This window comes from Dermochelys coriacea, chromosome 18 (assembly GCF_009764565.3).
Source record: "Dermochelys coriacea isolate rDerCor1 chromosome 18, rDerCor1.pri.v4, whole genome shotgun sequence".
NCBI classification, from domain to species: domain Eukaryota; kingdom Metazoa; phylum Chordata; order Testudines; family Dermochelyidae; genus Dermochelys; species Dermochelys coriacea.
This window is the reverse complement of record NC_050085.1, coordinates 3,430,995-3,503,083: the sequence shown is the minus strand read 5'-3', so window position 1 is coordinate 3,503,083 and position 72,089 is coordinate 3,430,995. Positions and strand designations below refer to the sequence as shown.

The 72,089-nt window shown below is 43.0% G+C and overlaps 1 protein-coding gene across 9 annotated transcripts; it reads right to left on the bottom strand.

The window, feature by feature from the left end:
• Positions 1-19,088: 19,088 nt before the first annotated feature.
• On the bottom strand, positions 19,089-68,934 carry CDC42 (cell division cycle 42). Of its 9 annotated transcripts, none has more exons than XM_038376658.1 (7): positions 68,711-68,762; positions 63,547-63,659; positions 51,119-51,260; positions 36,584-36,656; positions 29,229-29,338; positions 28,919-29,116; positions 19,089-20,507 (listed from the first exon to the last, which is right to left on the bottom strand). In XM_038376658.1, the coding sequence occupies exons 3-7, from the start codon at positions 51,221-51,223 to the stop codon at positions 20,418-20,420; spliced, it is 576 nt and encodes a 191-aa protein (XP_038232586.1). In that variant the 5' UTR covers positions 51,224-51,260; positions 63,547-63,659; positions 68,711-68,762; the 3' UTR covers positions 19,089-20,417. The 9 variants fall into 9 exon arrangements, with proteins under 9 accessions (XP_038232586.1, XP_038232587.1, XP_043356043.1 ...); XM_038376659.1 differs by having other exon boundaries at positions 63,521-63,659; positions 68,711-68,748; XM_043500108.1 differs by lacking the exon at positions 63,547-63,659 and adding an exon at positions 67,798-67,869 and having other exon boundaries at positions 68,711-68,730.
• Between the last annotated feature and the right edge of the window lie 3,155 nt (positions 68,935-72,089).

Sequence of the window (72,089 nt, the reverse complement as noted above, 5' to 3'; positions counted from 1 at the left end):
GCCTGATTTACTGTGGATGCCATTACACACGACTGCAATAATACAGGTGAAAAAAAATCACTTCTTTGGAAATCCCAGTCAGTCCTTGTGAAAGCACCAGAGGGAATCTTGAAATGCATTTATCAACTCCAGGGCTGCCGGAATGACTCATTGCAGAGCTGAAACCTGCCCTTCTCCTGGGGCTTTACAGCTGCCACGCAGCAGGAGTTGAAAAGAAACCACTGAGCACCATCAGCTCTTCACACCCTCTTGCTAGGCCAAGGTGGAACCAGCTGCTGCTGACTCAGTCCTGGGTAGTTCAGCCCTGTTCCCAGTAGATTTCTCCACTGTAAAGTGAAATATTTCTCCGTTCCAAACTGGCCTAGCAATGGCCACACAGGTGTTACGGGGTGTGGTGCTTTCACCCAGTTCTAGAGGCTAGGTCCTATGTAAAGATCCTGGTCCCTGTTATGCTCCTAGTGCAGACAGGATCTAATGGGGCTAAATTGAGATTGAAAACTGCTTGGGGCTCGAAGCAGACTTGGCTTGTTTCTGGAAAGTATCTAGAACACACTGGGGGGTGGGGAGTGGCTCAACATAACTAACCATCCCAGTAACCACAGCAGTCCTAAGGGTTCAATCAGTAGATTGGTTCTGTTACCAGGGCAGCCCACAGAGCCAGGTGTGTGCCCCAAGCTGCTGAGCTCCAGCCAGATGAAGGGTGGAGAGGCTGGTGCTCTCTGGGATCAGCTCGGTGCCCAGCCCCATTGAGTGTACATGGATGGGAACTGCTGCACCAGCAACCATGAGGTTGCTGAGTGCGAGGCAGGCATGTGCTGCAGAATTCTCCCCTTAGGAGGTGGATGTTGTCCAGGTCCCAGCCACAGGCCACATGTCCCACAAAGGGAGGCAGTAATGCTTTCTCCTCACATAGGCGTAGGCACGTGGGGACCAGAAAGGACCTTGTTTCATTATCAGTTTAGATAGGTTGTATGGGAGAGGGAAGATTGCCTGGCCCACTCGGCACACTTACAATGGGAAGGATGGTCTAGTGTTTGGAGATGCTCCTCTGAGACTTGTGAGACCTGGATTCAAGTCCTGCTTGGTCAGTGACTGAAGTGAGCTGTAGCTCATGAAAGCTTATGCTCAAATAAACGTGTTAGTCTCTAAGGTGCCACAAGTACTCCTTTTCTTTTTGTGAATACAGACCAACATGGCTGCTACTCTGAAATCAGCCAAGCCAAGTAACTGCTCTGTGCCTCAGCTTCCTCTCTGTAAAATGGAGACACAGCACGGCTCTACTCACAGAGGTCCTGGGGTTAATGCCTTCCAGAGTGTGAGGTGCTCAGCTACTGTGGCAGTAGGGCCAGCTACCTGTCTCAGGTAACAGATAGTGCTGGGACAGAGAGGAGGCTCCCTTAGGCCAGGGAGCATGGCCCAGGGGGCCCAAGGGCTCAGAGATGCTGAGCAGTGGGGCTTGTTGAAAATCAGATTTTTTTTCTGTTCCTCTGTATCTTTCTAAGAACGAATTGAGAGGGGCTTGTTTAGGGCCCCTTTCCACTTCTGTCTTGGAACAGCCCTTCCTGCTCAGGAATCAAAGTGCTACTCAAGCCTTGAGGTGACTGTCTGCTGGAATAATTAAAGACTTCATATTTCCACTGAATCATCAGGGCTTCATGACACTGCACTTCCTTAACTGGGGAGGGTGAGGGAGGTGACTTTCTGCTCAAACCCATGGTTTTTTGTTCAATTGCTGTAAAACATCTCTTCCCCCTGCTCTGTTTTAAACAGGATTTTCTCCTGGTAATTTTTTTCTCTCTTCATTAATAGAAGGGGAATCGGGATACCTTTGTGTTGGAGCATTGAGGTCTGACCCTGCAGTGTTACCACACAGCTGTAACATCAAAGGCCCAACCCTTCAATCAGAAATCAGCATTCCCAGCCAGACCTGGACTGCAGAAAGAGGAAGGGCATGAGATAGACAAGTAGGACTTGGCCCTGCACATGTCAATGGGAAGTATGGGAGACCTGCTGAATGAGGCTAGAGGCCTGAGGATAACATTCCCAGGTACTGCTAGACAATGCTTCAGGATCACCCAGAAGAAATGAGACACCCAAGGAGGCAAGCTGGCTATAATATAAGGAGCTACAGGTGGACTATCTAGGAGAGGCTGACCCAAGCAGGAGTCTTAGATAGCCAAGGGCTTCCCAGGCTTCTGGCAGTACTGATCCAGTAGCCAACTTCCCCGATCAGTCTGCTTTTTAATGTATTTTAAAATGTATAGCTGGCTCCGAAATGATAAATGGATGAGGGCCCAAACCCAAACAAAGATGAGCCTAGCTTAGGTAAGCATCTGACAAATGACTGTAAGAAAGAGACAAACCCCATAGCTAAGCAACACTGGTAAAGCTTGTTATGCCCCAAAAGTCTAATTGAATTGAAAGGGCCAGTCCCTGGGCATGGGGCTTTTATTAGTTGCGAATGCTAGAGCGGGCCACAATTTTTCAACTTCCAAAATTCTGAGAGGGATGTGAGGGGGCAGAAATAGCAAGGAGGCCCAGAGCCAACCTTGGAAGTGTTTGGAGAGTCTATAAAACAGTAAGTTCCCTTCTACTACATATAGCTGACCATGATCACCCCACCTTGCACGGGGCATGTTAGATACTGCCAGGAAGGGTGCGACCACACTGAGATTTTATTATGGGGAGAGGGTAAGTAAAGGGTACTATATGGTTTTAAAGAGAAAAGAGCTGCAATCAATAGTTGGTTAAAATCCATAGGTACTACTTAGGGTAACTGTGTTAAAGTGAGTGAAATGCAAAGTAAGTCCTGGCAAAATTCAAAAGGTGGGTGGAGAGAGAACAGGCCTCAGAAAAATAAAACCTATAGCACACTCACTTTATTAACAGAACAACCTTAAAGAGAAAACGGGAGGAAGAGCAGGACGATCAGGGAGGACAGCTAACAAACCTAGGAAATTGGGACTGTCTTTGTTTGTTACTTTTGTGTCTGCAACATTTCAAGTTACAGCAGTGTGACTGAACCAGCCCAAACTACACCAATGCAGTACACTGCTCATACTGCCTAACATGGCTTGGATGCAAATGCTGCAGGTCCTGTAGCAGATGCATATGGTATATTATGTACAAAAGAATCACAAGAGTATTATTAGAAGTATCAGAAGAATGTTAAAGGTGAAAGGTCAATTATGCAATATTAGGAAATGCTAAAAGGCAAATTCCTCATGCAACTTTAATTCACCCCTGCGTGTGTATACACTGCGATACAGTCTGTGCATCTTAATGCCTACAGCAGTAGAAATGGAGACAATGAGTGAGTGCTACAGAAGCACAGTGAGAGAGATGATTTAAAGGCAGCTGTTGGGAATTAAGGTATGCGAGTATATGGGCTGCCTAGCAATCCTCATACCATACCTGGGAGAGGGTTGGGTCTCCTGAAACAATTTGGCTGTTAGTATTTTCTAGTTAGAGTGGATTTTTTAAATTGAACAGCATGGTCACTGGTTTGTAGATAGGTTTTTGTTTATGGGTTTATAAGGCTTTTTGACAGGATCTCTTTTACCAGCACAAGACAGGTTACTACACCTGTGTCACTTCCCATTCACCAGGGCAAGAGCTCTGCCTTTGCACCAGTGAGTGACCAGCATAAAACCCTTCCTAAAGCCAAAAAGCTAGGCTTCAGGAACTACTCAGGTACAGCTAGAGACTAGAAGTGCTTTAAAAAACTGAAAAGGGCAAATCCAATAAAGAGTCTCTTGCCTCAAATATTGGCCTTTACAAAAAATAAAGGCAGTGAGTGAGCAAAGCAATACTACAAAGCAAAGAGCAGTTGGCGGTTCCTCGGGCACTTTAAACCAATTATTAAGATGCTTCAGTGGCAGACAGGGCCATTCTCCTTCTGCAGGACACAGCTTTTGAGAAGGGCCTGTGTCCAGTCCTCCCAGCTGAAGAGATGAGAGAGCTGGATAGCACATTTTGTACAGCAGGAGCAGACACATGAGCTATTCCTCCAATGCTGTTCTCAACTGTGGTGCAATTTTTTACTACTCCCAGATAAGACTTAAAAGATTCTCAGGAGTCTGTGCATTCTTCTCAGCTGTGCTAGAGTGATGCATAGTACCACATAGCACATTGACTGCTGATGATCAGGAAGAGAGCTTATTTTTCTACACAATTTTCTGCCCATGTTTTGACAAAGGCCACACCCTGCAGAGTACAGTGCATAGTGCTGACAGCAAGTGCTGGCACATCACAGAGGAAGCGGTGAGTAAGGGTGGGTGCTTTCCCAAAGGGACACTAGGAAGTTTGCTTACATTTTCCCAGCTCAAGCCTGAAGCTAAATACCACTGTTCTGTAGGGCAACTGATAGCAGGTCATGGTGGCTTTTATCTACTCTTCTTCGCGAGAACAGGTCCCAACAGTCTAAAGCATGGGAGCCCAAAACATGCCAGGGGAAACAGCAGTTGTGGCCCTCAGCACAACAGTACTAAGGATCAAATGTGTATTTGACTCTCAAGTGAAAGCACCTCCCTAAGCTGTGCCCTGTAACTTCTAAATGGAAGTGTCTGAATTGGCCCCGGGAAGGTGGGGGCCCCCCTTTCTCTGCAGCTCCAGGGCCGCCGATAATACGAGCTGGGAACCTGCCACACTGCTACTGCCTCTTCCCAGTGCTCAGCAACACCCCCACTGGACACCTATATGGAGGAAGAGAACAGGCTGTTCCATTGCCTGCTTCCCTGCCCAGCTGCAGGAGCCCAAGAGAGAAGAATCAGAGCTCAATGGGCTCCATCTAAATCTAGGAAACCCCCTAACACAGGATGGCCCCCTTCTCCCCAGCCACCTAGGGTAAGGTGTGGGGGGGGGAGTGGGAGAAGAGCTGAGAATGAAAAGTTACTCACCCTGTGCAGTAACTGGAATTCTTCGAGAGGTGTGTCCCCAGGGGTGCTCCACTTCAAGTGCACATGTGCCCTTGCTGGGCAATTTTTTTAGCAGTGTCCATTCGGCCCGTGCATGCACCCTACACATTCTTTTGCCCTGCACCGAGGTCACACAGGCAAACCACCTTCAGTTCCTTCTCTACCATTACTGCTGTACAGTATCCCCAGGAGGAAGTGTCACAACAGAGTCTAGTACAGCCTACAGAACTGTACTTCCCACTGCCACGTCAGATCTAGAGGCATGGGGGAAAAAAAAAACATCATAATGGGAGAAGACTCTTCAGATGATTTCAGGTACTGGAACATCCTTAAGAAAGGCATAGATGTAAACTGTGATCTAGTAGAGAGTGGGCCAGAACCCTAGCAGGAGATTGAATATTGTCAATCTTATAGCTAGTGATAATATATCCCGTCCACAATGGAGATAAATAGTCCAGACTTCCGGAATGGGTTGGTCCTACTGAGATAGAAAGCCAAAGCTCTTCTGACATCTACTGTATGGAAGAAAGATTCCTGACCCAAATTATGTGGTTGGGAGTTGCGGGGGGCGGGGGGAAGAGAATGGTAAATGTATGGTCTGGTACAAGTGAAACTCAGACAATACTTTAGGAAGGAATTTGGAATGTGGTTGTAGGGAAACTTTATCCCTGGGAAGAAAAACAAAAACAAAACAACCCACCAGTAAAGAAAGGATCCACCATCAAAGCCCCCATTTCCCCAAATCTTTGAGCCGATGTAATGGCTACTAAAAAGGCAGTGTTCACGAACAGGTTTAATAAAGAGCAGGTTGCAACAGGTTCAAAAGGAGGCCCTATGAAAGCTCTTTTACTTGAGGGAAGTACCTTTAACAAACATTGCAATTTTAGGGTGAGAGGACACTGAGAATCCCTCCACTGGAGAATGGATACTGATACTGCAGCCAGGTGAACCTTAAATCAAGCTAACTGATAAGTCTGCTTTCTTTAATTGCAGCTGGTAATCGAGCCTAGAGGAAGAGAACTATTGAGGTGGAAAATCCTTATGTTGGGGTGAAGCATTCGGTTGACATCTTGAGAGACATGACAAGTATAGAATATTGCTCGCTGGATGAAGAGACAGTCAAAAAAAAAGAGATAAGGATTCTATGCTTTTCTAGGCTACATGGGGACTATCTGGATGTCCTTGTCCTACCTGATCCTGTTAGTCACTTTTAAAATTAGAGGTGTGAGGAAAACACGTAATACAGGTCCTTCATTCTGAGGTGACTATCTGTCCCGGACAGTATGAACACAAATAAGCCCCTCATCCAAGCAGCAATCCATCAGCATTAGCCAAAGAATGCTGCCATCCCTGACACTGTGGTGGTATTTCCATCAGTCTGGGGAATGTTTCCCCTGGTGTGGAACAGAAAAACTTGATTGTCCAGGCAGTGTCTGTTTGATGAGTAGGACTGGCCTGAGCCACCCATGAAGACAGAGAAGATGTAATCTTGCATGATTTGTGATGAAAGTACAAGCTGCCATGTGACCTAGGATATGCCAGAGCCTCTCAGAGGTTTAAGGGTTCACTTCAACAGTCTTGATGAAGATTGATAAGGTTATGATTCTGTCCATGGGAAGATAGGCCCTGGCAGTCACCGAATCCAAAAACAACCTTTGGAAATGTATTTTCTGCACAGGGTTCAATTCAGATTTGTCTACATCAGTCTGGAGACTGAACTGCAGAAATAGCGCTAGTGCCCTCTGGGTGGTCACCAGTACCTCCCTGTAAGACAGACCTTTGAACAGCCACTTATCAAGGTATGGGAATACCATAAGAGCCTCTTGACAAAGATGAGCAGTCACTACTGCTAGAACCTTTGAGAACATTCTTGGAGCTGAAGAAAAACAAGGAAGTACACAATACTGGTAGTGATCCCAGAAAGTGCAAGTTCCTTCCGAGGGCTGGGTGTATGGTGATATGAAAATATGCATCTTGGAGATAGAGAGCTGAAAACCAATCCCCTGGGTTCAATGAAGGAATTATAGCTGCCAAGAGTCATTATCCTGAATTTTTGGGACTTTTTTTTTTTTAATAAAAAAGGAAAGTGTGTTGTATCTAAAATTGGTCTCTACACTCTGGGTTTAGGTTTTTTTCAGTACAAAGAATTATCAAGCAGAAATCCCCACCCATGTAGAGCTGAGAGACTATCATTCCTAATCAAAGAAGGGAGATTATCTCCTGTCTTAGCAGGAGCTCGAGAGAGGGGTCCCTGAAGAGGGACTGGAAAGGGTGTGTGCGCGTGTAAAGTGCATGGCATAGCCCAATGAAAATCTCCAAAACCCATGTCTGTGGCGATATGCTCCCATGCGCATCAGAAATGGGAACAATGGCTTCCAAATGGGGGAGGGTGGGCAAACTGTTGGAGCTGGCAAGTTAAAGAGTGGAGCGGTTTCAAACCCTAGACCAGCCCATCAAAACTGATGCTTTGAAGACAAAGCCAATTGAGTGCTTGAACCATATGATTTTGTGGTTCTCCTCCTATGAAAGCTGTTTTTCTAGGGGGCTCGGCTAGCCTCTGGAACCCAGAGAAATGTATTGGGTGGGATCTTTGGGCAATGTGCGATCTACTAAACCTTCTCTTGCTCACAGGGGTATAGACTGATAGTGACTGCAGCATGGCTCAAGTCTTGTAGAGTATGGAGGGACTCATCTGTGTTCTCTACAAATAACTGGAGCCCATCGAATTGAAGGTCCTCCACCATACTCCAGATCCCCCATGGGAAGCTGGGCTGCTGAAGCCACGACTGGTGCCCCAGAGACTGAACAGGCCGCAGCATCTGCAGGGTCTAGGGACATTTGGAGGGAGGGGAGGGCTAGTAACTGTCCTTCCACAACGAAAGCTTGGAGTTCTCCTTGTTCCAGAGAAAGAGGATAATTATATCAACTACGCAAAGTTCAGTGCATTTATTTGTATTTGGACGTAAGCAACTGGTAATTAATGATCCAAAATTGTAGGGTTGCCGATGAATAGGACTTCTGTCCAAAATGATCAAAACTCTTTTGGTCCTTGTCATATGGGGTTACCTTGGCATGATGCTGCTTCCTCCATTCATTTACTAACCTCCACCAGCAGGGAATTAGGAGAGGGATGGGAATTCAGAGTCCCTGGTGGAAACGTAGTATAGCTTATCGGACCTCTTGCAAGTTGGTGGTGTTGGTGCTGGGGTCTATGAAACAATCCAGTCAGGATCCAAGATCACCTTGTTAATCAGAAGGGTAACTCTAGATGATGTAACTGATTGGAGAATATCCAATAACTTATTTTACGACTCCTTAATTGGTATCTGAAGAGAGTCTGCCAAGTGCTTGATGAGGTCTTGGAATTGCTTAAAGTCATCAGCCATAGATGGTAGAGGGAGCATCACTGCTTCATCAGGTGATGAGATAGGGCAGATGAGGAGGCTAACCTGTTCCTCAAAATGTCTCCCCCTGCTTGGGAATGGTCTGAGGTAGCAGAGATTGAGTCTCATCCCAGTGGGCTGGGTTTGGAGCCCGAGAAAACTGCTGATATTGCCAACTGCATTGGTAAGCAGCCCAATGGTCCCAGTATGGCCACTGGAGGGGTCCATAGAAGAGCAATGGTGGCACCCAGGGTTCTGATGTCTTGCTCTGGACTCTTCCCTGTCTCCATGGTCCACACAGAAAGTGTTCCTATACGAGTAGGTGGGGGAAACTCTATACTAAGATTGACAAGGCTGAATGGACTGAGTGAAAGTCCCCTTCATTCTCCTCTTCCTCAGAGCAATGGAGGAGTCCCAACTGAAAATGGTGGCGAATCGAGTGTCAGTGATAAATGGGAGTCCAGCAACTGAACTAGTCTTAGTCTGTATTCGCAAAAAGAACTAGTCTTGGTACTGTGGAAACCTTGGTGCCCATGATCAGCAGAGACTGCAGTTCCTCTGCTATGGCTAGGTCCTTAATGAATCAAAATCCCTGCAGCAGTGAATGGGGTGTCAGCACTGACGCAATTGTCTCAGGAAGCTGACAATACTGATGGTTAAGAATGCTCTGATGAAGAAGCATGAGTAAGATGTTTAGTATACTATGGCATTAGTAGGCCCGACGGAGATACTGATAAAAGATGCATCTTGTTTGGATGCGTTTCTCTCCTAGTCATTCTTGTTGTGCCTGGTTGGTACCAAGGCTCACTTGGAGCAGTGTTTACTTTTTAACCTTCTTGGTTTTCTAGCACTAACTGCAATGGAGGAACTTGCGGCGTCCACAGCACTGGGTCTAGAAGTCAATTATTCCAAGACCACTGACTTAGTAGAAGACAAGGCCTCTTTGGAGAAACTCCTTACAGTAAGTCAGAGCCCCTTTTCCTGGGCCATTAGATGTCTCTAAGGCCTTCCCCTTCTTGGGGGAGTGATGAGCTGAGGTCAAAGGGGCGCTAGATCTGCCCAGAGACCAATGTAGAGGGAAATCCTGACCTTGCTCTGCCATAGGGCAAAGAGAGCACTCCACCATCAGATGCCTCAGTTTGATCTCTTGGTTCTTCCTAGCCGTAGATTTGTGAGATGTGTGATTTTCCAAGGCAGTGGACGCACTTGAAGTGGCCATTGCTAACCAGCATAGCCTCCTGGCAAGTAAGGCAATGTTTGAAGTCCAGGGAGCTGGGCATATCCTCCCAAGGAGACAATTCTCCAGGATGGGAGAAGAGAGGAAAAGAAAGTGGCAATCCTCTAAAATGAAACTAAAAACTAAACTACTAAGATAAAAAGGAAATGATTCTAATAAGAGGCATGTTGGTAGCAGACATGCTACAGTTCTGTCTTAGGCCAAGGTGGTTAAGAAGGAATGGACACTGGTTTGCCTGTGCAGCCCGCTATAGCCTTGGTGCTGTGTACAAGTGTGTGTAGGGTCCATGCACAAGCAAAACAGCACAGCTAACGAAAACCACCAATCAAAAGGCATCTAGAGTGCATGTGCATCTGAAGTCGAGCAGCCACAGGGATACTACAAGGAACCATAGTAATAGCCCCTAATTCTCTGCCCCAGCACAGGCTAGAGCAGCTTGTACGGACCATACGCCACCATCCCCAATGCCCCCTGAAGCAGGAGCTGAAGAAAGAGAAGCAGATGACCTAATTGGGTCAGCTGTGGACATACTAGGAAATCCCCAACAGGGAACTTCCAAGTGATTTCTGCTTCCCTTGTGCAGACTGAGCAGAACTAGACTGCGAACCTGCCCCAGGATGCTCTGGCCCCTTGAAATTTTTCCATCGTATGTTTGGCCCTTGTGCTGGAAAAGGTGTACTGCACTGGTATAAGGGAACCAGTTATTTTCAACAGTTGTTTGTTTTAACATCCAAAAGTAAAAAAGTAGCAAACAAAAAGCATGTGTACATCAAGAGATCTTCAGAGTGTATTGCCACAAAGCGCCAGTGATCAACTCGGGGCTCCTGCCTAATGTAGTGGGTGAAAGTCTCTGGCCTTTGCTTGCCATGTTAACATAAATATTATGCGAGAGAAACGACTTCCATGGCATTTCTTTCTTTTCTGCTCTTCAAGTCATCTCTCCTAATGAGACAAACTACATTTGAAGTTTGGACTGCAGTTTCCCCTGTGCCATATATGCTTTAAAAAGGTTAGAAACACCACAAGTGAGTCTACAAGTGTATCTACCTGATTATGATGTGTAGTCCATCGGTTCAACACAGTTCAACACATGACGTATTCAAGCTCTCTCCTTTTGCGGATTCTGGAGTTACTCTGAAGTCCAAAGCATGATGTGCATACTCGTGAGCAGACTGGGCAGAAAAAGTCATTGGTGAGCGTCTTGATAACTATAGTAGTAGTATGATGCTTTCCCTTGCAGCTAACAATCAATCATTTCTGTCCTCTTCGAGGGCTTGGAAAGCTCCAAGTGCTGTGTGTTGCCAGGCTGATCTATTTAACCCAGCCTTCTCAAGATCATTCGGTTTTATTGCACAGAGCGTGTGCTGTTCTTGATGCTGTCCTTGTCGTGTTTTCTGGAGCAGCCTTGATTCCGATGTCCTTGTGCCAATTCTCTATAGAAAATTTTTCTGGGGAGTCTATGTTCAGGCATCCTAATGACATGTCCAACCCAGCGTACTTGGGTTTTTATCAGCATGGTCTCAATACTTCTGGCATTTGACTGTTGGAGAACCTCCAGGTTGGTAATTTTGTCCTGCCAGAGGATCCCCATAATGGCGTGCAGAGTACGGTTATGGAAGGCCTCTAGCTGTTTGATATGCTATTTGTATGGTGTCCAGGTCGCACAGCCGTAGAAAAGAGATGTGAACATAAAAACATTATGAAGTTTTGTTTTTGTTGAGAGGGTTATGTTGTGGGATTTCAGGACTTTGCTACGTAGCTTTCCTAATGACTGAGAAAGTTTCTGTATCCTTTTTGTGATCCCTTTGTCAAGAGGTCCATCATTGGAGATGTTGCTGCCGAGATAGGTAAAACTGCCAACTTGCTTTAGTTGGATTCCACTAACGGATATGCTGGGGGATATAGCACGGAATAGTGACAATGACTGGTGCAACACCTACCTCAACAGATCTATTCTCCTAATCACCATAATACCTGTAAGCTCCTCATGTATTTAAAAAACAGGAAGTGCAACTCTCCCCTTATTATTTTCAGGCTGTAGGAAAAATAGCTCAAGTAGTTTCCTGCCCTCTCCCCCCCCCCTCCTTTTTTTTTTTTTTTTTTTTTGAGAAAAAATGGTAATGGGAGTATTAAGTGGAAGAGCTGAGTTCTGAGCAGGGTGAGGCCTGTGGTCTCTCTCTTGCAGAGTGTCTCTCGGTCCAGGTCACAGTCTAGGTCTAGCTCCAGCACTCAAAAGCCTTCTCTGCACGGGTCAGAGGTTTCATTGTTACGGTGGAATACAGCCATCAGGGTGCTAGGGCCAACTGCACCGAAGGCTTTGACGATCAGGGCAGATAGTGATCTGGACTCTACTCAGTAGGGAAACCATGCAAAGCATCAGTTTGATGAGTTTCATAACAACTCTTGAGTTGCCAAGAGGCTGCTGCCTTTTGTACAAAATGGAGCTTTTTCCAATGCTTAGGACTGGTTTCAGAGGAGCAGCTGTGTTAGTCTGGATCCGCAAAAGAAAAAGGAGGACTTGTGGCACCTTAGAGACTAACAAATTTATTTGAGCATAAGCTTTCATAGGCTACAGCTCACTTCATCGGATGCATTCTTAGGATGCAATGCTTAGGACTTAATTCCTTAACATAAGCAGTAACTGAGCCTGGCGTTTACTCCAGGTGGCTCGCTGTAGCTAATTCACAACAAATTCAGAAAGCACTCAAGTGTGCCATACTATTATGCTGAAATTGTCTTACAAGCCCTGCTCTAGCCCACCATCGCATATACACAGAGCCCTGTTCCATCGTCACTCTTACCACACCATCTTTGCAAAAAATGACCAAGACACAAAGATGGAAGGTACAGTGAATTTGGAGCCAACTCCCTGCAACTAAGCAAGGATCAGAAGTATCATAGAATCATAGAATCATAGAATATCAGGGTTGGAAGGGACCCCAGAAGGTCATCTAGTCCAACCCCCTGCTCAAAGCAGGACCAAGTCCCAGTTAAATCATCCCAGCTAGGGCTTTGTCAAGCCTGACCTTAAAAACCTCTAAGGAAGGAGATTCTACCACCTCCCTAGGTAACGCATTCCAGTGTTTCACCACCCTCTTAGTGAAAAAGTTTTTCCTAATATCCAATCTAAACCTCCCCCATTGCAACTAGTAGCTTAGGTTTAGAGAGTAACTCCATAGCGTAGCTGCTAAAAGCCTTTCTCCCCTTTAACTGCAGTTGTGTTCCAGACCCAGAGTTAGTTGGGACACTGCTTTGGAAAGCTGTAGGGAAAAATCTCTATAAATTTTTAGCGGCACAGACAGCTGCAGCGGCACAGGAGCTAGCAAACAGAGCTGTAAACAGGGGAGATTGAGTGGGAGTTTGTATTGTGGTGCTTGTTTGGGGTTTGTTTTTGCTGTGGGGGTGGTCTTTTGGTGTGGCTTGTGTTTCCCAGATGAACAGGATTTAGGTGGGAAGGCGATGACAGATACGGAGGCAGCTGTAGGAGTGACTCATGCGGTGGAAGACACATTGAGGATGACTGGATGTGGAAGCTGTGGTATGTACATGATCCTGGAGGGGGGACCCGGTAAGAGTTTTTTCTGCATGAAATGTCGTCTGATAGAGCTGATGGAGGAAAAGATCTGAGATTTGGAGATGCAGGTGGAAAGTCTCGTTGAGTTTAGGAAGGGGTTTGAGCAGATGATGGAGCAAAGACATGAGGTATCTGAAGGGAAAAGCTCAGACTTACAGATGGAAGCAGGGCTGGGGAATTCCGAGGGGAGACTGGGTGAGGAAAGTGGTCAGTGGAAGCATGTGACTAAAAGAACCAGGCAGAGGAAAAGACGGGCTAGTGAAGGAGAAATAGAGCTTAGAAACAGGTTTGCAGAGTTGGAAAATGAAGAAGGGTCTCAGCAGGTAGTTGCTGAAGGTGGAAGAGCAAGGAAGAAGAGAAGAGAGGCTAGTCCTATAGGAAAAGGGGAAGAGTCAAGGAGACTACACCATATATGAGCCCAGGAGGATACAGGATGGGTTGAAGAGGATTATAAGGGAAAATAGGAATGGAAAGAACTTGCAGCCAGAGGGAACAGGGGAGAGACTGGAGAATAGCTCTGTCACCAGAAAAAGGCAGGTCTATGTGATCAGGGACTCTTTATTGAGAAGAATAGACAGGCCTGTAACTAGAGCTGATCCAGAGAATAGAAGGGTGTGCTGTCTTCCAGGTGCTAAGATACGGGATGTAGACCTGAGGTTGAAAAGGATCCTAAAGGGAGCAGGAAAGAATCCCCTAATTATCCTTTATGTGGGAACAAATGATACGGCTAGATTCTCGCTGGAAAGTATTAAGAGAGACTATGCTAGGCTGGGGAAGACGCTTAAGGAAATCGAGGCTCAGGTGATCTTTAGTGGGATTCTGCCTGTTCCTAGAGAAGGGCAACAAAGGTGTGACAAGATTATGACTGTCAACAGATGGCTTAGGCAGTGGTGCTATAAGGAGGTTGTGGGATGTATGGCCACTGGGAGGCATTCATGGACAGAGGACAATTCTCTCAGGGTGGACTTCATCTGAGTAGGGAAGGGAATAGACTTCTAGGATGGAGGCTGGCACAACTGATAGAAAGAGCTTTAAACTAGGAATTTGGGGGAGATGGTTGGGAGATGTCCAGGTAATCTCCATGCCAGATTTTAGCATTGAGAGGGAAGAAGATGAAGTAAGAAAGGATACAGCCGTGGATAGGAGAATGTATATAAGGAGCAAGGGCAGTGTGGATACCAGTCTAATAGGTTATACTGGCAGTAAAATGACTGTGCCTAATAGGGTACAAAATGTGAGCAAGGCCAAACAGCAAAAATTAAGATGTTTGTACACCAATGCGAGGAGCCTAGGTAACAAAATGGAGGAACTAGAGCTACTGGTGCAGGAAGTGAAACCAGATATTATAGGGATAACAGAAACATGGTGGAATAGTAGTCATGACTGGACTACAGGTATTGAAGGGTATGTGCTGTTTAGGAAAGACAGAAACAAAGGTAAAGGTGGTAGAGTAGCATTGTATATCAATGATCAGGTAGAATGTAAAGAAATAAGAAGCGATGCAATGGATAAGACAGTCAGTCTGGGCAAAAATTATATTGGGGAAGAGAACTAGTAGAGCCTCTCCTACAATAGTGCTTGGGGTGTGCTATAGACCACCGGGATCTAATTTGGATACGGATAGAGCCCTTTTTAATGTTTTTAATCAAGTAAATACTAATGGAAACTGCATGATCATGGGAGACTTTAACTTCCCAGATATAGACTAGAGGACCAGTGCTAGTAATAATAATATGGCTCAGATTTTCCTACATGCGATAGCCGATGGATTTCTTCATCAAGTAGTTGCTGAACCGACTAGTGGGGATGCCATTTTAGATTTGGTTTTGGTGAGTAGTGAGGACCTCATAGAAGAAATGGTTGTAGGGGATAATCTTGGTTTAAGTGATCATGAGCTAATTCAGTTCAAAGTGAACGGAAGCATTAACAAAAATAAATCTGCACTAGGGTTTTTGATTTCAAAAGGCTGACTTTCAAAAATTAAGGAAATTAGTTAGGGAAGTGGATTGGACTGAAGAATTTATGGTTTTAAAGGTAGAGGAGTCCTGGGATTACTTTAAATCAAAGCTGCAGAAGCTATCGGAAGCCTGTATCCCAAGAAAGGGGAAAAAATTCATAGGCAGGAGTTGTAGACCAAGATGGATGAGCAAGCATCTTAGAGAAGTGATTAAGAAGAAGCAGAAAGCATACAGGGAGTGGAAGATGGGAGGGATCAGCAAGGAAAGCTACCTTATTGAGGTCAGAACACGTAGAGATAAAGTGAGACAGGTTAAAAGTCAAGTAGAGTTGGACCTTGCAAAGGGAATTAAAACCAATAGTAAAAGGTTCTATAGCCATATATATAAGAAGAAAACTAAGAAAGAAGAAGTGGGGCCACCAAACACTGAGGATGGAGTGGAGGTTAAAGATAATCTAGGCATGGCCCAATATCTAAACAAATACTTTGCCTCAGTCTTTAATAAGGCTAAAGAGGATCTTGGGGATAATGATAGCATGACAAATGGGAATGAGGATATGGAGGTAGATATTACCATATCTGAGGTAGAAGTGAAACTCAAACAGCTTAATGGGACTAAATCAGGGGGCGCAGATAATCTTCATCCAAGAATATTAAAGGAATTGGCACCTGAAATTGCAAGCCCATTAGCAAGAATTTTTAATGAATCTGTAAACTCAGGAGTTGTACCGAATGATTGGAGAACTGCTAATATAGTTCCTATTTTTAAGAAAGGAAAAAAAAGTGATCCGGGTAACTAGAGGCCAGTTAGTTTGACATCTGTAGTATGCAAGGTCCTGGAAAAAATTTTGAAGGAGAAATTAGTTAAGGACATTGAAGTCAATGGTAAATGGGACAAAATACAACATGGTTTTACAAAAGGTAGATCGTGCCAAACCAATCTGATCTTCTTTGAGAAAGTAACAGATTTTTTAGACAAAGGAAACGCAGTGGATCTAATTTACCTAGATTTCAGTAAGGCGTTTGATACCATGCCACATGGGGAATTATTAAATTTGAAAAGATATGAACATCAAAAGATGGATAAGGAATTGGTTAAAGGGGAGACTACAACGGGTCCTACTGAAAGGCAAACTGTCAGGCTGGAGGGAGGTTACCAGTGGAGTTCCTCAGGAATCAGTTTTGGGACCCATCTTTTTATTACTGACCTTGGCACAAAAAGTGGGAGTGTGCTAATAAAGTTTGCAGATACAAACCTGGGAGGTATTGCCAATTCAGAGAAGGATCGGGATGTTATACAGGAGGATCTGGATAACCTTGAAAACTGGAGTAATAGTAATAGGATGACATTTAATAGTGAGAAAGTGTAAGGTTATGCATTTAGGGATTAATAACATGAATTTTAGTTATAAGTTGGGGACACATCAATTAGAAGTAACGGAAGAGGAGAAGGACCTGAAATATTGGTTGATCATAGGATGACTATGAGATGCCAATGTGATATGGCTGTGAAAAAAGCTAATGCGGTTTTGGGATGCATCAGGAGAGGTATTTCTAGTAGGGATAAGGAGGTTTTAGTACCATTATACAAGGCACTAGTGAGACCTCACCTGGAATACTGTGTGCAGTTCTGGTCTCCCATTTTTAAAAAGGATGAATTCAAACTGGAGCAGGTACAGAGAAGGGCTACTAGGATGATCCGAGGAATGGAAAACTTGTCTTTTGAAAGGAGACTCAAGGAGCTTGGCTTGTTTAGCCTAACTAAAAGAAGGTTGAGGGGAGATATGATTGCTCTCTATAAATATATCAGAGGGATAAATACAGGAGAGGGAGAGGAATTATTTCAGCTCAGCACCAATGTGGACACAAGAACAAATGGGTATAAACTGGCCACCAGGAAGTTTAGAGTTGAAATCAGACGAAGGTTTTTAACCATCAGAGGAGTGAAGTTTTGGAATAGCCTTCCAAGGGAAGCAGTGTGGGCAAAAGACCTATCTGGCTTTAAGATTCTACTCAATAAGTTTATGGAGGAGATGGTATGATAGGATAATGTGATTTTGGTAATTTATTGATCTTTAAATATTCTGGGTAAATAGGACTAATCCCCTGAGATGGGATCTGAGTTACCCAGGAAAGAATTTTCTGTAGTATCTGGCTGGTGAATCTTGCCCATATGCTCAGAGTTTAGCTGATCGCCATATTTGGGGTCAGGAAGGAATTTTCCTCCAGCGCAGTTTGGAAGAGGCCCTGGAGGTTTTTTGCCTTCCTCTGTAGCATGGGACAAGTCACTTGAGGGAGGCTTCTCTGCTCCTTGAAGTCTTTAAACCACGATTTGAGGACTTCAATAGCTCAGACATGGGTGAGGTTTTTCATAGGAGTGGGTGGGTGAGATTCTGTAGCCTGCGTTGTGCAGGAGGTCGGACTAGATGATCAGAATGGTCCCTTCTGACCTTGGTATCTATGAATCTAAATAATAAGCCTACGAGAGAAATCAACAGCAGTTGCATCCGATGAAGTGAGGTGTAGCTCACGAAAGCTTATACTCAAATAAATTTGTTAGTCTCTAAGGTGCCACAAGTACTCCTTTTCTTTTTGCGAATACAGACTAACATGCTGCCACTCTGAAGCAGGAAGATAGTATGAGTATTGCTCTGAGTACCTGCGACCAAAAAAGGTTGGCCTATTGCTCAGTCGGACCACTCTACCCAGTTAAAGATACCATTTTCAGAATAAAAAGCTTTGGATACAGGTGCTATTCTACCACAAGGATGGAGTTAGTACAAGTAAACCTGCTAGGGAATTTCTTCCCCTAAGTGGCTTGGTTTTACTAGCTAGAAGATACATGGCCCATCAAGCACTTTTCTGTTGCTTGGCTTGGCCTCCTCTTTAAAAGATTACAACTCCCACTACTTTGGAACGCCATGCTGACGGATGTGCAGCATGATACTTCTTTGGTGCCATATCAATTTTTGCAGAATCGGAGCTTTCATTAAACCAAAAATTCTGCTTCTAGTCTTAATACTTAGGTTAAAGGTTTTCCTTTGCAACCACCAAATTGCCTGCTAGAGATCCTTTCCACCCACAGGTTTCAGAGTAGCAGCCGTGTGAGTCTGTATTCGCAAAAAAGGAGTACGTGTGGTACTTTAGAGACTAACAAATTTATCTGAGCATAAGCTTTCGTGAGCGACAGCTCACTTCATCGGATGCATTCGGTGGAAAATACAGTGGGGAGATTTATATACACGCACAGAGAAAATGAAACAAAGGGTTTTATTATACACTGTAAGGAGAGTGATCACTTAAGATGAGCTATTACCAGCAGGAAGGAGGGGGTAAAAGGAGGAAAACCTTTTGTGGTGATAATCAAGGTGGGCCATTTCCAGCAGTTAACAAGAATGTCCTACTTCCTCAGACATTCTTGTTAACTTCTGGAAATGGCCCACCTTGATTATCACCACAAAAGGTTTTCCTCCTTTTCCCCCTTCCTTTCTGCTGGTAATAGCTCATCTTAAGTGATCACTCTCCTTACAGTGTGTATGATGAAACCCATTGTTTCATGTTCTGTGTGTGTGTGTGTGTGTGTGTGTAAATCTCCCCACTGTATTTTCCACCAAATGCATCCGATGAAGTGAGCTGTAGCTCACAAAAGCTTATGCTCAAATAAATTTGTTAGTCTAAGGTGCCACAAGTACTCCTTTTCTTTTGTATTAAATGGTAAAATCTCAACAGCCCTAAGTTTAAGCGAACAGGATACATCTGTTTACAAACCCTGATGCTACAGCAGTAATTTTCTGATGTGAAAGAGTTACTTTGTGAGCATTACAGCAAGCTTGACAGAAATGAGACCATTAATGGGGGAGGAGACCATGGGAGGGATAAACATTTGGAACTAGGTGTAAAGAATGGAATGAAAGCTACTCATAATTGGAGAGCAGGGCTCAAAGGGGGAAAGTTGGCTGTGTTTGAAAGTCATTAAAGAACCATAATGAGAGTCTGGGGGAAAAATTACCCTTAGGCGGGCTTGTGAAGATATTTCATGTTTAATACATCTGAAAAGAATGCATATACAAAGAACTTAGACATGAAAAAGCATTGGTTCAACATTAATGAGTCTACAAGAATTAGGAATTTGGGAAGACATAGGATTCTCCATGTATTAAAAAAATTTGAATCTGCAAGCCAAAATATAGTTTTGGTAAAATCCCTATTAACACTGGAGTCTAAAGATCTCATATATGATCCTTATTAGACTGGAACCCACCTTACGGGCTTTAGGGTTACTTACATGCACAATACAGATAAAGGGGATTCCCTTAACTGGTCCCTATAGTGCCACACCGGACACTAGACATCCCTCCCCTGCAGTTCTTTCCTACTGAAGCAGGTCTTTTTTCCACCCCTCCTAAAAGGAGGTTGAACTGTTCTGCAGGATATACACCCACTAGCACCACTTCCCCAACTCACCTTAATACATCCCAGGCTCTTTAGAAGTGTCCTAGCAACACCATACTGGCAATTTGTAAGCCTGCCCGTACCAAGCAATTCAGTGATTGAGAGAAGTATGTGATTTTTTGGGTTTTTTTTCTTGTTAAAAACCAACTATAAGTTGGGTGTGCTTAAAAAGGTGCCATTATTTCTTCACATTTGATGAAAGCCTGTAATGTCAAGTTTGAGGGAAAAAATGACCTATTCCTCACCTCCACTGCCAATAAACTAATTTTCTTAAATACAAGTTGGTGGCGCATCCGCAGAGAAAGGAACAATTCACCTCCCATTTCAAAGGTTTCATAACTTAAAAGGACAGGGTAGGCATTTCTGACCTGCTCAGAGGAAAGTGACTGGGAGAGGTAACAAGGCAACTTTTAGAGAAGGAGCACCAGCTTGGGACATCTTAATTTCAGTCCTCAAAACTGAGTCAGAAACATGCTCATACCCAGGCTGCCTGCTGATTACAGAATATAGCCCCAGAAGGTCAATGAATCAGAGTCTTGCCAGCTTGGGACAAGATTTCAGTAACACAGCCTAGAATTAGTCTGTTACAGAGAAAGTCAACACAAGCATGCCTGGATTTTAAACAAAAATTAGAAACAGTAAACAAAATAAAAAACTAGTAATGATCAGTATTTTCTGATACACAATTACTCAAAATTAACTAGTCTTTAACTGAATTGGGAAGGGCACTGGGAACGAACACTAACATTCTCAACTCGCACAGGGAGAGTGTGGGAGTGCAGGGCATTTGTCATTATTGCAAAAACAAATTTTATAATTTGTATCTTTAGTTTGATTTAAACATTGCTTTTAGTATGACATCAAACATCAGCTTTGCAGAGGGGCTGTGGAGGGATGCTCATAGCAGCACACACCTGCGACTCTTCTTCGGCTCCGGAGGCTCCAGGGCAGCCAATATCGCCTCGTCAAATACATTCTTTAGGCCTTTCTGAAAAGGGGCAAAGAGAAAAAGGGGCGGTCTCATTTTCTGGGTTGTTATAAAAAAACAAAAAATAAAACCAAGGCAAAATTAAACCCCAATAATGGTGAATAAAATATTGAGATCTACAATTTCCAGAAAGTCATTTTGCTTAACTTGGCTTTGTCCAAATTGTGTTGCTGTACTGAGCAGTTCTTTAGAAGTGTATTTGATATTCAGAATAGTACAGTAGTCGTTTGAAACCATTTTCTGCAGACCAGCGTATTTCATAAGAAGCAAAACAAATACAGAAGTAATTGCCTCAATCAATGGGGTTTTATGATTGGTTTGCTGGTAACAAATTTCACATGCTAATGACAAAGCAGAAAGTACTGCATTCAGATGAAACAGCTGGATCTGGAACACAGAATAGTAATGATTCCAGAACATGTTGCAGTGACACCTGTGTTATACAGGCGGCAAGCATGCAAAGATGGATTGCAGTCTGGTATATTTCAATCAAGCTTCTGTTCCCCACACCAAATGTTTAGCAGTAGCCAGGTAGATTTCAGAAGCTGTGCATGGTATCCATAAGAGAATTCAAATGGGAGAATTACAAAATGGGTACTATAACTTGTATAAATGTTAAATTGAAGCCAGTGAATGCAAACAGAAATAAAGCTTCAGTAGTCATTTATACAAACTGCAATTTTTAATTCCAAAATTTAAACTACAATTGAAGTTTTTCCCCTTAAGACAAAAATCAGAAGCATGAAATTAAAAGGCAAACTTTACATGTTACATTAACAAGCTTTAAGAATCAATTATTAAAATGAAGAGATCTACTGGTGTTAGTGAAAGCAAGAATTTAACATCTTTGTAAAGCAGTAGCAGATACATTGATATTTCCTTCCCTCGAGGACTGACAAATACTCCACTATAGCACAGACAGCCAAAGCAATAGCAACAGAAAGTCTCACTGCACAAAGGAGAACCAGAAAATCCTTCACATTACACCATTACTTGCAGGTCACTTTCATGTATGTTTATCATGCAAATACAGTTAACAATAGACTCAAGTAGAAAATGAAGTGTGCATTTTTTTTCCAGTTGGAGCTCAGGAAGATTAAACATGTCTTTATTCCTTCTTGATGAGGGTTTTTTTGTTGTTGTTCAGTTTTTAAATGACACACCCAGGCCTTTCCCCCCAATAGCCTAAATTGTAAAGTTATCAACATCTGGCAACTCAAGCAGCAAAGAGTTAAAGTCCAGTTCATGTTCCACAGTCACAAATGTTTTACTAAGGAACTGTATATGTTGTTTTCAGTCCAAAAGCTAATACAGAGGTTGCTCTAAGATGTTAAGCAGAGACACGGAAGCTTTCAATCAGGATGGTTTTATTCATTTTTAATCAAGTTTCTACAGTAGTGGGACAGAAGAAGCAGCAGCAAGAGGGGAAGGAGAAAACAGTTTAGAATATACAGCACTTCCTTTTGGGCTGAGTTTCCGGAGGCTCGAGGGCAGCTAGGATAGCCTCATCAAACACATTCTTCAGACCTCTCTACAAGACAGAGGGGAGGAGAAAAAACAGCAGCCAGGTTAGAGGATTAGAGAAAAACAAGCAGATAAAGAGCATTCAGGATAAGTTGGGCTGAATTCACAGAAGCAGCAAGCAGTTTTACTTTGTTGTAACAAAGTAGATCCTGGTGAAAATAATTCACCATTTAGATGATTAGGAGATCAAACAAGACAGAAGTGTACAGAAAGCCAACAACTGGATGAAACACGTACACCCATAAGGACAAACATAGCAGAGGTTAGTGAGAATACTGGTGTCTTAACAGAATCATTGCTGCAACCTATCTGAACTATTAGACTGAACATTCCCAATGAGTTTTACATACAAACAAAAGTAGCTTGTCCCATGTGGCTGTGATGGAAGGTCAGGTACATCTCTTTCCTATCCATATTAGGTACGTTAGCATTTTAGGTATGTGAAGTTTCAAACTTGTGCTGATGTTCCCCACTTACTGCAGAAGCAGTTAGTCCAGTAATTTCAAGGTACCACTTAAAACTGCTATGTGAATTCAGCCCCTGAAAACTGAAGAATTCCAACACAGACTGTTGGGCACGTTCATGCTGGGACGGAAGCAGAACTTGTGCTTGATAAACCACTCTTCCAATGTAAGGGCTCAGTCATTTAACATAAGGCAATGCCTTATCAGTGCTATTATTTTGACATGTAGAGAGCAAACTATAGAAATGGTATATTCCAGTTAGTCAACTATGTTGTTACTAAAGCAAGTATTATAACCACTCAAGTTACAGGGAGACAGAAAAACGATGTTAGAATTGGAATGCTTCTTTGACACTATGGAATCCAACATCAAGCAAGCAGTCAAAAGCTTTAAGAAGTCTGCAAGGGATACACCTGAGCACAAAGCATGCATTTGAGCTCAGCAGTTCTCAAACTTCATTGCACCATGACCTCCTTCTGACAATGAAATTACTACATGACCACGGGGAGGGAGGGGCAAGGAGATAGCCCCACCACCCTGGAAGGAGGGGGGCTCCTTGGGCTTCAGCCCTGGGCCCCAGCAAATCTAATGCTGGCCCTGGTGATCCCATTAAAATGGGGTACTGAACCACAGTTTGAGAACCGCTGCATCAGCTCTACAGAAACAAGAATTCTACAATATATTCTCACTGCCATACAATTCTAAGTTACACGTGGGCACCAGAAGAGAAACATTGCTCAGTTTATACTAATTGGATTTGCTAACTTTACTGTCATGAGTGTGACCTGCAGAAATTCAGAGAAAGAGGTTTCCAGGATAAGAAACAAAAGGTAAAACTCATTCCTCAGAGACTACCATCTGTGCATAGGGAGGAAGTTCAGTCACCCAAGTTGAAAAGCATTTCTCCCCCACTGATTTGATTGGGAAAAGCACTCAGCTTTGAATATTGGTTTTAGGAAAAGCTTTAGTGTAGGTTTTTAGATGCGTGTATATGGGAATATATCTAGTTGTGCTTTAGAGTTTGCAGAGGACACAAACTGGGGAAGCAGTAAATAACGAAGGGGACTGGTCACTGACTCGGTGATATGGATCACTTCATAAAATGGGCACAAGCAAATTACAACAGAGGTGGGCAAACTACGGCCCCGTGGGCCACATCCAGCCCGCAGCACCCTCCTGCCAAGCCCCTGAGCTCCTGGCCTGGGAGGCTAGTCCCCGTCCCCTCCCCCACAGCCTCAGCACACCACGCCACCGGCACAACGCTCTGGGCAGCCAGGCAGCGCAGTTGCAGAGCCACTGCCTGACCCAGTGCTCTGGGCAGCACAGCTGTAGAGCAACGGTGACTGACGGCGCAAGGCAGCGCAGGGACAGAGGGGGGTGAATAGAGGGGCAGGGGAGTTAGATGGGGCAGGAGTCCCAGGGGAGCCATCAGGGGGGCGGGATGGGGGGGGGGGTTGGATAGGAGGCAGGGGCCGGGCCACACCTGGCTGTTTGGGAAGACACAGCCTCCCCTAACCAGCCTTCCATACAATTTTGGAAACCCTATGTGGCCTTCAGGCCAAAAAGTTTGCCCGCCCCAATCTAAAAACAAAGACTATAGGCCGTACTCACAGAACAGGAGACTATCTTGAGCAGCAGTGACTCTAAAAAAAATGTGGGGGTCTTGGTGGATAATTAGCCCAACACGAGCTCCCAGTGTGACTGTGTTTAAGAGAGCTAATGCAACCCTGGGATGCATGAACAGGGGTATCTTGAGTAGGAGTAGAGAGGTTATTTTATCTGTTTTATTTTATGTGGCAATGGTGCAACTACTGGTAGAATATTTTGTCCAGTTCTGGTGCCCACAGTACAAGAAAGATGTTGATAAAGAAGGTGCAGAGAAGAGCCACAAAAATGAATAAAGGATTAGAAAATATGCTTTACTATGACAGACTCAAGGAGGTCAATCTAATTATCTTAAAGAGAAGGTTAAGGGGTGACTTGATTGTCTGTAAGTACCTACCTGAGGAACAAATATGTAATAATGTGCTCTTCAATTTAGCAGAGAAAGACCTTAGAATCCATTAAAGAAGAGTTGCCTTTTGGGAGAAAAAATCACCTCTAGCTGAAAATTTTTAAGCCTATTATTGTTACAGGTAACATCTAAGATTGTTACAACTGAAAGATGACTGGAAAAAAGTGTTTCTCCTCTATGCTTCATACATATGTCAAACATTTTGTGTAAAATAGTTTTCATTTCTTACAGAAAGGAAGAGTTTCTCCTTTTGTTTCTGTGGATCTTTCAAAAACACCAAACAGAGGAGAGAGAAAAAAAATTGAAAAGCCAAGTGACTAACCTCACAAGGGCAGATACGGAACTACTTTGAAAATAGATTTCAAATCAAGGGGGTCTTTGACATGGAGAAAAAAGGTAATCCATTAAGAGCCTTGCTTGAAATCCTTATTCAAAACATGACTCAGACTGAATATGGATGTGTCAAGATGGTCAGTTAACAATGCTGAAGTCTGACTTAGTAGGGAAAGAGGAAGACAACCAGTTTAAAAAACAAAACAAAAAAAAAAAAGATTAGGCTGTAAAAGTGATATACTGAGGAGACAACAGACCAAAAGCAGGTTAAGTAGCTCTTCATAGTCACAAACACCTACTTTTTAAGGCACGGAAAGAAAGAAGAAAGAAGAAAGAAAGCTATAGGTTTTTCAGCAACATACAATTAGCATCCAAGCAGCTCACAACCCTCTTATGACATAGGGAAGTATTACACACCTTTTACAGATGGATTGAGGTGCTGATTTACCAAAGGAAGTCTATTAGCAGAGCTAGGAACAGTCTTAACCACAATATTACCCTTCCTCTCAAATCAGGAGAGAGGCCCATGAATTTACCCTGAACCTCCTATGTGAAACTCTGTCACTGAATCTCCAGTGCTGTACAACAGAGACTCATCCAGTCAACACAAGGTGTGTACCAGATAGGTGCATGTTTATCTTCACATCAAAGTCCCAGAACTTATCTGCCTATGATTCACTATTACTTTGACGTAAACACTGGAGCTTGAAATTTATTTTTCCCCTCAAAAGACTAAATCCCATCCATCAAGCGTTGTGTCTGTCTGCCACATGGAAGCAACTCCACCAGGTTTCCCAATCACTTGCCTGTCACTAGCCATGACACTGCCAGCAGTGGAGAAGCACTTTACATATAGAATCCATTGCAAAGGGAAACCAACAAGGTCCATACAATTCTGGTCCGTTTCCCTGATGCCAGATTTGATGAGTTTCCCTAGAAGGAAGAAGAGAGACTAATCCTACCCAGGGAAAGTCAGGTTCCTTTTACATTTAGCTCACATACAATAGATCAGCAGGTGGAAGCTAAACTAGGAACTTTAGCTTCCTCTGCAGGCTTCTGGGTGTATAAGTTTTTGTTCAGTGGTTGTGGCTGATTTAGTTAAAAAAATAAAGATACAGTAGCAAATTAAAAAACAGGGAATTAAAAAGATGAAGAGAATAAAAAATTGGTGGACCTACAATTTTTTCCATTAAGAATTACTGGGCAAGTTTAGAGATGCACAACAAAAGTATATTTGGGTCATACAAAAGACCACAAGTAAACAGTTTGTTTACTCCAGCTAACCACCAACAGTAATTTTGGTAAACAAGGTATTAGTACTCAGGGGATCATTTATATTTAAGAGCTATTTATCCATCCCCTTTTCCCACAGCCCTGGAAAAACCACTAACTACTCTATTTAATATTAAAGGAGTAGACAGTAGAACAGCAGCAATCCATGGACACAAGAGGTGAGGCATGAAAGGCATCTTAACCCATTGATGGGAATGTCACAACACAATACCACCATCTTGCTCTTATATAGCGCTTCTCATCCATGGATCTCAAAGTGCTTTACATGAGGTCAATCACATTATCCTTATTTTAAATGATGGGGGAAAAAATGACTTGCCCACCATCATCCAGCAGGCCACTGACAGAGCCAGGAACAGAACTCAGCCCTTCCAGGCCAGTGCTCTATTCATTAGCCAACACCGCTTTATACTGGTCATGAATTTTAAATCTCATATTGGATAGCAGTAAAATTACCAGTGGATCCAATGTGCATGCATTTGGGACTCCCAAGTAAAGACCTGCTTGCTTTCATCTTCAGACATCATCAAGATGTGCATTAGTTCAATTTTGGAAGAGAATGGAGTCCCCGAGGAAAAAAAGCTTCCAGATGGTCTGAGATAAAGTTAGTTTCTTACAAATTGAACTACTATTTCTAGAATATATGGAAAGCAAGAAACAGAGCCCCAGGAAATATGGAAATTTCTCCTCCTGCAAAATTTTGAGTATGTAGTTTCTATTTCAATATCTGGAAGTAACTGACGGATGCTGAATTTCTGATACTGAATGAGTTCTTACTCCAACAACCATCAGTGCTGCATGCAATTTAAAACACAATGATCTTATCTTGCATTTGCTCAAAGCCTGCAAAAAAAGTAAGTAAAAGAACTGAAGTCCATGCCATGGATTACTGGGGGAGTTGCCTCTAATTTCACTGCCATGGGTAAGAAAGTCCCTGGACACACTGTTCAGCAAGAATGTACCAGAACCTGGTTAGCAGCATGTGTACAGTTGTAAACAGGGTGGAATGATTCAAATCACAGATTTAAATCAATTTAAAATCAGCAAACAGAAAACCTGGATTTAAATCTTCCTGGGAAACAGTGACTCTGGGGGTTGTGGTGAATAATCAGCTAAACATGGAACTGCCAATGTGACACTGTGGCCAAGAGCCAAAGTGATCCTGGGATGCATAAATAGGGGAATCTTGAGGAGGAGCACAGAGATTTTACCTCTGTATTTGACACTGGAGCAACCACTGCTGGAATACAGTGTCCAGTTTTGGTACCTACAATTCAAGGAGGATGTTGATAAATTGGAGAGAGTTCAGACAAGTGCCACGAAAATGATTAAAGGATTAGAAAACATGCCTGACAGTGACTGAGCTCCGAGTCTATCTACTTAGCTTAAACTAAGAGAAGGTTAAGGGGTGCCTTGCTTACAGTTTGTAAGCACCTACACAGGGAACAAATGTTTAATAATGGGCTCTTCAATCTAGCAGAAAAAGGTATAACATGATCCAAAGGCTGGAAGTTGAAGTTAAACAATTACGGCATTTTTTTCCAATGAGGGTAATTAAAAACATTGGAACAATTTACAGAGGGTCAAGGTGGATTCTCCATCACTGAATTTTTAAATAAAGGTTGGTTGTTTTCCTCAAACATCTGCTCTAGGAATTATTTTGGAGGTGTTTATGACTTGCATTATACAGGAGGTCTGATTAGATGATCATAATGTTCCCTTCTGGCCTTGAAATCTGTGAACAACAAATTTGGAGTTGAGGCAAGATTTACAGAATACAGGAAACTGAAGTAAGGCTTCATACTCCAGATACTGGGCCAAGACAATGCATGGAACTGAGAAAAGCATGACATTTTGTATCTCATATCTTTCTACAGTTCCCCACGCATGTAAGGCAGGGACATAAGCCAACTCTCAATTTTCAGCTGTCTGTGTATTAAAGTCAGATTAGTAATATTTTAACAATTATGTTATTAAGAGCAAGCATGCCAAGATTTTAAATTACTAGGGTCTATGTAATAAAAGAAGCTGACCTACTCTCTAAGACCTCCAGAGGATTTCCAATTTCATTGGCCTTAAATCACCACTGGCTTTAAAGTTAAACATGTTGGAGTTTATTTTTTTTTTTTTAAATAAACAGCCACCACCGTTTATCTCCATTTCTGTGGATGTGTGTAATGTCTTAGGGTTGACATTTCATTGTTAGTTGGTGACACATTAGATTTCTGGTGGGAGGCAGACATAAGAAACAGCTCACCATAGGCTGCACAGGAAGGGAAAGACTTTCAAGACTACTATAAGGTTATTAGCCTGGCGGGGTGGGGGGGGCCATGTTAATTTAACCTTCTTTAAACAGCAGAAAACTGACATTGGCCAAAAAGTATCTGCTTTCCCCGATGATAAACTTAATCCTGTGTCCTAACCCACAAACCATCCAGATCACAGCTTCCTATTTAAATGTGCTCTTTAAATAATTAACACTACACTGCAGTTCCTCCAACACAGAACAAACCCAGGCATAAGATCCCTCTTCTAACCACACAATTCCCCATCTCCCTCTAGTTAGACTGCTTACTCTCCATGCTAGGATTTTCTTTGTGCCACTTCTAATCCCTCATTCCTCAGAAACTTCCTTTCTGCTCAGCCATTTTGCATCCATACCAGCAGAAAGAGCACTTTCACCTTTTAACATGTCCTATTTACCTATACTCCACAGCTGTGAAGGAGGAAAAAAAATGAGCAGTGAACACAAGTATGAGAGATGGTTAGTGGACGATTCTCACCTGTGTAAGTGCAGAACACTCCACATATTTGACAGCCTTCAGGTCCCGGGCCAGTTTTTCAGCAGTCTCTGGAGTTATGGGCTTCTGCTTGTTCTTGGCAAGCTTCTCAATTGTTGAGGGATCATCTCTGAGATCAATTTGGGTCCCAACAAGCAGGAAAGGGGTTTTTGGACAATGGTGAGTAATTTCAGGTACCCACTAAAGGGGACAAAGAACGTATTGTTACTATTCAAGTTCATGAGGCAATATCATTTGAAATTGCGTAAAGCATTGCTACAGTTCCAGCTTTGGGTAGAAAGATATGACAAACCTTTTCTTTCACATTTTCAAATGAAGAGGGAGAAACCACTGAAAAACAAACCAGAAACACATCGGTCTGTGGATAGCTGAGGGGTCGCAATCTGTCATAATCTTCCTGTCCTAGAAAAAAGAAAAACAGCAGCTTTAAAAGGGGAGCCTTCAGAAGCCTCTCCTAGAGAAGGATTCTTTTAGTCAAATTACAAATGTTTATAGGATGTATTGGTGAAGAGTTGCATATCCAATTTGTATTCCAATAAAAAGACATTTTGCTTAACCTTAACCATTAGAGAATACCACCTCCCACTCCCACATAACGGGGCAGAAATCTATTTATGTCATGTATGTTACATGGCAACCAAAAAACAACAATTTATAGAAAGCATGGTCTTCACACCCAGTTCAACACAGCACATCACCACTACACTCAGAAGGAAATACCCCATCAAAATTACCTTAACTCTGCCCTTTGAGTGATGCAAGCACAACATTTTCAAAAAAGAATCAGAGAATCCCCATATACAACTAAGTTTCAAATCATAAGTATTTCAAACTCTAGAATTCTTTACTCTTGATTGTACAGTTCTGCAAATTCTAGCTACAGCAGAGTCCACACACAAGAGGTGCTTAAATTTGATAACAGCATGCTGGAAGTCATCTTTGTTCATTAAAAAGTCTTGTGCCACCAACGCAAACTGTTCCCATGGAAAAAGCCTAAGCAAAAAATGAAGTTACAGAAATGATACAAAAAAAATGAAGCTAGGGTGGTGAGAAAAAGTTTTAATATCAGATGCAGATTACAGAATAAAGGCTTTATCAATTAAAGATAAAAGTGAAGCAGAGATGGAGACTATTTGATAATAGTGTTACAGAAACTACAGATTTAAGGGGGAGTAGTTAGGATTATGAAGGATCCAAATCATATGACAGCACCACCTTAAATGCCTTAAGGCGGCCCAAGAAGGGCCTGGATGATGATGTGATCTAAAGGGATGCCACAAGGCTCACTTCTTCAAGGCTATGAGATGGTTCCTCCCTCTTTGCAGGGCACAGTTAGATTTTGCCTAACTCAATAGTTAGGATTAAGTACCAAAGTGATCAACATCTCTGCCTTTGCTTTTTAGAAAGACAAGGTGGGTGAGGGAAGATTTTTTTGGTGAGAAGACACAGGTTGAGAAGTTCTTCTGTTGGTGAGAGACGCAGGTTTCCAAGCTACACAGAGATCTTCCTCAGGACTGGGAAAGGTGCTAAGAGTATCACAGCTAAATAGAATACATTCTCTCTGTTCAACCTTGTAACTACCTACACTAAACTAAGAAAACATTTAAGGTGAGGTGGCCCATTAACACCCCTTTAGTTGTAGGACAAAAAGGGAGGTTTAATGGGTTACAGATTGTTGTAATAAGCCATTAATCCAGAGTCTTTATTAAAAGTATTACTTTTAGTGTCTAGCAAAGTTACAAATTTAAGCTCCTAGGCTAGTCTTTTGAAAGCGTTGTGCAGATTTAAAGAAGGATTTTAAGAAACAGTCAAGTGAGGAAAGGTACTGGATTCACAGATTTAGAGAGCAGTCACCTGTTCATCTCTAGATAGCTGCAGCACAGACAAGCAGCAATGAATGCATCCTCAGCAAATCAGTTCTAATATGGAACTGCCTCTAGTGGCAAAAAAGAGTGGTTTCCAAGGCCCAATCAATATTGAATTACTGATATTTAAACAAGGACATCAGTTATAATGGGTTTTGTAACATGGACAAATAACGACTGCTATTTGATGTTAACTATTTTCTGTACAATTAACCTATCTTAGAGTTGAGCTGGTAAACAATTCCAGTCTCTCTCATTAACAACATGCAGTCAAAGACTTGCTCTACAAATTGTAAAATATTTATAGCATTAATGGCATCAACAAACTTTTCCCATAAACTGATCTAAATAAGAAGTCCTCATTTCCTTTCAGTGTTTCTAGTAATCCAGGTTTCAGAGTAGCAGCTGTGTTAGTCTGTATTTGCAAAAAGAAAAGGAGGACTTGTGGCACCTAAAGAGACTAAAATTTATTAGAGCATAAGCTTTCGTGAGCTACAGCTCACTTCATCAGATGCATTTGGTGGAAAAAACAAAGGGGAGATTGATATACACAGAGAGAACTTGAAACAATGGGTTTATCATACACACTAAGGAGAGTGATCACTTAAGATAAGCCATCACCAGCAGCGGGGAGGGGGGAAAGGAGGAAAACCTTTCATGGTGACAAGCAAGGTAGGCTATTTCCAGCAGTTAACAAGAATATCTGAGCAACAGTGGGGGGTTGGGTGGGGTGGGGTGGGATGGGAGAAACAACATGAGGAAATAGTTGTGTGTAGTGACTCATCCATTCCCAGTCTCTATTCAAGCCTAGAGTTAATTGTATCCAGTTTGCAAATTAATTCCAATTCAGCAGTCTCTCATTGGAGTCTGTTTTTGAAGCTTTTTTGCTGAAGGATAGCCACTCTTAGGTCTGTAATCGAGTGATCAGAGAGATTGAAGTGTTCTCCGACTGGTTTTTGAATGTTATAACTCTTGACGTCTGATTTGTGTCCATTCATTCTTTTACATAGAGACTGTCCAGTTTGACCAATGTACATGGCAGAGGGGCATTGTTGGCACAGGATGGCATATATCACATTGGTAGATGCGCAGGTGAACGAGCCTCTGATAGTGTGGCTGATGTGATTAGGCCCTATGATGGCGTCCCCTGAATAGATATGTGGACCGAGTTGGCAACGGGCTTTGTTGCAAGGATAGGTTCCTGGGTTGGTGGTTCCGTTGTGTGGTGTGTGGTTGCTGGTGACTATTTGCTTCAGATTGGGGGGCTGTCTGTAAGCAAGGACTGGCCTGTCTCCCAAGATCTGTGAAAGTGATGGGTCGTCCTTCAGAATAGGTTGTAGATCCTTGATGATGCGTTGGAGAGGTTTTAGTTGGGGGCTGAAGGTGATGGCTAGTGGTGTTCTGTTATTTTCTTTGTTGGGCCTGTCCTGTAGTAGGTGACTTCTGGGTACTCTTCTGGCTCTGTCAATCTGTTTCTTCACTTCAGCAGGTGGGTATTGTAGTTGTAAGAATGCATGATAGAGATCTTGTAGGTGTGTCTCTGTCTGAGGGGTTGGAGCAAATGCGGTTATAGCGTAGAGCTTGGCTGTAGACAATGGATCGTGTGGTATGATCTGGATGAAAGCTAGAGGCATGCAGGTAGGAATAGAGGTCAGTAAGTTTCCTATATAGGGTGGTGTTTATGTGACCATCGCTTATTAGCACCATAGTGTCCAGGAAGTGGATCTCTTGTGTGGACTGGTCCAGGCTGAGGTTGATGGTGGGATGGAAATTGTTGAAATCATGGTGGAGTTCCTCAAGGGCTTCTTTTCCATGGGTCCAGATGATGAAGATGTCATCAATGTAGCGCAAGTAGAGAGGGGCATTAGGAGACGAGAGCTGAGGAAGCGTTGTTCTAACCCACAGAGACCTTCCTACCAACACTACAAAAAGAAGGATTCTGGGTGGACTCCTCCTGAAGGTCGAAACAGCAGCCTGGACTTCTACATATAGAGTGCTTCCGCCGACGTGCACGAGCTGAAATTGTGGAAAAGCAGCATCACTTGCCCCATAACCTCAGCCTTGCAGAACACAATGCCATCCATAGCCTCAGAAACAACTGACATCATAATCAAAAAGGCTGACAAAGGAGGTGCTGTCGTCATCATGAATAGGTCGGAGTATGAACAAGAGGCTACTAGGCAGCTCTCCAACACCATTTTCTACAAGCCATTACCCTCTGATCCCACTGAGAGTTACCAAAAGAAACTACAGCATTTGCTCAAGAAACTCCCTGAAAAAGCACAAGAACAAATCCGCACAGACACACCCCTAGAACCCCGATCTGGGGTATTCTATCTGCTACCCAAGATCCATAAACCTGGAAATCCTGGACGCCCCATCATCTCAGGCATTGGCACCCTGACAGCAGGATTGTCTGGCTATGTAGACTCCCTCCTCAGGCCCTACGTTACCAGCACTCCCAGCTATCTTCGAGACACCACTAACTTCCTAAGGAAACTACAGTCCATTGGTGATCTTCCTAAAAACACCATCCTAGCCACTATGGATGTAGAAGCCTCTACACCAACATTCCACACAAAGATGGGCCACAAGCCGTCAGGAACAGTATCCCCGATAATGTCACGGCTAACCTGGTGGCTGAACTTTGTGACTTTGTCCTCACCCCTAACTATTTCACATTTGGGGACAATGTATACCTTCAAGTCAGCGGCACTGCGATGGGTACCCGCATGGCCCCACAGTATGCCAACGTTTTTATGGCTGACTTAGAACAACGCTTCCTTAGCTCTCATCTCCTAATGCCCCTACTCTACTTGCGCTACATTGATGACATCTTCATCGTCTGGACCCATGGAAAAGAAGCCCTTGAGGAATTCCACCATGATTTCAACAATTTCCATCCCACCATCAACCTCAGCCTGGACCAGTCCACACAAGAGATCCACTTCCTGGACACTACGGTGCTAATAAGCGATGGTCACATAACCACCCTATATCGGAAACCTACTGACTGCTATTCCTACCTACATGCCTCTAGCTTTCATCCAGATCATACCACACGATCCATTGTCTACAGCCAAGCTCTACGCTATAACTGCATTTGCTCCAACCCCTCAGACAGAGACAAACACCTACAAGATCTCTATCATGCATTCTTACAACTACTATACCCACCTGCTGAAGTGAAGAAACAGATTGACAGAGCCAGAAGAGTACCCAGAAGTCACCTACTACAGGACAGGCCCAACAAAGAAAATAACAGAACGCCACTAGCCATCACCTTCAGCCCCCAACTAAAACCTCTCCAACGCATCATCAAGGATCTACAACTTATTCTGAAGGACGACCCATCACTTTCACAGATCTTGGGAGACAGGCCAGTCCTTGCTTACAGACAGCCCTCCAATCTGAAGCAAATACTCACCAGCAATCACACACCACACAACAGAACCACTAACCCTGGAACCTATCCTTGCAACAAAGCCCGTTGCCAACTCTGTCCACATATCTATTCAGGGGACACCATCATAGGGCCTAATCACATCAGCCACACTATCAGAGGCTCATTCACCTGCGCATCTACCAATGTGATATATGCCATCATGTGCCAGCAATGCCCCTCTGCCATGTACATTGGTCAAACTGGACAGTCTCTACGTAAAAGAATGAATGGACACAAATCAGACGTCAAGAGTTATAACATTCAAAAACCAGTTGGAGAACACTTCAATCTCTCTGATCACTCGATTACAGACCTAAGAGTGGCTATCCTTCAGCAAAAAAGCTTCAAAAACAGACTCCAACGAGAGACTGCTGAATTGGAATTAATTTGCAAACTGGATATAATTAACTTAGGCTTGAATAGAGACTGGGAATGGATGAGTCATTACACACAACTATTTCCCCATGTTATTTCTCCCCCCCACCCCACCCCACCCCCCACTGTTCCTCAGATATTCTTGTTAACTGCTGGAAATAGCCTACCTTGCTTGTCACCATGAAAGGTTTTCCTCCTTTCCCCCCTCCCCGCTGCTGGTGATGGCTTATCTTAAGTGATCACTCTCCTTACAGTGTGTATGATAAACCCATTGTTTCATGTTCTCTGTGTGTGTATATAAATCTCTCCTCTGTTTTTTCCACCAAATGCATCCGATGAAGTGAGCTGTAGCTCACGAAAGCTTATGCTCTAATAAATGTAGTCTCTAAGGTGTCACAAGTACTCCTTTTCTATTCACCTCATAGTGACATAAAAATGCCCTAGTGGGTCAGACCAATGACCCATCTAGCTCAGTATCCTATTTTCCACAGCATCCAATGCCAGGCACTTCAGATGGAATGAACAAAACAGGCCATTCAGTGATCCATCCCCTGCTGTCCATTCCCAGCTTCTGTCTATCAGAGGCTTGGGACACCCAGAGTATGGGTTTGAATCCTTGACCGTCTTGGCTAATAGCCATTGATGGACCTATTCTTTTTTGAACCCAGTTAACACTTTTAGCCTCCACAACATTGAATTTCATCTTCCATTTTGTTAACCAGTCACCCAGTTTAGTGAGATCGCTTTGTAACTCTTCACTGTCTGATTTGGAATTAACTATCTTGAGTAATTTTATATCATCTGCAAATTTTGCCATCTCTCTGTTGACCCCTTTTTCCAGATCAAGAATTCTTTAGGCATTGGAATAGGGGCTAACAAAAGTTTTAAACAGTTTGAAAGTTGAACAAGAAGGGGATGGAATTTTTAGTCACTCTTGTATATAATATCACCGATTGTCCAGTCACCCTAGAGCATTTCAGTGTCGACCTTACACTAGAAATTGAGGTTAAAAAATTATTAAAATATAAAAGCTTTCTAGCCTTTATTCTCCATCAAAAACTGACAGACACCCAATTTATTTATTTGAAGGTCACCTTTAATGAACAATAATTCAAACATTGGGCATGTTATCCTGCCTATTTTGCTTCATGACAGATAAAGCCAGCACAACAGTTTGATGCCTAAACACAAGCAAATTTTTGACCTTACAAATTCAGGTTTTATCTAGGCCAGAAGACAGGCTACTAAAAAAATTAGTAAAATTACCGTACCACATGGACTTGAGAATGAAAGTTATGCAACAAATAGGAAGGAATTTTAGTCAGGATTTTTAAGAACTTTTAACAACTCTTATTTAACTTCAATGGCTAGCATTTTGAAAAGAACCCGCAGTTCAAGATTCAACACTCACAGCTCTCTAAGGATTTTGTTCAAATATCTTTCAGTCATCGCAGGGTTTACCTAGATCAAGATGAGTTTTGTTTTTAAACGTAACAGCTAACATTTTAGAACTCTAATATAGATATGACTTTGAAAATATATTAAAAATTTTAAAGATACACCATTTAACCTAGTTTATGCAAGCCCCCCAGAGATCCTCCAGAAAAAAAGTGAAGAATGCATTGACATCTCTGGGGAGTTTTAAGATTTAAAAAAGGCGGAAAAGAGTATAAAAGCCCATCAGGCTCTTTATTTTACATAAGATAAAGAAGGAAAAAGCTCAATTTTAAAAATGGGGTGTGTGTGTGGGTGTGCGCGCGCGCACGAACACACACACGCCCCACGTCACTTTTAAAAAATTGGAAAGTTATTAACTGTGCTAAGTTTGCCATGATGGTTGGCAAGAGACTGTTGCATACTAGTATAGATTTTTCTTCAAGGAACTGATTGTGCATAACTAATACCTAAAATGTACCTAAATGTTACGAGTTAGTGTAAATTCAGAAAAGTTAATATACTCACCTGCAGTATCAAACAATCCTAGGGTATATGGCTCCCCACCAATCATCACTGTTACAGCATAGTTATCAAAAACCTGGAGGGGAGGGGGAAGAAGCAAGAAACAAGTTTTGAATAAAAACAAGCCATTTTGTCCAGTATGGGTTTTCCTACTCCCCTTTCAGATTCTCTCAATTTTCTGCTCCAGAAATATTTAATTTTAAAACAGCATATCAACATGATTTCTCAAACTGCTCTTTATATAATGGTCCTAGAGAAAAGAATAATCAAGTTGTCATAAAACAGTATGTCGATCTAACCTTTCATTTAAAAAAGTTAAGCCCGTATAGATCAAAGAAATCCTTCCAAACATGATTGGAGTATAAATTTATAAAGGGAAATCTACTTGAGCATGCAGACCTGAAACAGTATCTCAATGGAGTGAGAACTCTGGAACACAATTTAAAATATCAATATTAACCATTTCACTTGTGATCATTTTAGCAGAATTAAGTTCATGCGTTCCTCCATTACTGCTGGATGTAGTAACAGCTAACAGGGCACGAGTGCAACTGGGCAGCTAGTTGCTCACAAAGGAAGTGGGGCATTCAAAGCATTCCACTTCCAAACAGAGTCACTGCTGCCCAAAATGGCAGGGAAATATACACCTCTCTTAATACCAGAAGCTCCAGTGCCCACCCATCTTTCCCTACCTTTCTGGGCACCAAAATATTTAATTACCCTATTCAGCTGCCAAATATACCCATCTCCCCCCAGTCTACAATGTAGTTGCACATTTTCAACTATGAGCTTCTGACAGTGAAATTCTAAAATTTGGGGAAAGCATAAACTAAGCTATGTCTATTAAGGGTTCATGCCACATGACAAGGGACTTAATCATTTCTGGCCTCTGGAAAACTATTATTGCCCTGTGAACCTTTGTTCTCAGGTTTATCTAATTTCATCCTTGTTCATCCCCCAACACTGACTAGCATTTCTGCAATCACAGCCAATCTTCTCAGCTGCAGAAAATGTATAGTTTGAACTTTCTTTTCTTGACCACCAGACTTATGTCAAGAGATTCCTAGCGATAGGCACCATCTTGGGGGAATGGGAATATCATAGGAGACATCCTGCTAAAGGTCTGAACTGCATGTGAATGCCCCACTTCCTCTGTCAGCAACTATCTGCCCAATTGCACTCCTACCGTGATATCTGTTATTACATCCTTTCAAAAGGTTGGGAAATCTACCATTGAAAGAAAGGTATCTGATTTGAAGATATGAACCAGGTTCCCCATGAAGGAATGTTTCTTGGGCTACTGCGTGAACAAAAGACACTGCTATAGCCACCACATTTTCGAAAAGGCCAAGGAAATTATAAGCAGCACCCTCATTCCCACAAAGGGGAAGTGGCCCCAGTTTTGGCTTTCTTCTATAATCTGATTTTTATCTATGTTGAAATGGAGTTTCTGAAATCTGAAGTGTTGGCAGATTCCTTCTTTGGGGTCAAGTACTACTCCCAGGTGAATTATGGTACATGTAGGCACTGGGTGGTCAACAATTAAGCAGCGTGCCACTGAGTATCCGCAGAGTGAACTCCATAATGGTTTGTATCCTCTAGTAGTTGAAATACCTGATAAGTAGGTCAACCAGACGTGGACAGACGAGTATTCCCTGTACTCACGTTGCTGGTCATCATGGTGAATATTATGCACATTGTCATAAAGCCCAGTGGGTAACACTTTCTATTGGATATCTCAGTAGAAGAGAAATCTGTAACCACGTCAAGAATAAACTTTGGATATGGTTTAACACTTTGTCCTTTCAAACCCGAATTATAGGGTGGGTCAGTTATCAGGGCTTGAAGTTCACCAAACCTTCTCATAGAAGTGATGGCTATTAAGAATGCTGCCTTGGATGACAGGAAAGAGCATTTTCCTAGTGGTTCCATCAGTTCTGTTAGCACTGAGTTTAAAAGTTCCAAAAAGAGGGACGACTGGTTCTTTTGCAATAAGAAAGTGTTTGAGACTTTTCAGGCATCAAAGTGATGGGATGAAAGAATGCTAAACTCATGTACTGGAGCATGAGAACCTGATATGGCAGCCACATTGATTTTGAAGGATGATAGGGGTACTGCAGCTGAATTAGTGACTTGTCCATGTTGAAAACTTCTTTCATGTGTTAGTGTAACTTTATTTTGGGTGGAATTCCTAGATTGTAGCAAGACTGCTTGAAATTGAAGAGAGTAAGCTAGCTCTGTGGAAGCCGGCTTCCTATGATACATGCTATCAAGTCTGGAAACTCCAAATTGGGGTGGAGAATTTGATCATACCTCTGGAGTATAGGACATCCTAAAACAGAGGAAGTTGATAAAATGTAAGCTCGTTGGGGCATGGATTGGCCTTTTTGTTTGTACAGTGCTTAGCAATGGAGTCCTTGACTCTAGGCCAGGATTGGAGAATCTTTTTTGTATTGGGGCCATTGACCCACCAAAAATAAAAATAAAAATAAAATAAAAATGGTGGGTCACACATGTTCAACTCACTTACCCCGGGGGGCGAGATAGGAGGGAGGTGGACATGGAGGCTTGGAGCTTCCCCCCCACCCACAGTGGGGTGAGCTGACACTCATGGCTCCAGCCCTGCAGGGGGGCACCGAGACTCAGGGCTTTCCCTTTCCCCCCCCACCCCACCCGGGGTGAGGCAAGCTGGCGCTCACAGTTCCAGCCCCACAGAGGAAAGACCAAAAGTCTCAGCGCCCCCAACCCCATGGGCTGGAGCCATGAGCATCAGTGCCCACCTGCGGGGCTGGAACTGCGAGTGCCTGCTGCTCTGAGCCTCTGTGTCACCCCGCTAGGTGAGTTGAACATGTGTGTCCCGCAGGCCACATGAAAATGAACAAGGGACCAGATCCGGCCCGCGGGCCATAGATTCCCCACCCCTGCTCTAGGCATTAGCACAATACAAATAAAGGCATTAACAATTACCAGCACAGTTCCTGTGACTGCTCTATAAGGTTGGTCTGTCAGTGATGCCTTAGCCATCCTGAAGCCATGGAGACTATTGTTCTGTGTCAAGAAATCTTTTGAACGACCACAGGAGTGAGATGAGTTAGAAGGAACTCGTTTCTCCAGTACCCGAGGAAGGTATTCATCAACAATATTTTCCCTGAACAGAAGAAGGTATAACTTTGAATTTGCTATGGAAGCAAAGGGCTCTGCTCGACAACCCCTACCTGAAACAATCTGATTATTTCACACACCACTCATGCTTGCTTTGAAACTTTTCTGTCAAGTGCAATCCAACCACTAGGTGCATGTGATGGTCAAGATACCAGTGGGGAAAAAAATCAGGGATTCTTTGCAGAATATTTGGGAAAGACTTCTCTTGTGCTTGTTCAGAACGTTCGCTGCCATTGTGCTTCTGTCAGCATCTGAACAATTGGACCTTGAAGAAATGGCAGAAGTGATTTTAGGGCTGTCAAGGTTCCTTCCCCACTCTGAACTCTAGGGAACAGATGTGGGGACCTGCATGAAAGACCCCCTAAGCTTATTCTTACCAGCTTAGGTTAAAAACCTGCCCCAAGGTACAAACTTTGCCTTGTCCTTGAACTGTATGCTGCCACCACCAAGCGTGTTAAACAAAGAACAGGGAAAGAGCCCACTTGGAGACATCTTCCCCCAAGCCCTACACCCCCTTTCCTGGGGAAGGCTTGATAAAAATCCTCACCAATTTGTGCAGGTGAACACAGACCCAAACACTTGCATCTTAAGAACAATCAGGTTCTTAAAAGAATTTTACTTAAAGAAAAGGTAAAAATCACCTCTATAAAATCAGGATGGTAAATACCTTACAGGGTAATCAGATTCAAAACAGAGAATCCCACTAGGCAAAACCTTAAGTTACAAAAAGACACAAAAACAGGCATATACATTCCACCCAGCACAGCTTATTTTACCAGCCATTGAACAAAAGGAAATCTAACGCATTTCTAGCTAGATTACTTACTAACTTAACAGGAGTTGTAAGTCTGCATTCCTGATCTCTTCCCGGCAAAAGCATCACACAGACCCTTTGTTCCCCCCCTCCAGATTTGAAAGCATCTCGTCTCCTCATTGGTCATTTTGGTCAGGTGCCAGCGAGGTTATCTTAGCTTCTTAACCCTTTACAGGTGAAAGGGTTTTGCCTCTGACCAGGAGGGATTTTATAGCACTGTATACAGATAGGTGGTTACCCTTCCCTTTATTTTTATGACAAGGGCCCAAACAAATACCTCTGCATTCCAGTGCATTTACATGGCCATGGACTTCTTGTTTGTGTAAATGGGCTCCTAGCCCAGTTTGGAAGCATCTGTGGTGATAATTGCCAAGGAAGCTAGTGGGTTGAAGGAAACTTTCATTACATTGTCCCTGGGCACCCACCATCTGAGCTGTTTTAGGATATGAAGAATTGGTGGAGAAAGTCTAAGGTGTCCATTTTTAGGGTGCGATTTAGGACACCCAGTGTGATAGAGGCCTCATGTGTAGGTGATTATTTATAGTCATATGTGAACAAAGACACCAATCTGAGGAAAAACACTGTTCCCTGACAGGGTTTCTTTAAGACAGACATGGATTTTCAGATCTTGCTTCTGCCAGAGTTGGGTCCAGAACTGCTCCTCCTCATAGGATATCCTCCAGTATAAGACAAGCTTACCGTTTGTTTATTTGCAGACCAAGAGTCTGCAACAGAGGATGTCAACCTAGAAGTATGCATGCATGTGCCTGGCTGAATCATGCTTGAACGAGCCAAAGGTTCAGGTAGGGTAAGACAAGTAATTACCACAGCTAAGCTCTTTGAACACCTCTGGTGCCATGGATAGATCAAAGAACTGCCCTCTGTACCAACAGTAACTTTCTCCCCAACAGTCCAAGGTATTTCCAGTGCAACTGTCAGATGACTATGTAGAGCAGGGGTGGACAAACTATGACCCATGAGCCACATCCGGCCTGTCCGACCTTTTAATCTGGCCCTTGAGGTCCACTCCAGCACTCCCGCTCCACCCGCCCGGTGCTCCAGCTGGGGAGTTGGGTCAGGGGTTTCCCCCACTCCAGCTGCCCGGTGCTCCTGTGTTATGGGCATGAGAACACGCATGTTACTCTGACTACACAACCCAAACACGCCTCATGCGCCATCAGAGCCTGGAATGTGCAAGCCCAGATGCCTGCTACTTGTTGGCTTAGGTGACTTTCCTAGCACCCAGAGGCGATTCGATTGTGGGCTGTTGACACCTATGTGGGAAGAGATTTCTGACAGCAGTGGGCTGGTGACACTCAATGAGTTCCAATGACTGGAAGCTGATGCCCAACAAATCCAAATCCAGGGTAACATACAATTTGTGTTCAGACAGGAGCAAAATTGTGTAGTAAAATCAACAAACAGCCCAGTAAAGTAAGTGTCTAACAGTGCATTGTTCAACAACTTTTTTTTTTAATAGTGTTGATTTTGAAACAAACTTGCGTTATCCCTGTCTGAACATGAATTGTTAATTTTGTGAACATTTATGGCCCGCTATACAATTTTCATACCCAGATATGGCCCTCAGGCTAAAAAGTTTGCCCACCCCGATGTAGAGGCTAGCATTTTGTTTAGATGAAGATCTGCACAGCCATCTGAGGACAGGATAGGGATGACTGTTGAAGCTCAACATTCTGAACTTAAGGGACTTGATGAATCTGTTTCATCTCAGATTCAGATAGGCCTTCTACAGTCTTTGGTATCAGCAAGCACCTGAGGTAGAATCCTACCCCATTACTCCCTCTCCCACAGATACCCCTCAAGGAACTGTCTCCATAGCTCCTTTTTTGCAAGGGTACTCTCAGATGTGGTGAATATCTTGGACTTCTTTGCATTATTCCCCTTCCTTCCATTGCCGACTGTGCTCTAGGAAGAGGGGAATGATGGAAGCTGAGGAGATGGAATAGAGTGAAAAAGAAAGGTGATCCACCACACTGGTGTAGTGACAATGCATCAGTTTCAGATGAAGACCTTGTCTATACTGGGGTTTTACTATTGCAGCTACATGAATGGCTCATGTGGTGAAGAAGTGCAAACCATTACTTGCACCAGTGCAGCTAACAGGGGGTAAGCTGAACGTGTGAGTTCACAGCATACACCAGTGCCTAAAAACCGAAGTGTACGCAAAAAGTGGCAATCCCCCTTCTCTTTCACTCTACTCCAAGAGTAGTCAATAGACAGAATGCTGGCCAAATCTGGAACACTAGATGCTTTAGAATGCACTTCAAAATCTTTTTTTTTTTTTTTTTTTTTTAACTTATTATACTTATTGCTATTCTCTGGAGTCTGGACCTTCACTAGACCCTCACCAAGAAATTTGGACCTTTACAAAAAATTGAGTATCCCTGCTCTACTCTATCTTGTCAGATTGCTTTATACTCCTCCTTGAGCACAACCAGCAAAAGGGGATCTCCATTTTTTTCATGCTAGAATAATAAGACTGACTAAATGAGTCATGTCTAGCCATTTACTCTCTACTCTTATTGGTGTACTGGGGGGGGGTGAGAAGAGACTTACTGTCCATCATAACTACAATCATCCCAGATTCTACCTCTGAGGTAACAAATACCAGTGGGGATAAGAAAGCATATTTCAACAATCCCACACAGAACCCTTAGCTGCTTCTAAAGTTTCCTTGCCAGGAATCACAACTAGTCATTTAACACTGTTGCAAGCACCACAGCAGAAAATAGCCTTGCAGGCTCTCAGTTAAGTTTCTTCTTCAGCTATAAATGCCTTTGAGACATTAAGGCTGGCTGACAAATGGATGAATCATTTCCATTTTAGAAACAATACAGGCTGTTGTATTTCTATATTTTTTGCCTGTGTTCTTTTATTACTATGAGCATTAGCAATAAAAATGAAAGTCACTGTCCACTAACAGGAGTTTGAAATAAGCCTCTGTGCATTCACACTATAGGGAGATGGCCCTGCAGAGTTGCAGGCCAATGGAATATTTCAGCATCAGTGCTTGTTCGGGCTCTTGCAAGCAGACCCCTACCCACTTTCAGACTGAACATTCTGCATGCAAGGGTAGAAAAGGGGATGTAACAACAGCCAAAGTTCCTTCCACCTGAACCTCAAAGCTTGAGAACAACAGAACTCAAAGGAAGAAGGGAAGATAGGCTTCTGCATGTTCATACTACCCATCTTGACCACCACCAGCTACTGCTAAGTAACTTTTGTTTCTTCAAGGTCACTTGCCTTACAATAACTTAGCTAGCAGTGCTATCCTTCCCCAGAAAGGTGCGCTTAGGAGTACTAGACTGAACACTGCTCTCAAACGTGCATAATATCTTGAAGCTTAGTGGAAGGCATAAGGCTTATTAAAAGCATGTATTGAGCTCCATGTGGAAGCCCTACAGATTTCTATAACGGGACTACACTGTAGGCAAGCCCCTGAAGTGGTCTTAGCCCTAGTGGAATGAACCACGAGCCCTTCGGGCACAAGAATGCTGGCTATCTTATGACCTTTTCAATACAGATTGATTCACTTGACACGCACTAAAATAAATTTCCCTTATCACCATATGCAATGAAGGACGATGAATTGTTAAGGGTAGAAAGCCCTCTTGACATCTGCTGCAAATAGTTGTACAAGCAAGTACCTGTTCCGCTAGGGGTACGCAGAGGTCTTCCAGGGGGTACATCAACTCATCTAGATATTTGCCTAGTTTTACAACAGGCTACATAAAAAGCACTAGCAAAGTCGGTACAAACTAAAATTTCATACAGACAATGACTTGTTTATACTGCTTTATACACCATACTCTGAAATATTTGTAAAATATTTATATTCCAATTTATTTATTTATTTTATTATATGGTAAAAATGAGAAAGCAAGCAATTTTTCAGTAATAGTTTTTGGTGACACGTTTTTGTATTTTTATGTCAGATTTTGTAAACAAATATTTAAGTGAGGTGAAATTTGGGGGTACACAAGACAAATCAGATTCCTGAAAGGGGTACAATAGTTTGGAAAGGTTGAGAGTGACTGGTTTAGGAACCCAGAGCTGGAAGGAAGAGAGAGAGAGAGAGAGAGATAAAAACAAATGATTAATATACGGTAATCTTATCAATTTTGGAAAAAATTTAGGGTGACTACAAAGGACCACATTATTCTCATGGAAAACCATGAAAAGAAGATCAGTCATAAGAACCTTAAGATCATTGACACTTCTTGCAGTTGTTACAGCTATAAGGAATGCAGTTTTCAGAGACAAAACAGTGAGCCATCTGCCATGAGTTCAAAAGTGGACTTAGTAATCCCTGATCCTGGGAGTAGTGTATCTGCAAGAGGGTAGTTTCTCCATCCTCTTCCTGTGGTATAGGTAGACTCACAGAGATTGCCAGTACGGCCACATGATTCAAGCTTCAAACTCAATCCCTCCAATGTATGTAATAAGATTCACTCTTGCTAGAAGGTGGAGTCTCAAATCAGTGCATATGCATAGACCCTTGGGCTTTGAGCCTAACCTCCAACAGCTTCAGGTCCACACTGGATGCTAGAGACCAGTCTGGATAGCCCCTAGGTCCAAGATTAAGAAGCTAAGAGTCTTCCTATAGTCCCAGATACGGGAGTGGATCAGAGTCATTTTCTTCTCTGGAAGAGACTGCCCTATTGTTAAGGAGCTCCAGAAAAAATGGTTACTTATCTTACAGTAACGGTTGTTCAAGACGTATTGCACACATATACATTCCACTGTAGGTGTGTACAAACTCAGTGCACTCGAGCTGGAGATTTTTGCCAGCAGTACCACTTGGCAGAGCATGTGTCCCTTCTCTCATGCCTCTTCTATGCTGTCACCTAAGAGCACCTCCACCATCTTCTTCTCCAGTCCTTTCTCAGTTATGACTAGCGGCGAAGGTGGGGGGGTCGTGGAGTGTATTTTGTGCACAACACATCTTGAAGCACAGGCTACTGTAAGATAAGTAACTTTCTTCTGAGTGACTGTGCACATATACAAGTCACCTACAGTGGAACAACAGTTCCCTTTCAGGTGGAATGACTTGAGATCTAAACAGACTGTAGCACCAACTTACCAAAGCTGGCATCACCATGAGAGGCTTGCATGATGGCATAAAGTGTAGAAAAGTTCTGACCATGTTGGTGCTTTCTATACAACACCACTTATTGAAACATTGCTCAGAAAAGCTGATGTGGAGGATTGAGCTCTGGCAGAGAGAGAGACTTTAGTGAGCTGGTAGCGCCAGAAATCCAGTGAGTTTCTCAGACAATACAGGTTGACCCTTCGCTCTTTCAATAAAGATTACAAAAAGTCTCAGAGAAGATCTAAAGCAGTGGCTCTCAAACTTTTGTACTGGTGACCCCTTTCACACAGCAAGCCTCTGAGTGCGACGCCCCTTATAAATTAAAAACACTTAATATATATTTAACACCATTATAAATGCTGGAGGTGATGCAAGGTTTGGGGTGGAGGCTGATAGCTTGCGACCCCCCACGTAATCTCGTGACCCCCTGAGGGGTCACACCCCCCAGTTTGAGAACCCCTTATCTAAAGAATCCAGTACAGTCCAAATAAAATGCCAGAGCTCTATGAAAATCCAATGGAGAGTATCCTCAGCCTGAGAGGAATGGGATGGGGGGCGGAGGACAATCTGAAAGGTTAATGGTTTGATTTATATGGAAGGCTGACACTACCTCAGGCATAAACTCAGGATGTGTATTAAGGAACACCTTGTCCTTATGAAAGACTCTAAAATGAAGGTCAGCAAGAAGAGCTTTAAGTTCTGAAACTCTCCTCGTGGAAGTAATTGCCACTAAAAATGTGATCTTCAGAGACAACACAGATAGTGAAGTTGTCACCATAGGCTCAAAGCGGGACGCATGAATCTAGAGAACTAAATTTAAATCTCATACAGGCACCAGAGCAGACACAGGAGGGTAAGTATTAACTAGGCCTTTTGAAAATCTCAAAACAAGAGGATGAGAGAAGATGGAAAATCCATGTATTGGCAGATATAATGCTGAAACAGAACCCAGATGAACTCTCAAAACTATCTGAGAGACCTGTGGATTTCAAATGTAGGACACGTTTCAGAGTGGTAGCCATGTTAGTCTGCATCAGCAAAAACGAGGAGTCCTTGTGGCCCTTTAGAGGCTAACAAATTTATTTGGGCGTAAACTTTCGTGGGGTAAAACCCACTTCATCAGATGCATGGAGTGGAACATACAGTAGGGAGATATAAATAATCAGCATATGAAAAATCGGAGTTGCCTTACCAAGTGGGGGGTCAATGTTAACAAGCCAATTCAATTTAAGTTGGAAGTAGGCAACTTTCAACAGTTGACAAGGAGCGGAAATCACTTTTGTAGTGTTAATGAGGCCAATGTAAACAAGGTAGCCCATTTCAAATAGTTGACAAGAAGGTTTAGTATTTAGCAAGGAGAAATTAGTTTTTGTAAAAACAACTAGGAGTACTTGTGGCACCTTAGAGACCAACAAATAGATTTAGTTTCTGTAGTGACCCATCCACTCCCAGGCTCTATTCAGGCCTAATTTGATGGTGTCCAGTTTGCAAATTAATTTCAGTTTTGCAGTTTTTCGTTAGATCTGTTTTTGAAGGTTTTTTTTTGTTGAAAAACTGCCAGGTTTAAATCTGTTATCGAGTGACCAGGGAGACTGAAGTGTTCTCCTACTGGTTTTTGAATGTTATAATTCCTGATGTCAGATGTGTGTCCATTTATTCTTTTGCGTAGAGATTGTCCAGTTTTGCAAATGTACATGGCAGAGGGGCATTGCTGGCACATGATGGCATACATCACACTGGTAGATGTGCAGGTAAACAAGCCTCTGATAGTGTGGCTGATGTGGTTAGGTCCTATGATGGTGTCCCCTGAATAGATATGTGGACATAGTTGGCACTGGGGTTTGTTGCAGGGTTAGGTTCCTGGGTTAGTGTTTTTGTTGTGTGGTAGCTGGTGAGTATTTGCTTTAGGTTGGGGGGCTGCCTGTAAGCGAGGACTGGCCTGTCTCTCAAGGTCTGTGAGAGTGAGGGATCATCTTTCAGGATAGGGTGTAGATCCTTGATGATGCGCTGGAGAAGTTTTAGTTGGGGGCTGTAGGTGATGGCTAGTGGCGTTCTGTTACTTTCTTTGTTGGGCCTGTCTTGGAGTAGGTGACTTCTGGCTCAGTCAATCTGTTTCTTCACTTCACCAGGTGAGTATTGTAGTTTTAAGAACGCAAGTGAGCTGTAGCTCACGAAAGCTTATGCTCAAATAAATTTGTTAGTCTCTAAGGTGCCACAAGTACGCCTTTTCTTTTTTGCGAATACAGACTAACACGGCTGCTACTCCGAAACCGCTTAATAGAGAGATCCTGTAGGTGTTTGTCTCTGTCTGAGGGATTGGAACAAATGCAGCTGTATCTTAGAGCTTGGCTGTAGACAGTGGATCGTGCAACGTGGTCTGGATGAAAGCTGGACTGTGATGTGGCGATAATTTGTGGGACTGTGCCCAAAGGGGAAAATCTCTTCCACTTTGATTTGTGTGTGGCTCTAGCAGACTCCTTTCTGCTACTCACCAAGATGGTCTGGACCTATCAGGATCATGGTTTCTCATGAGTGTTCATCCAGAGATCATCCATGCAGTAAGGTGCATGCAGAGATTCACCCTAGTTGTGTGACAAAAGATCTGCCACTAGTGGTGAAGTGAACGGATAGAGAGGCAATGTAGATCTGTGAACCAACATTGTCTTGGCCATGCTGGTAAAATGAGGATCAACAATACTTTGTCCTATTTCAGTTTCCTGAGAATTCTGGGAATGAGAGGGAATGCATATAGGAGCAGACTGGACCAGGGAAGAAGAAATGCATCTATGATGGAACCAAGGCCTAGGAGCTGCAGGCAGATATGCACTCTTATAGGGCTGGATCTGAGGCTATTGGAAAGGGCTGCTATAGTTCTACACCTTTCTACTGGGAGAGAAGCCATGACTATTGAGGTATGCCCCTGTTAAAGATGTACATTGAGTGGGTTGCACTTGAGACCTCTCCAAATTTAGTTTCAGGCATAGACAAAAGACGACAATGACAGGCATCTGATGACTACGACATTGGATCTGGTCTCTTGATGCTGCCCACATCAGTCAATTGTCCAAGTAAATGAAAGTTTGAATGCCTAAATGACAGAGGCGCTGCTAACAGGGACATACACATGGTGAAGACCCTTAAAGCTTATGAAACTGAAACTGTAGTGGTAGTAGTTGGTGCCTACCACAAATCGAAGGCAATTAATGCAGGAGGGATGTATCACAATGTGGAAGTATACATCTTGTAAAATTGAGGACAGCTACCAATCTCCAGGGATGAAGCAAGGGTGACCATCCTGAACTTGATCTTTTTGATGAATCTGTTCAGCTTTCTTAAGACTAGAATACAATGGAAGCCCACATTTCTTCTAAATCAGAAGGAATCGGGAATAGAAGCCTTTCCCTTCATGTTGGTAAGGAACTTCTGCTATTGCTCCCAATTCCAGAAAAGACCATAGCAATTGAAGTAACAGTCTCATGAGACGGGCCCTGAAGAGGGATGAAGAATATGGGTTGCTAAAAGGAACTGGATAATCTCTCTCTCCCCTTAACTGTGCTGAGTACCCACTTGTCTGATGTGATGTTTTCCCAAGCACGGTAAAAAAAAAAAAAAAAAAAAAAAAAGGATAGACGTTACTCAAAAGGAGATATTGATATACTGTCTTCAACCAAAAATGTCCAAATCACTGTTTTGAAGATGTCTGATGAGAAGGGCCCACTACATTAAAGACTGCTGGTGACATCTAGGAGATCTTCGTCTCCTCTTAGGGGAATATTGAGGTCTGTGTTGTAGAGCAGCAATTCTCAAACAGTGGATCACAACCCCGTTTTAATGGGGTTGCCAAAGATGGCATTAGACTTGCTGAGGCCTGGGGCTGAATCCCAAGCTCCACTGTCCAGGGCCAGGGCCAAAGCCCAAGGGCTTCAGCCCTGAGTGATGGGGCTCAGGTTACAGCCCCTACCCCGGGGCTGTCAGGGCTGAAGCCCTCGGGTTTCAGCTTTGACACATACAGCCCAGGTCTGGGGCTCAGGCAGGTTCAAGTCTCAGTCCCTTCTCCTGTTTCTCTCTTGTGCCCACCTGACCAGGATAACAGCCTTGCATGTGGCATATTGTTTAGAACCAGGGATTTCTTCATAGTAAATCTTCCAGGTAGTAATAAAAGTATATATAAACTATACAATTCTACACTATATAAACTACACTTATACTATAACAACTTTGTAGAGACCGCTTTCTAAACTGGTTGACCAAAGCTAAGGCTAAGTGGAGCTCCAGCTCTTGCCACAAGCAATGCGAAGCAAGTATGAGGGAGGTGGTAGACATGCCCCTTTTATGCCCTTACCTGAGAGCATGAGAAAAGCAGGGGCACATGCGCTGACTAGTGGAACTACTGGCAAAGGTCTCCAACTCAAGTGCGCACACACACACATCCCTACAATGGAATGCATATGTGTACAATCATTTGGAGAACTAGGGAATCAGTTGCAATAGAACCAGAAGCTTGTACTGCCACCTCAGCACTCTCACTTAGTGATTATTTTCCTCCTCCAAAGGAAAGGAAGAAGGGGTTCTAGATACCTCCTCTTGCCCTTCTTTCAGGGCCACAGAGAGGATTAGGACCTGGGGGGTAATGCTTACTAGAGCTATCTTCTGCAGCCACAACCGTGCCATGCTTCTTCTAAGCTTAAACTGGAGTGGGAAGTATATTGATACCTTGCACCAACAGATCTTCTGATCCTTGCTGGTCAACTCTGCCTTAATTCCGTTGCCTTGATTCCTACAATCTTAAGTATATGGCTACCTCCACTACCTCTTAGCCCCTAGATGGGTCATGAGACAAACATGGGTCCATCATAGAAACTGAGGTACTGGAAGCCTCAGAACCGTAAGACTTGATTGCCAAAATCTCTTGCAGTAGGAGAGCCTGTAGGCAGTTCTGCCTCTTTTCTTGTCCTCAGGCTCAAGTTCTTGCAGATGGATACGAGGAGGGACAGTATCACTCCCCAAAGACAGGAGAAGCAGCATGAGCACATGCATTTGAGGCTGGAAAAAATTAATGGTCAGGAAGCATCCCTATTTAAAATTACATCTTTTAAGCATGTATGCTGCTCATACTCCACTTAAAGTTAAAAGAGCTTGAAATAATCCCACTCACAGCACCCAACTGTATCGTCAACAGATGAGAGGGTTAGGTCTTCAGATGAAGGCTATGCAGCAGGAACAGATAAATCACAGACAAGAATTCGCTTATGCCAATGTCTCAAAACGCACAAAGAGAAGCAATACAGAAGCTATAACAACTTTTGCTTATTATAAGTAAAAGTAAAGATCTGGGAGGAGCACAAGAAGTAACAGTATATAGGATCATAAATTAACTACAGAATTATGTTTTTCCTTTCGCCTGCCCGCAACACCCGAAACCAGTAACATTTTCACCCTTTATACTCACCGTCGGTACATATTCCGATGGGAATTTGTTTGTTGTGTAAGAAATTAGGAGACATGTTTTACCAACAGCACCATCACCCACGACCACACATTTAATTGTCTGCATAGCTGAAGTCCGTTAGTATATCAAATCCAATATGAATCTAAGGGAACAAAAGAAAATATTTAGTTTTTTGCTTACTTTCTCACAGAAAAGCACAGTGTTAACCCAGTTTCATCGAGCAGTCTCAACTACAGAATGAGCATCTTCAAGCACACTCTGGCCAAGGTAGCCACTCTCTCATAATTTCACACAAGCTTCAAATAGGTTATAGAAACTGGTTAATATACTAGGCATTTTTTAGCCTTAGTTCAGTGGGTATTTTCTCTTCAGCACACCTATTGGTCAATTTACGGTATCAGCTGGCATCTTGCCTCCAACTGGTGACAAACAGCATAAAGAAAAAAAAAAAAGTCCAGAAAGCAACTTTTTGGGAAGGGTGTCCAGAAGTCCATATCACTGAAGAGTACAGGGTTGGGCCACGACAAAACTAACTTAGGCTTTGTCTACACCAGTGGTTCCCAATCAGGGATCTGGGGCCCTCAGGGGGGCTACAAGCAGATTTCAGGGGGTCCATCAAAATAATCCAGAGAGCAGGACCGGTATTAGACTCACTGGGGCCCAGGGCAGAAAGCTGAAGCCCGAGCCCCACCGCCTGGGACTGAAGTCTGAGCAACTTACCTTCATAGTGCCCCCTGCGGCATAGGTCCCCGAACAGTTGCCCTGCTTGCCACCACCTACTGCTAACCCTGGCTTTTAATCTACTGGATATGCAGAAACAGCAGTTGTGGCACAGGTGGGCAGTGAAATTTTTATAGCATGATGGGTGGGACCTCAGAAAGAAAAAGGTTGAGAACTGCTGGTCTACACCACCACTTTTGTTGGTAAAACTTGTCAGCCAGGGGTATGAAAACACCCCCACCCCCCGCTCCTGCCCCCGACCGACCGACATAAGTTTCACCAGCAGAAGTGCTGGTGTGGACAGCGCTATGTCGGCAGGAGAGCTTTCAGCAGTAAAGCTGTGCCACTGGAAAGTCTGTTGTGTAGACAGCCTTAATTTGGTTGTCAATGTTACCTTCCGTTTAGACAGTTTCTTTCAATAATTATTTCAATTCAATCCAAGTATTTTAATGCAATCTGCATTTTTGTAACAAGTTATTCTCCATCCATGTGACAGTAGTGAAGAATTACCAGTTTTTCTTCAAATGCTTATTTGTCTTCAGAACAGATCTGGAAATTGTTAGACCAAACATTTTCAGCGGTTGGTAAAAATAAGGTTTGAAACAGAATCCTCACTGCAACCTTATCTTTTGAGCCATGGGTGCATAACAATTAAGCCAATTTTAGGAAATGGTAGCAAAGATACTTTTTCAGAACAAGATATAAAGCACCATCTGGCATTTCACTCCTTGAACACTGTCATTTACTCCATTCTTTTCATACATATTAAGCCCTTTACTACGGGGAAGACTTATGTAGACATTGACATTAATCCTCTACTCTGTCATACTTTGGCTAGCACCAGAAAAAACAGGAATCTGCTAACCTATGCAGACGCATACGTATGCTACAAAAATTCCAACATCTAATCTGATGCCACATCTTAAGGAACACACTACATTCATGTGCCTAATACTTAGTTTCAATAATCTGGCCCCCCCAGGAGAGTGCAGGGTTAGTGTATTTTCAAAATCCTTGTTCAAAAGGATTACCGGTAGATTTAGTCCTTTCATTCAGGTCAATTTGACTACATATTTGAGGTTAAGACCAGTGACCAGAAAAATATTTAATGACCTACACAATCTCACTTAATATTTTCCCTACATTCTACGGCACTTGCATACAAAGGCAGAGTATAGCTTTTAGTTATAGTATGTTCTGTTCTGAGGGACAAGAATAATATTTCAGAGAAAAAAACATGCAAGTGAAAAGCAGACAACACTGAGACCAACTCAGTCCTGATTTAAGAAACAGGATTCTTATTAAAAAAAATAAGGGGGTGGAGGTGTTTTAGAGAAGCAATCACTCAGACCTCAGTGATTCAGAAGCCAAATTAGCAATCAGCATTACCCAAAAGAGCCACAGTAGTGTGAATTCACTTCACTTAGTTTCATTTACTGTAGTAGTATATATTTTTAATGTATAAAACTTTCACAGCCAATAAATTAATAATTTAGAGTAAGCTGATAATTTAATTGGTTAACAACATAGTAAGAACATCCTGATTGGTTAAAAATTAAATCACACTGTTTTAATATCAGGTCTCCTGCAGCTCTTTGCAGCACACATTAAAGAGTCACTTGCAGCTCGTGAAGCCTCAGTCAGAGTATCACTGTTTTAGAGCAACAGATCCATAAAAAAAAAAAACACAGGGGCTAGACTACTCTACTTTTAAAATGATTTATGGTGAATCATTCATGCTAGGATGCAGAACTGCACTAAGGACATAAGGATTCAGGTGCAATTCCCATCAGTGGCAAGAGCAACACCACCGCAGCTGCTGGCAATACACCTCTACCCCGATATAACGTGGTCCTCGGGAGCCAAAAAAATCTTACCACGTTACAGGTGAAACTGCATTGTATCGAACTTGGTTTGGCCTCAAGCATTTCTGTTATTAATAGTCTCTTCCTGACCCATCCAACCCCCCCGCTTCTTATCCCCCGACTACCCTCTCCAGAGAGGCTCCCAAGACCCCTGCTCCTTGTCTCCTGTCTGCCCCCTCCAGAGACCCCCCTCATCACCCCTAGAGCCCCACCAAACTCCCTGCTCCCTGTCCCGACTGCCCCGACCCCCATCCATACCCCCATCCCAACAGGCCCTCCCGGGACTCCCATGCCCTATCCAACACCATTCCCTGACCGCCCTGCCCCCAGAACCTCTGAACCATCCAACTCTCCCTGCTCCCTGTCCCCCCCGCAACCCTCTGCCCCTTATCCAACCCCTTGGCTCGGCACCCTTAACAAGCCGCTCAGAGCGGCGTGTCAGAGCCAGACACACTGCTCCGCCGGAGCACGCAGCCCCGCTGCTTTACCGCGTTATATCCGAATTCATGTTATATCGGGTCACGTTATATTGGGGTAGAAGTGTACTAGAATATACCTGATGCAAGAAATAGCTACATATCCATGTGCTTAGTTGTGGGACAAATAAGGCAAAGGAAAGAAGCTGAAGGTCAGAGAAGATAAGGGACAAGTGAACTGAGCATAGACTAAGCTTCAGTGAGAATTTACTGGCTCATTTTATTCAATTTCTACATGAAAATGGAAGGAGTATAGAACTCCAACTAAGTTACCCAGTGTATTCAAAAGTGACACCAGATCACAAGTAACAAGCTCAAATACCAAGTGTGAACCAACTTAAAACAGATTTAAAATTATGAATATGCCACACTAACTCTCAGGAAGATAGGTTGATCTGTATTTTCTTGTTGGATTTGCTCTACAGCAGGCTCTCTCAAGCTGTGTAGCCAGGCTGCATTGGTAGGGAGTGAATAGTATCTGGGCGAGGCTTGGAACTCACTTCCTGTTTTCAAGAGGGTAAGTTAAAAATGTAAGAAAATGCAATTTGCTGCATGGACGTCTCAGTTTTTTGTATGCTTGTACCAGCTTTAGTTACAATCTGTCTGTCAGTCATCCACCCTTCAGCGCTTCCTCTGCAATAACTCTTCTTGGCCATCCTTGGGAGCCGCTACAATACCAGCATTGAGAACAAGATAACTCTTCTCCACTCTAAGTGCTCCACTTATTGGTGACTACAGCCAACCCACAATCATCAGAAGGAAACTGTAGCAGATAGCAGCTCCCAGGCCTTAATCTCCTTTATCTCCCATTCTGTTGTTCTCCCTTTGGAGCCCTACCCTCAAATTCCATTGAAGGCTAATCCCAGTTTTAAGTTTGAATAGGTTTTTCCACAACTAGAAATGACACTTTGTAACGAAATGGATGAGCTTCTGATTGTTTAATTATAAACTTTATAGCTTTGGCCAATGTGAACATGGGGCCTGAACTAATCTCCTTTGACAGGAGAGCAAGGTGTGATAGTAACAGGTTTCAGAGTAGCAGCTGTGTTAGTCTGTATTCACCAAAAGAAAAGGAGGACTTGTGGCACCTTAGAGGCTAACAAATTTATCTGAGCATAAGCTTTTGTGAGCTACAGCTCACTTCATCGGATGCATTCAGTGGAAAATACAGTGGGGAGATTTATATACACAGCTCTCCCCACTGTATTTTCCACTGAGTGCATCCGATGAAGTGAGCTATAGCGCACGAAAGCTTATGCTCAAATAAATTTGTTAGCCTCTAAGATGCCACAAGTCCTCCTTTTCTTTTTCTGATAGTAAAGAGTTTCAGAATCACTTGCTCTAAAAAGATAAGTGCAATAATTATATACAACAGGGAACGTAAACAAAGATACATAAAAAAGGAAATTCCTTTGTGGTATTTAAACCTGTAACTGAAACTTTCCAAAGTTACTTATATGCCAAATAACCCCTTTTCAACATGTATAAAATACTCCCAAATACAGTGGTGTCCTTCTAACGGCACATTCAGAGGGGGTGTGTGTGTGTGGAAGAGTATATCTCCATGCTGGTTATTGTCCAAAAAATCTTGGGCCAAGATTTTTTTTTAAATCATATATAAATTTTTGCTTTTAAGGCCATATTTAGGCACCTAAATAAATTGCCTGATTTCCAAATATAGATTTAGTATCTTAAGTTTAGACCTCCATTTCTGATAGTCTTACCTGACACCTTGTGTAAGTCTAACAAAGGAAAATTAAACATTATCTACAGGAAAAAAAGTGCGCGCGCACACACACACACACACACACACACACACAAAGAGTAGCAGCTGTGTTAGTCTGTATTCACAAAAAGAAAAGGAGTACTTGGCACCTTAGAGGCTAACAAATTTATCTGAGCATAAGCATTACACTGAATGCATCCGATGAAGTGAGCTGTAGCTCACGAAAGCTTATGCTCAAATAAATTTGTTGGTCTCTAAGGTGCCACAAGTACTCCTTTTCTTTTTACACATTAAGAGAAGAAATAATCTAATCCAACAAAGAATACGAGCAAATTCCTCACACCCAATAAAAACTGCATTGTCTGCTGAGAAAAGCAGGGAAATACTTGTTCATACTTATAGGTAGTAGGTACTTCAAGGCAGGAACAGTGTCCATGTGTATATATCTAGTAGGATGGGGTCCCTGGGTGTTATCAACAATAATTAAGATTAAATTATTTATAGAATATTTCCTTCCTGTGTTTGCCTCCTCTCCATGTTTTCTGTCCAGTCCATCTCTCTATTCATTTTTTACTTAAAGATCATTTCTATCTGCTCTATGAAGTACATAGCACATTAATAAAGTCTGTCCCCTTAGCTCAGCAAAACTACTAGATTCCTACAGAAGGAGCTTCAGTGGTCAGAAATATTAAAGGGTCACTTAGCTTCTACGAGCACACAAAACAGATTGATGCACAGCTCAAAGAGTTACAGAAGTAGATGCCTTGATTTCTTATTTAAGCACAGTCTCTTATCAGTAATTAAATTAAAAATGCAAGTTTACTGATTTACTTCCAAATTTAAAATAGAAAAGCTTAAAAGGTTCCTAAGACAACAGAGTCATCCACACATTGCAGACTAGTTAAAATATGCTCTAGTTCAACCACAAGTTATTGGGATCATTGCAAGAATTAGAAGGCAATTCTCTGGGCTGTTAGCAAAAGATCAGACAGATAATCACAGGTTTCAGAGTAGCAGCCGTGTTAGTCTGTATTCGCAAAAAAGAAAAGGAGAACTTGTGGCACCTTAGAGATTAACAAATTTATTTGAGCATAAGCTTTTGTCACGGCTAACCTGGTAGCTGAACTTTGTGACTTTGTCCTCACCCATAACTATTTCACATTTGGGCACAATGTGTACCTTCAAATAAGCGGCACTGCGATGGGTACCTGCATGGCCCCACAGTATGCCAACATTTTTATGGCTGACTTAGAACAACGCTTCCTCAGCTCTCGTCTCCTAATGCCCCTACTCTACTTGCGCTACATTGATGACATCATCATCTGGACCCATGGAAAAGAAGCCCTTGAGGAATTCCACCATGATTTCAACAATTTCCATCCCACCATCAACCTCAGCCTGGACCAGTCCACACAAGAGATCCACTTCCTGGACACTACGGTGCTAATAAGTGATGGTCACATAAACACCACCCTATATCGGAAACCTACTGACTGCTATTCCTACCTACATGCCTCTAGCTTTCATCCAGATCTCACCACACAATCCATTATCTACAGCGAAGTTCTACCATACAACCGCATTTGCTCCAACCCCTCAGACAGAGAAACACCAACAAGATCTCTATCAAGCATTCTTACAACTACTATACCCACCTGCTGAAGTGAAGAAACAGATTGACAGAGCCAGAAGAGTACCCAGAAGTCACCTATTACAGGACAGGCCCAACAAAGAAAACAACAGAACGCCACTAGCCATCACCTTCAGCCCTCAACTAAAACCTCTCCAATGCACCATCAAGGATCTACAACCTATCCTGAAGGACGAACCATCACTCTCAGATCTTGGGAGACAGGCCAGTCCTTGCTTACAGACAGCCTCCCAACCTAAAGCAAATACTCACCAGCAATCACACACCACACATCAGAACCACTAACCCAGGAACCTATCCTTGCAACAAAGCCTGTTGCCAACTCTGTCCACATATCTATTCAGGGGATACCATCACAGGGCCTAATCACATCAGCCACACTATCAGAGGCTCATTTATCTGCACATCTACCAATGTCATATATGCCATGTGCCAGCAATGCCCCTCTGCCATGTACATTGGTCAAACTGGACAGTCTCTACGTAAAAGAATAAATGGACACAAATCAGACATCAAGAATTATAACATTCAAAAACCAGTTGGAGAACACTTCAATCTCTCCGGTCACATGATTACAGACCTGAGTGGCTATCCTTCAGCAAAAAAGCTTCAAAAACAGACTCCAACGAGAGACTGCTGAATTGGAATTAATTTGCAAACTGGATACAATTAACTTAGGCCTGAATAGAGACTGGGAGTGGATGAGTCATTACATACAGTAAAACTATTTCCCCTTGTTATTTCTCCCCCTGCCCCACCCCCCACTGTTCCTCAGACTTTCTTGTTAACTGTTGAAAACAGCCCACCTTGATCATCACCACAAAAGGTTTTCCCTCCTTCCTGCTGGTAATAGCTCATCTTAAGTGATCACTCTCCTTACAGTGTGTATGATAAAACCCATTGTTTCATGTTCTCTGTGCGTGTATATAAATCTCCTCACTGTATTTTCCACCGAATGCATCCGATGAAGTGAGCTGTAGCTCACGAAAACTTATGCTCAAATAAATTTGTTAGTCTCTAAGGTGCCACAAGTTCTCCTTTTTTTTAATATAAACAGATAATCACATTCCTTCTAGCCCTAAAATCAGAATCTATAAGCTATTAAATTTTTACCTTCACATATGCAGTATGAGCAATTAAAATTGATATGGAAAACATAGCTTTTCCATTTCCAGCCTTGAGTTTAAGTAACTTACACTTGCATGAATGCCTCTTTTTTAGGTTAAAATGTACATACCTCTATCTAGCCTGAGGAAACTGAGCCATCAAATGTGTGTACACTTCCTGTATTAGTTTCCTGTTGAGCACCAGCTGCATCCCAGCTTCCTTTTTTATGAACCATGGAACTGCGACCGTTTCATTGCATGGATTGGGTGAACTTAAAGTTCACTACAGGTAAATAACTGCTTGTTGGTAACTGAGAGCTTATTTAATCAAGTTCTTTGGAAGATTAAAAATCATTTGTAACACATCAACTCAATTATTACAAGATCTGAGATTAAGTCACAAATTACTCAAGTAAGGAATTTACTCTGAGGCATTTTGCTTGTTGAATGCTCATATTTAATAAGTTTTCATTAGAACAAAGTTAAACTATTTTTGAAAGTGGTTTCAGATGCAAAGCCATGTTTTAAATGGCTTCACGGCCTACTTACAGCATTCATATTACTTCTCTAGAAACCAAGGCTAAATGTGCTTCATAATGCATGGAATCAGGGACACAGTGGAATTACATGGATCCCAATTCCACTCATACTGACCTGCAGTTGGATGCGTACTGTATCATAGAATATCAGGAGTGGAAGGGACCTCAGGAGGTCATCTAGTCCAACCCCCTGCTCAAAGCAAGACCAATCCCCAATTTTTGCCCCAAATCCCTAAATGGCCCCCTCAAGGATTGAACTCACAACCCTGGGTTTAGAAGGCCAATGCTCAAACCACAGAGCACAAGTATTAACCAACAGTGTTAACTATGTAACTGACCGATTCCAATAAATTAATGCACTGTTAGCATTACTAAAGTTCATATTTTAGTTTCTATTTTCAATTAAAAAAATAGAAAGTCCAAGCTATTTACCTGTAGAATCTACAAGTTCCAGCTGCCTTACTTCTGCTGAGCACGAGACTTTCCTATATCTATTGTCTACGTATTTAATAGTGCAATTAGTAACTTGGATTGCAATGATAGCAAGACACTTCTCAGAGGACATCTCCAATGCAAAATATATACAAGTGTTCCTAAATAGAGGTGAAACAGTAGTGAAGGCAACTGATTTTAACTCTGGTTAGCAGCTCAAATTCAACTCTCCCCTCCTTCCCCTATAAGCTTTAGCTGCTAAGGAGAGTTAGAAGGCAAGGTGCCATGTCTTCACTACTTAAAGTCAAGTTAGCTAACCTGAGGTAAGCATACAGCCTTTTTGCAGTGATGCTATACTCTATTACTTTCTGTACTTATTTTGCAAGTTCACAAAGTAACCAAAGGTTTCAGAGTAGCAGCCGTGTTAGTCTGTATTCGCAAAACAAAAAGGAGTACTTGTGGCATCTTAGAGACTAACAAATTTATTTGAGCATAAGCTTTCGTGAGCTACAGCTCACTTCATCGGATGCATTCAGTGGAAAATACAGTGGGGAGATTTATATACATAGAGAACATGAAACAATGGGTGTTACCATACACACTGTAACCAGAGTGATCACTTAAGGTGAGCTATCCACAACAGTGGTTCCCTTAACCCACCCAGCAATATTGTTAATCTATCCAACTATACTCTTAGCCCAGCAGAAGAATCTTATCTGCAGACTTTGGATACTGAAGTTTTACTTCCAGTATTGCATGTAAAAAGGAATCTAAAAACACAATACTTTATTCAAATTGGTTTAGAGCTAATTTGATCAAAATTCCCTTTCAAAAGTGACTTCTAAACTGAGACCAAGCATGGAAAATTTCAGCAGTTTACAAGGACCTATAAAAAATAAAAATGAAGGTTTATCTTCATCACCAAAACAGAAGGTGTAGTAAAATGGCACACAATCCCAGGTAAATGGCTGTTCACAGTGCCTTAAGAAACTGATATTATCTTCCTGATTATCTTAACTCCAAACTATTTCCACCCCCAAAACAATTTTCACCCCACCAAAGACGTTATAGGGATGTAACATTAACTTGCTTATTTTTTGAACAAACAAGTAGTTTCAGGTTGTACACATTCCTTTGAGTCTCAATTTTTTTTCTTTTTTGGGGGGGGAGGGGAGGCGGGGCGGGAGGAGGTTAAAGATTTCTCTCTGCTTTACTGCTGTGTGAAAGGTTGAGGAAACTGACCATCAATGAAATGCTTCAAACATGAAGCATATAAAGTGAAAAATAAAATGTTTTGCCCTTTAAAGTTTAGTGATATTCTGTGTTCCTTGCAGTAACAGTAAGTAAAAATGTCAGATTTTTTTTTAAATTTTGTGCCTTTCTACAGTTTGTGGATGTAATTATTTGTTCACCAATTCCAATACCTATTCACTACTTTTTCAGCTAGTTTGTTGCTTTGCTGACTCTTGACATTGTTTGTGTCTGCTTACCCCATGGTTAACACCATTAATAACCATGGAAGCTAACAGTGTTTAACTTTTGCCAGTGTCCTACTCTGACACAATGGCTTCCTGTCACTGGTTGAGCACACATTTTTTGAAGCATGGATAAGACCACGTCCAAGTAATTGGTTTTGACTGATCATCCTTCCTCTCAGCTCTCTGTCCAGTGGATGTCCCAGAATATTGTGCCCTATGTGTGTGTGTCTTCTAGGCATTCTATCCCACCACAATGCAGTATTGCAATTTATGAGATAACTAAAGGCCCATCAGTAAAAGGACAAATTATATTTACCCCTTCTGTGGGTAGCTGTGGTGTCAGATTTCACTCAAGTATATGAAAGGAGGCATAGCACAAAAAGTATCCTGAAAGCATCAGACTACTTAATTTGTATCATCATCATAAACCACCAACAACTCATTTCAAGAGGGCTAGAAGTCTGGGCAAAGCCAGACTAAAGAGAGAAGTTCCTCTCCATGCTGCCTAACCACAGGAAGGAAGTGAAGCAGTTGAGAGTCATACCTCTCTTGGGCAACACCAGGTGCTCACAATTCAAGTGCTGTGGTGAGCATGGGCCTGATAAAATTCAGAAGCTTACAATGCTTTTGGTGACTTAGCCCAAGAGTAGGTATATGCAGAGGCCTCCCTAAGGAAGAAACAGCAATTATTGGAGCCAGAAAGTGGAAGAGGAAATCTTAGAACTCTAGACCTCCTGCCTTCCAGTTTTGTGCTCATTACCCAGTGGTTCTCAAACTGTGGGTCAGGACGCCAAAGTTGGTCATGACCCCATTGTAATGGGGTTGCCAGGGCAAGTATTAGACTCACTGGGGCTGAAGCCCGAGCCCTGCCACCTTGGGGTGGTGGGGCTCAAGCTCCACCCTCATACCCCCACCGGGGGTTATGCAGTAATTTTTGTTGTCAGAACAGGGCTGAGGTGCAATGAAGTTTGAGAACTGCTGCATAAGCTAAGAAGGCCTTTTCTCAATGAGAACAGCAGCAATTCTTACAATACTGTGTTTCTGATAATTGCTTAAAAATCTCTAAAACCCACCTCTGCAGAAGGTCAAGAGAGAATGGAGTTAAGCTTATAGTCCATACGGATCAGGCACGTCCACAGCATGGACACACTGCACTTGGAATGTCAAACTTGATTAACTCAAACCAACTCTACTGCACATGAGCAAAGGCTTAAAAAAGCACTCAAATCAAGACTGATTTTTACCAAGCAGCTAGAAGACACTTCTTATTAAGGGCTATTCCCATGCAAAATTTCCATGTCCTTCACCCAAGTCTATCAGCCTGAAACGGTTTTAAAAAAAAAAATTGCAGATTTAAGTAGTTTGGGCAGGGGAAGAATTTTCCCATTAATTTCGCAAAGACAGAAGTATTTTTACTCATCTTTTCCAAACAGAATTTCAATATTGGACAGAAACCAGGGATAGTAAATTTCAGTTTGAAAGGTGGTTAAAATGGAAGTAACTAAGACAACCGTAGCTGTTGCTACAGCTATATTATACAGAAACAGAAGGTAGATTTTGTTTCAGTTCAGAACCATAAAGTTGGAACCACAGAGAGCTATACTCCTAATCTTCTCTTGCCTTAACTATAGATTTCCACTCTATGCGGCTAAATTCAGTGCCTTGCATGACGACAGGTTTCAGAGTAGCAGCCGTATTAGTCTGTATTCGCAAAAAGAAAAGGAGGACTTGTGGGACCTTCGAGACTAAAATTTATTTGAGCATAAGCTTTCATGAGCTACAGCTCACTTCATCAGATGCATTTGATCTGTAGCTCACGAAAGCTTATGCTCTAATAAATTTGTTAGTCTCTAAGGTCCCACAAGTCCTCCTTTTCTTTTTGCGAATACAGACTAACACGGCTGCTACTCTGAAGCCTGATTATTAATTGAGGATGCTGTGGCCAATTTGGAGGTTTAAACTGATTTTCTTGAAAGTGGGAATCATTAGCAAGAGAGAAGCAGCAGTTTAAACAATTAAATATTGGTATCTCTAAAATTCTGCACCTTGCTTGATTCAGTTTAACGTTACTGCGTGTCTAGGGAATCGAGGTGGGTGGACTTGTTTCTTTCACCCAGCAATTCAATAAACTACAGGCAATGTAGCAGAAAACCGCAGACTACCTCCTGCCTTAAACTAAGTTCTTCACACCTCTATGCTTTTCCCACTGATTTGAGACATTTATACCCACACTACTGTAGGGAGGGAAGTGCTATAAGCTGTAACATAAGCTACAGAAGGACTTATAAAGAAGCAGCAGGAGATGGACTGTATTCCCATATGGCTGTGCAAACTCAAGACGTCCACAGTTCTGCACCAAATTTAAACCCAACAATACACATGATACTTTAGCAGACTCAAACTGAGTACCAGAATTGGTGGCAATTCCCTCTCACCGATTCCTTTGGCTAACATGGCATATGATCCATTCATTATGGCTTGGATTTTCAAAGGAGCTTAAATAAATTAGATTCCAAATTCTCCTTGAACTTTGATGGGATGTCGGTGCCTAAAGAACAGAAAGTCATTGATAGGTTGTTGATATTACAAGTCAGTTAAACAAAATCCATCTAGACTACTGTTATTATAATAATGCATGTTACTTATAGCAGTGGTTCTCAACCAGGGATACCTCCCTGGGGGTACACAGGGGTCTTCCAAGGGGTACATCAACTCATCTAGATATTTGCCTAGTTTTACAACAGGCTACATAAAATGGAGTAGGGAAGTCAGTATAATCTAAAATTTCATACAATGGCTTGTTTATACTGCTCTATATACTGAAAGTTTAAGTACAATATTAATAGGTTTCAGAGTAGCAGCCGTGTTAGTCTGTATTCACAAAAAGAAAAGGAGGACTTGTGGCACCTTAGAGACTAACAAATTTATTTGAGCATAAGCTTTTGTGAGCTACAAGTGAGCTGTAGCTCACGAAAGCTTATGCTCTAATAAATTTGTTAGTCTCTAAGGTGCCACAAGTCCTCCTTTTCTTTTTACAATATTTCGATTTATTTTATAATTATATGGTAAAACTGAGAAAGTAAGCAATTTTCAGTCATATTGTGCCAAGATACTTTTGTATTTTTATGCCTGATTTTGTAAACAAATAGTTTTTAAGTGAGGCAAAATTTGGGGGTATGCAAGACGACTACCGTACTCCTTTTAGGAGTCTGGTAGTCTAGAAAAGTTGAGAGCTACGGGCTTAAAGTATTATGTATGTATGTTAGGAGGTTCCAAGGAGGTTCCAAGGCACATCTTTCCTGATTTGTAGGGATGCACACATTCAAATGCTAAAAAGTTAAAATTTAGAATATTTATGATTACGGCTAACAAGATCTAGGGCATTTTAGTTTTGGTACTAGATCAAAGGTCTAGCAGGAAGAAAGGGACTGCTATACTTAATCAGACCAGAGATCCATCTAGTCTTGCATTTGTCTCTGAAAGTGACTTATACTAGATATTTTACAGGAAGGAGCAAAATATTCCATAATGGATACTTATGAAATCACATGGTCATAGAATTAGTTTTTTTTATCAGTTCCTTTTCAAATGTATCATTGTCCCTTCTCTTAGTACAAAAATCAAATAAAAAGCACCCAGATTACCTGCTCTATACTGTTCATTATTTTGTATAATGATTATATCTTCTCCGATCTCCTAATCATTTTACTTTCCTCATTTCTAATTTTCTCTGTGCTTCTAATCTTGCAAAAGAGCCCATTTTTAAATGATGTGGTCATCATATTGCCAGCTACATTTATTACTACAAATAATTTCAAACCTCAGCAAGTCAGAGGTATTTTATGATCAAAGTCTAGTTTCAGATTTTCTGTATCAGAGAGAGGGAAAAAAGACTCTGGGGAACCTGTCTGGAACAAACTGTCACTTTAGGGCAAACAAATTTATTCTAACATGCCAACCATACATCCAGCTACAAGGTAATCAGAGTAAATGCATCAGTTACAGGTCATGAATAAACACAACCATAAGTCATTACATACATGCACATACAGATCTGTCAGAGTTTCACCATATAAGCAAGTTAACAAAATCTTGGACATGTTCCATCTTGTATCAGAAGCAATGTTTGTCACCATTCTCCTGTTCAATTACTCCAGTCAGAGATTTTTAAAACAAGGTAATAATGGAAACATTGATCTACTAGTTCCAACATGTTGACTCAATTCGGTGCTTGTATGTGTATAAATCTTGCACATGTCAATATGCTCTTTTCTAAGAGACTCTTCTATGCTAATTTTTCCTTCAGCACACTCAAAGGAAAACAAAGATTAGCAGCATAAACTGCCATTTCACAAGACTGTACTTTGAAGTTTGCCATATTCATGTATTTCCAGTGACCAAAAGCTTCAGATATAAGTTTTAGGATAGTAAAGTAATTTCTATTTTATTATGAAAAAGTTAAACCTTTACTGACCGAAGATAACTCTGAACATTTATAGATCTACTGTAATATACTATACTACTATAATATACTATACATACAATATGATGGGGGCTAATTTAGCTACAACTAATCAGGAGAAAGATTTTGGAGTCATCGTGGATAGTTCTCTGAAGACATCCACACAGTGTGCAGTGGCAGCCAAAAAAAAACCAAACGGGATGTTAGGAATCATTAAAAAAAGGGATAGAGAATAAGACAGAGAATCTTATTGCCGTTATATAAATCCATGGTACGTCCATATTTTGAATACTGCATACAGATGTGGTCTCCTCATCTCAAAAAAAAAGATATACTGGCATTAGAAAAGGTTCAGAAAAGGGCAACTAAAGTTATTAGGGGTTTGGAACAAGTCCCATATGAGGAGAGATTAAAGAGGCTAGGACTTTTCAGCTTGGAAAAGAGGAGACTAAGGGAGGATATGATAGAGGTATATAAAATCATGAGTGGTGTGAAGAAAGTGAATAAGGAAAAGTTATATACTTGTTCGCATAATATAAGGATTAGGGGCCACCAAATGAAATTAATGGGTAGCAGGTTTAAAACAAATAAAAGGAAGTTCTTCTTCACTCAGCACAGTCAACCTGTGGAACTCCTTGCCTGAGGCGGTTGTGAAGGCTAGGACTATAACAGGGTTTAAAAGAGAACTGGATAAATTCATGAAGGTTAAGTCCATTAATGGCTATTAGCCAGGATGGGTAAGGAATCGTGTCCCTAGCCTCTCTTTGTCAGAGGGTGGAGATGGATGGCAGGAGAGAGATCAATTGATCATGACCTGTTAGGTTCACTCCCTCTGGGACACCTGGCAATGGCCACTGTCGGTCGACAGGATACTGGGCTGGACGGCCCTTTGGTCTGACCCAGTATGGCCATCCTTATGTTCTTACTGCTTAGAATAATGCAGTACCATGATACTTCTTGACCCATTTCGCAAACCCACTTAAAAAAAAAAAAAAAAAGACTTCCTGGGCACTGCAATCTATAATGCCCTACAGTTTAATTGCACCTCATTTTCCCAGAAGCAAGCCTTATCCACAGGTAAACATGACACAAAGGACTCAAACAAATGACCAAACTAAACTATTCCTGATTGTGTTAATGTCAACCAACATGGCTTCCTCAATGAGAACTTGTTCACATGATGCTTTTGGCTTAAAAAATTCCCAGCATTGCTAACACTACATCCAGTGGATTTTCGCAAGTCTTATTGTAGACAAGGCAACAGGTTTTGTTCCATCCTTTTGTGATAATCTGCTCCAAGAATTTTTGCCATACGGCACTTTGAATAGCGGCTACTGCTTGGACTCTTGTCCCTGGCTAGCATTTCCACTGTTGCTACTACCAGTAAATATACACCAGCATGAAGTTTTTCCACACACAAAAAAGGGCTAACGCAGGCATAGTCTGAGTAGCCAAAAGAACACTTACATATGAACTACTGTAGTGTGCAAACCTCCCCGTTTGTATTGTATCACTTTCACAACACATTTGAGATTTGGAAGGAGTAAAGGGAATTTATAAAATGATCTACCAGCCTATCCTCCAAGCAGCACTGAATCTTACCCTCTCGTAGCTCTAGCCAGAAACAAAATGACATGACTATGGAAAAAGTTAAAAAAAAAAATGGACAAACATTTACACGGTATTGGAGGAGAAAGTATGCTATCCTATGAGTACCTGCTTTTACACTACATGAGATAACCCATGACTGGGCTGCAAGGGAGAACAAGGCAAAGAAAACTGCTTCCACGGAAAAATCATAACTCATTTTCCAATCTGTTTGCGATTTGGCATCAATGACTATTTTTGAATTAACAAACAAGCTTAAATGAAACTACTGGTTCTTTTTACAGGAACTCTATTAACGTTGCAACTCAAGTGGATCAACTTTAAAATATCTAGGAAGGAAGTTACTTTCATTCATTCTCTTTTGTTCATTACCTAACTAAAAAACAATCCTGCAATCCTTTTAGACAAACTAGTATTCATATATTCTCTGGCATTAGACAATGGACCAGAAGGCTGAACAAACAACATACAAAAAAAGTTAATGTCACTGAATATTTTAACTGTAATGTGAACAAGAATCAGGAAATGAAAGGATAAAGCTGGTAAAGTAACATTAAGTCAGCTCTATTCTACACAAGTGTCTTTAGGTGGCTGACACATGATATGTGGCATCTACCTTTGACAAAGACAGGATGGTTTCTGTCTCTTTTACGCATCTAGCTTGTCATAGCAGTGAAGTACTGGAGATCTGAAGTTAAAGTTAAAAAGCTTGTATGTGCAGCATACGCCAGGAAATAGCCAGGGGCTGAAGCCTCTGCCTCCAACCTCTGCTCCCAGTACACTTGAAATATACGCCTTCGGTGTTGAGGGTGCTGCCCAGTAGGCCCACTAAAAGTGGTTTAATACACGGAGACCTACACGTTCCGCTCCTGGGGGATTTTTGTTAGCAGGACGGCAGTGCAGACCCACCCTCGGTAACGAGCCCAAAGCAGGCGGAAGCCGCAGCTGCGAAGAGCAGGGCGAGCAAAAGGCGGGGTCCTCCCCCACCCCCAGCGAGGGCCGGGTGCCGGGAGAGCAGGGGGCTGCGGGACCCCCGTCACCGCGCTGGGAGCGGACGCGGGCGCTGAGGCCGTTCAGCACGGACGGAAGGCGCGAGCGGAGAGGCCGGGCCCCGCGGCCCTCCCGAGTGCTGTAAAATGTCGGCGGCTCAGCACTAGCAGGAAGTCGGGGCCGCGGGGGAGGCGGAAGCGAGCGAGCGCCCCCGTATCCGCCCCCTGCCCCCGGAAACACCCGCCAGCTCCCGGGGCCCGGAGATCGAAGCCCCTCCCGCAGACAAGCGGCCACCGCCCACCGACCCCGCTGCGCCCGGCGGGCCCAGATCCCCGGTCCTCCAGGGGCGCACACCGAGGGCGGCTCAGCGCACAGCGAACCCCGGGCCCGGCCCGGCCCGGCCCGGCCCGGCCGCTCCCTGGGGGAAGGGCCCCCCAGCCACGCGCACGCGGATGCCCGCGCTCGCCACTCCATGGCGGGCGCGGGGCGAGGCTCCCCCCGGGATTCGCTGGGTCCCGTTCCCCGCCGCACTCCCTCACCTCAGACTCTCCGCCGGGCGTTGGCAGCTCTGCGCGGGTTCTCCGGCGCTCAGGAGCAGGGGCACGCACGCTACGTTACCGCGCACGCGTACGGAGGGGCTGGCGCAAGAGAGGCTGTGGGTTGGGTCCGCCGCTCTGCGAAACTTCCCGACCCCGCGTCCTTGCGGTGGAAGCTCCGCCCCTAACCCCGACCTTCGGCCCCGCCCGCTCCGGGCCGGTCTCCACCCACTGCGGGTCAGGGGCCCGACCCTCCCCCGGTCCCTCTGCGAACGTCTATTTACGCGGCACCTCCCCATCCCCCTGGGCGCCCCATTGCACCCCTTGTGATAGAGCCCTACATCCCCCTGGGCGCCCCATTGCACCCCTTGAGATAGAGCCCTACATCCCCCTGGGCGCCCCATTGCACCCCTTGAGATAGAGCCCTACATCCCCCTGGGCGCACCCATCACCACAGCGCCCTGCCACATCCCCCTGGGCGCCCCATTGCACCCCTTGTGATAGAGCCCTACATCCCCCTGGGCGCCCCATTGCACCCCTTGAGATAGAGCCCTACATCCCCCTGGGCGCCCCATTGCACCCCTTGAGATAGAGCCCTACATCCCCCTGGGCGCCCCATTGCACCCCTTGTGATAGAGCCCTACATCCCCCTGGGCGCACCCATCACCACAGCGCCCTGCCACATCCCGCTGGGTGCCCCATTGCACGCATCGCTATAGAGCTCTACTTCATCCCCTGGGCTCCCATTGTACCTATTGCCACCTCACCCTGCCCCATCCCTCTGGGTGCCCCATTGCCGGGGCACTGTCCCTCCATCCTTCGGGGCACACCCATTGCCTCAGTACCCTGCCCCATCCCTCTGGCTGCGCTATTGCACCCATCGCTATAGAGCCCTACTCCATCCCCCTGGCGCACCCATCATCACAGCACCCTGACCCATCCTTCTGGGCACCCATTACCAAAGCACCCTGCCCTATTTATTTGAGCATCACATTGTGCCTGTTGCTAGCCTGAGGCCTCTCCATAGCCCTCTGTCCTGTTGCCTATTCCATGCTTTTTCTCTTGTCTCTCCTGCAGCAGCAAAGCCAGTTTGGACACTGGAGGGCAAAAGAGGGGGCATTATTTACTGTTAATTATTTTACAGCACCACCCATGTGCCTGGCCCTGGCTCAATGGAGCTTCTCATCCAAGCTGTAAAAGTGACATGAAGAGTGAGGGGACAAACAGTGGGGAGTGGACAGGCCACTGTCATCTACCAGATGTTTAATCACCATGTCACCTGGGCCTTGCTTGAATATGGTTAGATGACACTGGTTAAATCACTGGTGGCTGGGATATGCTCCCACCCTACCTTTACCAGTGACAGTGCAGTGGGTGGTCTAGTAGTTAGGGCACTAAACTGGGGCTTGAGAGCAAAGTTAAAATGTCTGCTTTGCTACAGCCTCCTTGTGTGGCCTTGGGCACGTCACTTAGTCTCTCTATGCCACGGGAAATATTAGCTCTGCCCTGCCTCACAGAGGTGGTGAAGAATAAATACAGTAAATATTGTGAGATGCTCAGAGCCTGCAGTTTGACACTGAACTCCCTTGGAAGTTAGGAGCCTAATTACCTTTCAGGATCTGGGCTTGAGTTTAAGTGATTTACCAATGATAACACAGAAAGTTTGGAGCATATCAATAGAAAAAAAGCATATCTGGCAGTAGAATGGCTTAGCCAGTAGGAGACAGCACCCCTCTTACTGGGGTTAATAATGCCAATACACTTGTGTGCACAACGCTCTGAGTTATGTAAGTGCACAGCACTGGTATTAGCCTTCTTTCTCAACTAGGGAGAGAGACTGAACGAGTTAGGAGGAAGCATGATGCTCTGCCAAACCCAGACTTTAGTTTTACTGGGGGGGAGGGGGGCAGACATTAAACAGTCTGTAACTTTTACCACTTTAGAGCACCTCCTGAAGCAAAGACAGGCTACAGATGCACATCCTGCTTAGAAGCATATTCACAACTCAGCGCTTGTCAGATATGGACTGAATGACACATGGGTCCAGAGGAGCCCTGTGCTCAGTCACTAGACACTTTGCAAGCCCCAGGCATGTGGATGGAAAATGGCATTAAGTGTTCTGGCAAAATTCTAGATTTTTTTTTTCTCCTTATCAGAAAAGCAAACCCAAGGATGGCATGTGTTAGACTCCCCCAGGCCTCACTCCCCTGAAAGAGGCAGCAGATGAAAGGTGCCCTGCAGGCCCTAGTTTCCTGAACTTTCTATGACAGGCTGCCTCCCCCTGGGTCTGACTCATGTATCATCATCAGGGATTCTAATTTTCTGTGATAAAAAACCCAAAATTGTCCAGTAAAAAAAAAAAGTTTTAAAACAATTAAAATAAAACACTGAACTTTAGTTTCCCTAGCCACAATATATATGGGTATCTGTTTTATAGTTAAACATTTTAAATATAAGCTGACAGCCCAAGCTCCACCAATTCTCCCATTTATCCAAATTTCTGATGATCTGATCTGACCTCAATTAGATCGGATAATCGGGGTTCCACTGTGTGTTTTTATGTTTTCACACAATGTAAAAACGAAAGATTCTCTGTAAAAATGCAAATTCCACATTTTTCCATGACAAACAGATTTCTAGGATCCTTGATCATCAGGAGAGGGGCCGCGCCAAGAAAAAGGTACTTAATTTTAGTTATTTAAGACCAACGGATTTATTTCACTTTCTGCAATGCCTGGGGACACATCCATTCAATCCATACAGGATCCCCAACATACCTCTCACCCAAACCCCAGCTCTCTAGGAAAGGGGATGGGAGTTCTCTTAGAAGCTCAGCCCTTAGCCTCCAGGAGAACAAATAAACGGACCTTGCAATATGATCTGAAGGGCAACAGCTCAAAACTTTGGTAAACTGAAGCAGGGAGCAGATTCCACCATTGCAGCCCCATCTCTGAGCTTCCCTCCCTCTTCCTTCCAGTTAAATAGGTTGGGGACATAGGTGCAGGAACTAGGGGTGCTACCACAGCCTCTGGTTGGAAGTGGTTTCCACCCTCACTATAAAAACTGTTCCAGCACCCCCGGCTAGGGAGGATTAAGCTTGGATGTCTCAGACGATCTGCTCCACTGGGCTATAACAGGCACATCTTGTAGGTGTTCAGGACAGGATCCATTTAAGGCTTTCTAGGTTAAAACCTGCACTTTAAAGGGGCAGCCAGTACCTATAAGAGCACAAAGGTAATGTATTCCTTTTAAGAGTCACTCAAAGCTCCCCGTGAATTAGAGCAACTCCTCACAGCAAGAAATGTTCTGTGCTGCCACCAAATAGAAGCAATGAGGATTCACCAAACTGGCCACTACAGCTGGAGATTGTGCACAGGCTGTG

Coding starts and splice junctions, on each gene's coding strand:
- CDC42 (XM_038376657.2), bottom strand. CDS start 51,223: ATGCAGACAATTAAATGTGTGGTCGTGGGTGATGGTGCTGTTGGTAAA. Junction 29,339..36,583: donor AGGATTGTTTGATACTGCAG/GTGAGTATATTA, acceptor TCTTTTTTCTAG/GACAGGAAGATTATGACAGA. Junction 29,117..29,228: donor TTGAAAATGTGAAAGAAAAG/GTTTGTCATATC, acceptor TGTCCCCTTTAG/TGGGTACCTGAAATTACTCA.